This window comes from Pecten maximus, chromosome 18 (genome assembly GCF_902652985.1).
Source record: "Pecten maximus chromosome 18, xPecMax1.1, whole genome shotgun sequence".
NCBI lineage: Eukaryota > Metazoa > Mollusca > Bivalvia > Pectinida > Pectinidae > Pecten > Pecten maximus.
In genome coordinates, this window is record NC_047032.1 from 3339165 (window position 1) to 3411253 (window position 72089).

Genomic DNA, 72089 nt, shown 5'->3' on the forward strand with positions numbered 1-72089 from the left:
CCAGTCAACTGTTGTAGGACTTACGGACTGATCCAGTCGACTGTTGTAGGACTTACGGACTGATCCAGTCGACTGTTGTAGGACTTACGGACTGATCCAGTCGACTGTTGTAGGACTTACGGACTGATCCAGTCGACTGTTGTAGGGACTTACGAACTGATCCAGTCAACTGGTGTAGGGACTTACAGACTGATCCAGTCGACTGTTGTAGGGACTTACAGACTGATCCAGTCGACTGTTGTAGGGACTTACGGACTGATCCAGTCGACTGTTGTAGGACTTACAGACTGATCCAGTCGACTGTTGTAGGGACTTACGGACTGATCCAGTCAACTGTTGTTGGGACTTACAGACTGATCCAGTCGACTGTTGTAGGGACTTACGGACTGATCCAGTCGACTGTTGTAGGACTTACAGACTGATCCAGTCGACTGTTGTAGGGACTTACGGACTGATCCAGTCAACTGTTGTTGGGACTTACAGACTGATCCAGTCGACTGTTGTAGGGACTTACGGACTGATCCAGTCGACTGTTGTAGGGACTTACGGACTGATCCAGTCAACTGTTGTAGGACTTACGGATTGATCCAGTCGACTGTTGTAGGGACTTACGGACTGATCCAGTCGACTGTTGTAGGACTTACGGACTGATCCAGTCAACTGGTGTAGGACTTACGGATTGATCCAGTCGACTGTTGTAGGGACTTACGGACTGATCCAGTCGACTGTTGTAGGACTTACGGGCTGATCCAGTCGACTGTTGTAGGGACTTACGGACTGATCCAGTCGACTGTTGTAGGGACTTACGGACTGATCCAGTCGACTGTTGTAGGGACTTACGGACTGATCCAGTCGACTGGTGTAGGGACTTACGGACTGATCCAGTCGACTGTTGTAGGACTTACGGACTGATCCAGTCGACTGGTGTAGGACTTACGGACTGATCCAGTCGACTGGTGTAGGACTTACGGACTGATCCAGTCGACTGTTGTAGGACTTACGGACTGATCCAGTCGACTGGTGTAGGACTTACGGACTGATCCAGTCGACTGTTGTAGGGACTTACGGACTGATCAAGTCAACTGGTGTAGGGACTTACGGACTGATCCAGTCGACTGTTGTAGGGACTTACGGACTGATCCAGTCAACTGTTGTAGGGACTTACGGACTGATCCAGTCGACTGGTGTAGGACTTACGGACTGATCCAGTCGACTGTTGTAGGGACTTACGGACTGATCCAGTCGACTGTTGTAGGACTTACCGACTGATCCAGTCGACTGTTGTAGGGACTTACGGACTGATCCAGTCGACTGTTGTAGGACTTACGGACTGATCCAGTCGACTGTTGTAGGACTTACGGACTGATCCAGTCGACTGTTTTGGAACTACGGGCTGATCCAGTCGACTGTTGTAGGACTTACGGACTGATCCAGTCGACTGTTGTAGGACTTACGGACTGATCCAGTCGACTGTTGTAGGGACTTACGGACTGATCCAGTCAACTGTTGTAGGACTTACGGACTGATCCAGTCGACTGGTGTAGGGACTTACGGACTGATCCAGTCGACTGGTGTAGGGACTTACGGACTGATCCAGTCGACTGGTGTAGGACTTACGGACTGATCCAGTCGACTGGTGTAGGACTTACGGACTGATCCAGTCGACTGTTGTAGGGACTTACGGACTGATCCAGTCGACTGTTGTAGGGACTTACGGACTGATCCAGTCAACTGTTGTAGGGACTTACGGACTGATCCAGTCGACTGTTGTAGGGACTTACGGACTGATCCAGTCGACTGTTGTAGAACTTACGGACTGATCCAGTCGACTGTTGTAGGGACTTACGGACTGATCCAGTCGACTGTTGTAGGGACTTACGGACTGATCCAGTCGACTGTTGTAGGACTTACGGACTGATCCAGTCGACTGTTGTAGGACTTACGGACTGATCCAGTCGACTGGTGTAGGGACTTACGGATTGATCCAGTCGACTGTTGTAGGGACTTACGGACTGATCCAGTCGAGTGGTGTAGGGACTTACGGACTGATCCAGTCAATTGGTGTAGGACTTACGGACTGATCCAGTCGACTGTTGTAGGACTTACGGATTGATCCAGTCGACTGTTGTAGGGACTTACGGACTGATCCAGTCGACTGGTGTAGGGACTTACGGACTGATCCAGTCGAGTGGTGTAGGACTTACGGACTGATCCAGTCGACTGGTGTAGGGACTTACGGACTGATCCAGTCGACTGGTGTAGGGACTTACGGACTGATCCAGTCGAGTGGTGTAGGACTTACGGACTGATCCAGTCGACTGTTGTAGGACTTACGGACTGATCCAGTCGACTGTTGTAGGACTTACGGACTGATCCAGTCGACTGTTGTAGGACTTACGGACTGATCCAGTCGACTGTTGTAGGACTTACGGACTGATCCAGTCGACTGTTGTAGGGACTTACGGACTGATCCAGTCAACTGTTGTAGGGACTTACGGACTGATCCAGTCGACTGTTGTAGGACTTACGGACTGATCCAGTCGACTGTTGTAGGGACTTACGGACTGATCCAGTCGACTGTTGTAGGGACTTACGGACTGATCCAGTCGACTGTTGTAGGGACTTACGGACTGATCCAGTCGACTGTTGTAGGGACTTACGGACTGATCCAGTCGACTGTTGTAGGACTTACGGACTGATCCAGTCGACTGTTGTAGGGACTTACGGACTGATCCAGTCGACTGTTGTAGGACTTACGGACTGATCCAGTCGACTGTTGTAGGACTTACGGACTGATCCAGTCGACTGTTGTAGGGACTTACGGACTGATCCAGTCGACTGTTGTAGGACTTACGGACTGATCCAGTCGACTGTTGTAGGACTTACGGACTGATCCAGTCGACTGGTGTAGGACTTACGGACTGATCCAGTCAACTGTTGTAGGGACTTACGGACTGATCCAGTCAACTGGTGTAGGGACTTATGGACTGATCCAGTCAACTGTTGTAGGGACTTACGGACTGATCCAGTCAACTGTTGTAGGGACTTACGGACTGATCCAGTCAACTGGTGTAGGACTTACGGACTGATCCAGTCGACTGTTGTAGGACTTACGGACTGATCCAGTCGACTGTTGTAGGGACTTATGGACTGATCCAGTCGACTGTTGTAGGGACTTACGGACTGATCCAGTCGACTGTTGTAGGGACTTACGGACTGATCCAGTCGACAGGTGTAGGACTTACGGACTGATCCAGTCGACTGTTGTAGGACTTACGGACTGATCCAGTCGACTGTTGTAGGGACTTACGGACTGATCCAGTCGACTGTTGTAGGACTTACGGACTGATCCAGTCGACTGTTGTAGGACTTACGGACTGATCCAGTCGACTGGTGTAGGACTTACGGACTGATCCAGTCGACTGTTGTAGGGACTTACGGACTGATCCAGTCAACTGGTGTAGGACTTACGGACTGATCCAGTCGAGTGGTGTAGGGACTTACGAACTGATCCAGTCGACTGTTGTAGGGACTTACGGACTGATCCAGTCGACTGGTGTAGGACTTACGGACTGATCCAGTCGACTGTTGTAGGGACTTACGGACTGATCCAGTCGACTGTTGTAGGACTTACGGACTGATCCAGTCGACTGTTGTAGGACTTACGGACTGATCCAGTCGACTGTTGTAGGGACTTACGGACTGATCCAGTCGACTGTTGTAGGGACTTACGGACTGATCCAGTCGACTGGTGTAGGGACTTACGGACTGATCCAGTCGACTGTTGTAGGACTTACGGACTGATCCAGTCGACTGGTGTAGGACTTACGGACTGATCCAGTCGACTGTTGTAGGGACTTACGGACTGATCCAGTCGACTGGTGTAGGACTTACGGACTGATCCAGTCAACTGTTGTAGGGACTTACGGACTGATCCAGTCGACTATTGTAGGACTTACGGACTGATCCAGTCGACTGGTGTAGGGACTTACGGACTGATCCAGTCGACTGGTGTAGGAGTTACGGACTGATCCAGTCGACTGTTGTAGGACTTACAGACTGATCCAGTCGACTGTTGTAGGGACTTACGGACTAATCCAGTCGACTGGTGTAGGGACTTACGGACTGATCCAGTCGACTGGTGTAGGGACTTACGGACTGATCCAGTCAACTGTTGTAGGACTTATGGACTGATCCAGTCGACTGGTGTAGGACTTACGGACTGATCCAGTCGACTGTTGTAGGGACTTACGGACTGATCCAGTCGACTGGTGTAGGGACTTACGGACTGATCCAGTCGACTGGTGTAGGACTTACGGACTGATCCAGTCAACTGTTGTAGGGACTTACGGACTGATCCAGTCAACTGTTGTAGGGACTTACGGACTGATCCAGTCGACTGTTGTAGGACTTACGGACTGATCCAGTCGACTGTTGTAGGACTTACGGACTGATCCAGTCAACTGGTGTAGGGACTTACGGACTGATCCAGTCAATTGGTGTAGGACTTACGGACTGATCCAGTCGACTGGTGTAGGGACTTACGGACTGATCCAGTCGACTGTTGTAGGACTTACGGACTGATCCAGTCGACTGTTGTAGGGACTTACGGACTGATCCAGTCGACCGTTGTAGGACTTACGGACTGATCCAGTCGACTGTTGTAGGACTTACGGACTAATCCAGTCGACTGTTGTAGGACTTAAGGACTGATCCAGTCGACTGTTGTAGGACTTACGGACTGATCCAGTCGACTGTTGTAGGACTTACGGACTAATCCAGTCGACTGTTGTAGGACTTACGGACTAATCCAGTCGACTGTTGTAGGACTTAAGGACTGATCCAGTCGACTGTTGTAGGACTTACGGACTGATCCAGTCAACTGTTGTGGAACTACTGACTGATCCAGTCGACTGTTGTAGGGACTTACGGACTGATCCAGTCAACTGTTGTAGGGACTTACGGACTGATCCAGTCGACTGTTGTAGGGACTTAAGGACTGATCCAGTCGACTGGTGTAGGGACTTACGGACTGATCCAGTCGACTGGTGTAGGACTTACGGACTGATCCAGTCAACTGTTGTGGAACTACTGACTGATCCAGTCGACTGTTGTAGGGACTTACGGACTGATCCAGTCGACTGTTGTAGGACTTACGGACTGATCCAGTCAACTGTTGTGGAACTACTGACTGATCCAGTCGACTGGTGTAGGGACTTACGGACTGATCCAGTCGACTGTTTTGGAACTACGGACTGATCCAGTCAACTGTTGTAGGGACTTACGGACTGATCCAGTCGACTGTTGTAGGGACTTACGGACTGATCCAGTCGACTGTTGTAGGGACTTACGGACTGATCCAGTCGACTGTTGTAGGGACTTACGGACTGATCCAGTCGACTGTTGTAGGACTTACGGACTGATCCAGTCAACTGTTGTAGGACTTACGGACTGATCCAGTCAACTGTTGTGGGACTTAGGGACTGATCCAGTCAACTGTTGTAGGACTTACGGACTGATCCAGTCAACTGTTGTAGGACTTACGGACTGATCCAGTCGACTGGTGTAGGGACTTACGGACTGATCCAGTCGACTGTTGTAGGACTTACGGACTGATCCAGTCAACTGTTGTAGGGACTTACGGACTGATCCAGTCGACTGTTGTAGGGACTTACGGACTGATCCAGTCGACTGTTGTAGGACTTACGGACTGATCCAGTCGACTGGTGTAGGACTTACGGACTGATCCAGTCGACTGGTGTAGGGACTTACGGACTGATCCAGTCGACTGTTGTAGGGACTTACGGACTGATCCAGTCGACTGTTGTAGGACTTACGGACTGATCCAGTCAACTGTTGTAGGACTTACGGACTAATCCAGTCGACTGTTGTAGGACTTACGGACTGATCCAGTCGACTGTTGTAGGGACTCACGGACTGATCCAATCGACTGGTTTAGGGACTTACGGACTGGCGCATGGTCCGGTTGACTGACGCAGGAATTTAGGACTAACACATGCCCCGACCGACTGGTGCTGAGATTTACGGATTAACGCATGCTCCTGTCGACATCGCGCATGCTTCAATCGAGTGGCGTAGAGATTTGCAGACTGGCGCATGTTTTAATCAAGTGGCGAAGGAATTTAAAGACTGGCGCATGCTCTGGTCGACTGGTGTAGAGAGTTGCAGACTGGCGCACGGGACAGGGATTTACGGACCGGCGCATGCTACGGTCGACTGGCATAAAGTGGCGTGTACCGACGCATACTTCAATCGACTGGCTAAAAGAGCTGCTGACTCTGCATGTTCAAGTCAATTGGTGCAAGGAGGTTTGAACTTGCACATGTTCTAGTCGATTTGCGCAAGTTGTCGACCGGTGTATGTTCCAATCGACTGCCAAACAGCACCATGTACTTGCACATGTTTCGGTTGACTCTACAGAGAGATATGAATTTAGGCATGATCCAGTAGACTGGCACAAGGAGGTGTGGGTCGGCACATGCTTCAATCGACTGGACAAAAATAGTTTCAGACTGGTTCATGTTCCAGTCGACTGGCGCAAGAAACAAGGATTGAGACATGTTCCAGTCGACTGCCGCAAAGAGATATGGACTGGGGCATGTTCCAGTCGACTGGCACAAGGAAATAAGGACTTGGGTAGCAGTGTACAGTAAAAATGCCCAATTTTGAAAAATATGACACATGTCTTAGATATGTAAACATTGCCAGTTAACCCTACATATAAACTCTAATAAAGTATATATATTTGTAATCTGTACAACATTTGCAATTTTAATACAGCTCTGAAGGATAAGTTAACTGATATTTTCTGTGATTTTTAGAGCTGTGAATACCATGGTAACAGCTTAAAAAATGCTCAAAAATTGCAAAATATTATGATATTTGACCCAAAATACCACAATTCTCTAAACAATTTTTTTTCTGAAACCTATTTAAAATTAAATATCTCTATCCCAAAGACAGAATTAATCTTGTTTTGACATATGTTGTAAATTAAGTTTTTCCGCTATCTCACCTTTACTGTGGGCACCATTTTTCGCTGTAGGCAAAACTAAATTTCCTGTGTAAACACACTTGCGGAAAATCCGGAAATTTAAAATCCGGAACCAATTTATTATTTTTTGTTTTAACAAATGTGAAGCCTGTATGTACTTCTTCATACTGAATATACCAATTATAGTGTACATTTATTTTTTCATTTTTTTATGCATATCATAATACAGGAGTTATATGCTTAACAAAAAAATTGCACCATGGCCAGGCTGTCCTACTGTAGTGTGCTACCTTGGCCATGTTCCATTTGATTGGCGCAAGGTGTTGTGTAATGGAGCGTTTTAGCTATTTTTGATTATTGTAACCCTGGTAAATACTAGCCGCAATATACCGCTCGGCTAGAGAGATCTTCTCTTTAGCTCGATCGGTTGAGCGTAAGACTAGTAAGCCAGAGGTCCTGGGTTTGATCTCTAGCGGAGGCGGTGATTTAATTTAATTAATGAAGCGCTCTGTTGCATAATGTAAAATGTACTTTCTACATGCATGTATTAGAAAAAGAGTAATGTCTTATGACTCGAGAACCAAAAACTGAAAAGTGTATGACGTAGGACTACAGGTGAAAAGAGGCGGGCATTACCCAGGTTGGGGTTCCCCCGTCCACTGTAAATGTCAGGATTACTGTCGTTCAAGTACTCGTGTACTCCTATTGATACTAAATCTGTATAATAACATCATTCTTCAGATAGCGAAATCCAGAGGAAAACAATTTACACATCAAACTTTAAATGAGTGAATTAGGGGATGGATAGTAATAACATGCAATAAAATGTTTAGTTGTGTTTGTGTTTTTTTTTATTTAAACGTATTTTATTGAATCATATATATACAACGGGGATCGGGCACAAGTTTTCTAACTTATACAGAGCCCTTTCACAAAAACAGTATTCAACACAAATATTTACACAAGATGATATTATAATTTAGATAAAGTGATTTTATTTTTCTGAAAATGGGATTTCAGTAGAGTAGAGGTGGGGTGATAATTGAGGAAATGGAGGCAGAGAATGTGGACGTCTCCTTCATTAACAATTTATTTTACAATTTATGAGGAATAATTAGGTTATTTTTGACAAGAAAATTTTAAAGTATTGTTTTTTAGACAGAGTGAGTGATCTTACTCGACTCAGCTGACATTTGTTAACACTGCGCTATACCATACTTTCAGCTGTTCGATGTTCATCATATCTTCCGCCATGGAGTTTTGTGAATCTTTACATCAATCTAATTAAAATCTAGATGGTCATTCTCACTACGTTACATGAACATCTAACAACATCCCATAAGGGGTCACGTTCTGATGACCTTGTATTTCACTTTCAGGGAATCGTCAATTTGTCGATGTCATCGAAGCAAACCATTTCGTCACAGTATGCATCTGGGGCAAACCATTTCGGTACAGCATGTATATACCTGTAGCTTTATGCTTACTGGGACGAATTGACTTAAAACAAGTTGACAGATTATGCAAGCTATGCACTATATGCTAAATCGGACAAATAAAATTCACTTCCAAGATTCTGGAAGTAGTCATTTGATTTGCTAATCCAAAAGGTCATCCTGACGTGAACCCCTATGGGGTGTTGTTAGATGTTCATGTGACGTACTAGTGAGAATGATCATCTAGATTTTAATTAGATTGTCTTTACATCGGTGTCAAACCGTCGTAGAATTTGTTTACCGTAATCACAGGCGTCTGCGTTATTATCTATAGAAAAAATAGTCCCTACCCCTATGATATCAATAAGGTGTAACACTTGAAGATCGGACGATGCATCGACTGTGGAACGAAAGTAGGCCATCTATCTTAGAGCTGTTTTAAAACGGACAGGTTGATTGGTCGACAATTAAAGTTAGAATTATTTACAGAGCTGTCGACCAATCAGATTGCTCGTTACAAAACCGCTCTGAAATAAATAGCCTCCTTCCGTTCCACAGTCGATGGATCTTCGGTTATCATGACCGCTTTTGGTTCACACGACAAAACTTCTAAACAAAGGTACGTTTCTGAATTTTGTGTGCATTATACATTTTAGTCGGATTTAACTTAAATCAAAAGTGAATTGGAGCTCACCCCGACTTCCGACCTTTAAAGTGTTACACCTCGTTGATATAATAGGATTAGCGGCTAATATTTTTCGGCATAGCCGTATAATTTTCTTTTGACCCCGTATATGACGCGACAGGTGGCGTTACTGGTCAAGCTGCAGTATGTGATTGGTCAATGTAGCGGTAAACGCAAAATGCAGATATGCAGTTAAAGACGAAACAAAATTAAGATTGAATGCAAGCTGAATGAGTGGATGTATCTATTCAAATGGCACATTAATAAAATCATATTCCTGATTCAAATGCAGTCTTATTATCACCAAAAATGATTCAAACTGATATAATTTTGTTATCCGTGCTGAAACTGCGCATTTATTAATTAGTTCGTTAATTTATTTCATCTGCAGTTTTATATTATAACCACCAGCATTAAAACTATGCCGTTTATCTTTTTTAAAGATATTTCATGTTTTCTATACATGTACTAATCAGATACAAACGCCTGTGGTATATAAGTACTGGCCATGCCACGTAAATTACAGATAATACAATAAAAGCTAAGTGGTCACTCGCGGTCCATTGAGTGCTCAATGACGTAATACATCATTACAATATACGAGTTTAACTCCAGGGAAATGAGAGGTTCTGTATATACCGTTATCTCGAAAACCAGTAAGCGGACATCATCATTACAGGGGTCTTGATTTAGATTTTGATTTGGATGAGGGTGTTGTTTTTTGTATAATGTGACTTTTCCCATAGGAAACATGAACTATTTCCGTTACACATAAAGTAAAGTTTTTAAAATTATCAACCATTATCAGAATTAGGATATTCAATTCATATCTAAAGTGAATGCATCGTCCTGTTCAACAATAGACTGATATAGAAAATACTTAATAGGATGTAAAGTGTGCAACAATCACATGTGTGAGCTTTGCGTTAGTGGGAATGAATCCCTGATTTGGAACACATGGAGACCATCTTGGCAGAGACCTCAACTCAAACGCAGTTATCTCCCTTGTATCAGAGCGGACCTAACGGAGTCGTTAACGGGGTACACTCGAAATGCGGGGGAGGTGATCTATAAATATCTCACGATAATGCACGGGAGAAGCTAACATCGGCGCATGCGTATGACTTATTTTGTAGTATTGAATTAGATATATTTCAGCAATTCTGAGAGGATTTTTTTTCTTCTTTTTTCGTTGTTCTCTTTTTTTTCTTCTTTTTTCTTTTTATAGTTTTTTTTTTGTTTTTTTTTGTCTTGTTTTTGTTTTACTTTTTGCTTTTTGTTTTGTTTTTGTTTTTGTTTTATTTAAAAATTTTCTTTTTTGTTTCTTGTTTTTGTTTTTAAAATTATTTATGTTTTATGAGATGACAGTTTATGTTTTTTATAACGTTAAACTTCTCTGTTTTGAATTATCCGAATAATTATAATATAACTTTTATTGGTCAGAACCGCCAATGTTACCATTTAGATGACCTAATAACTTACACCTCAAACTATGCCTCAGATCCGATGGAAATAAAGAACATGCCTGAATTTACAGGACATTTTCTAATAGATATGATAGTGTGTTATAGGTATGACAGTGTGTTATAGGTATGACAGAGTGTTATAGGTATGACAATGTGTTATAGGTATGACATAGTGTTATAGGTATGACAATGTGTTATAGGTATGACAGTGTGTTATAGGTATGACAGTGTGTTATAGGTATGACAATGTGTTATAGGTATGACAGTGTGTTATAGGTATGACAGAGTGTTATAGGTATGACAATGTGTTATAGGTATGACATAGTGTTATAGGTATGACAGTGTGTTATAGGTATGACAGTGTGTTATAGGTATGACAGTGTTATATGTATGACAGTGTGTTATAGGTATGACAGTGTGTTATAGGTATGACAGTGTTATAGGTATGACTGTGTTATATGTAAGACAGTGTTATAGGTATGACAGTGTGTTATAGGTATGACAGTGTGTTATAGGTATGACAGTGTGTTATAGGTATGACAGAGTGTTATAGGTATGACAGAATGTTATAGGTATGACAGTGTGTTATAGGTATGACAGTGTGTTATAGGTATGACATTGTATTATAGGTATGACAGTGTTATAGGTATGACAGAGTGTTATAGGTATGACAGAGTGTTATAGGTATGACAGCGTGTTATAGGTATGACAGTGTTATAGGTATGACAGTGTTATAGGTATGACAGTGTTATAGGTATGACAGTGTTATAGGTATGACAGAGTGTTATAGGTATGACAGAGTGTTATAGGTATGACAGCGTGTTATAGGTATGACAGTGTTATAGGTATGACAGTGTGTTATAGGTATGACAGTGTGTTATAGGTATGACAGTGTTATAGGTATGACAGAGTGTTATAGGTATGACAGTGTTATAGGTATGACAGTGTTATAGGTATGACAGTGTGTTATAGGTATGACAGTGTGTTATAGGTATGACAGAGTGTTATAGGTATGACAGTGTGTTATAGGTATGACAGTGTGTTATAGGTATGACAGTGTGTTATAGGTATGACAGAGTGTTATAGGTATGACAGTGTTATAGGTATGACAGTGTGTTATAGGTATGACAGAGTGTTATAGGTATGACAGTGTGTTATAGGTATGACAGTGTGTTATAGGTATGACAGTGTGTTATAGGTATGACAGAGTGTTATAGGTATAACAGTGTGTTATAGGTATGACAGTGTGTTATAGGTATGACAGTGTTATAAGTATAACAGAGTGTTATAGGTATGACAGAGTGTTATAGGTATGACAGTGTGTTATAGGTATGACAGAGTGTTATAGGTATGACAGAGTGTTATAGGTATGACAGAGTGTTATAGGTATGACAGTGTGTTATAGGTATGACAGTGTTATAGGTATGACAGAGTGTTATAGGTATGACAGTGTGTTATAGGTATTACAGTGTTATAGGTATGACAGTGTTATAGGTATGACAGAGTGTTATAGGTATTACAGTGTGTTATAGGTATGACAGTGTGTTATAGGTATGACAGAGTGTTATAGGTATGACAGAGTGTTATAGGTATGACATAGTGTTATAGGTATGACAGTGTTATAGGTATGACAGTGTGTTATAGGTATGACAGAGTGTTATAGGTATGACAGTGTTATAGGTATGACAGTGTGTTATAGATATGACAGAGTGTTATAGGTATGACAGTGTTATAGGTATGACAGTGTGTTATAGGTATGACAGTGTGTTATAGGTATGACAGTGTGTTATAGGTATGACAGTGTGTTATAGGTATGACAGTGTGTTATAGGTATGACAGTGTTATAGGTATGACAGTGTGTTATAGGTATGACAGTGTTATAGGTATGACAGTGTTATAGGTATGACAGTGTTATAGGTATGACAGTGTGTTATAGGTATGACAGTGTGTTATAGGTATGACAGTGTGTTATAGGTATGACAGTGTTATAGGTATGACAGTGTTATAGGTATGACAGAGTGTTATAGGTATGAGTGTGTGTTATAGGTATGACAGTGTTATAGGTATGACAGTGTTATAGGTATGACAGTGTTATAGGTATGACAGTGTTATAGGTATGACAGTGTTATAGGTATGACAGTGTTATAGGTATGACAGTGTTATAGGTATGACAGTGTGTTATAGGTATGACAGTGTTATAGGTATGACAGTGTGTTATAGGTATGACAGTGTTATAGGTATGACAGTGTGTTATAGGTATGACAGTGTGTTATAGGTATGACAGTGTGGTATAGGTATGACAGTGTTATAGGTATGACAGTGTTATAGGTATGACAGTGTTATAGGTATGACAGTGTGTTATAGGTATGACAGTGTGTTATAGGTATGACAGTTTGTTATAGGTATGACAGAGTGTTATAGGTATGACAGTGTGTTATAGGTATGACAGTGTTATAGGTATGACAGAGTGTTATAGGTATGACAGTGTTATAGGTATGACAGTGTTATAGGTATGACAGTGTTATAGGTATGACAGTGTGTTATATGTATGACAGTGTGTTATAGGTATGACAGAGGTTGTCGAGGTATTTTTGTTGAATAAACGGAATATATAGATGAATGTTTGGGCTTGTTCCATTTCCTGCCGCGGGCATCATGGAGGGAAATGAATAAATTAATATTTGACTCTTGTCTCAGGGGTTAACGAGGACATGTACACGTGTTGAAGTTATGACGATCTTGTACAATGATTTATACGGTCTTCCGTTCGTAGCATTTGTTAAATAATCGACGTTTGCTAAAGGAATAGCAAAAAGATACGAATTAATCCCATAATACACCGGTTGTGACGTTGAACATCCGGATTAAAAGTATATAGGGAAGATTTTACACTTTAATCTGTAAATTATACACTCTAATGTGTAGATTTTACACTTTAATCTGAAAATTTAATCTTTGACTTTTCATGGAGCCATTTCGATACCTTGAGAGGTCTTCGAGATCAGAAGGTTGGCTATTTGACCTTGTTGAAATCAATATACATGAGATGTAATTGAGTATTTCATCGAGGGTTAAAGTAAGTAAAAGCCAAAGTAAATTTTCCGGATTGATGTGTAAAATGCACAGATTTAAGTGTAAAATCTACACATTAAAGTGCATAATTTACAGATTAAAGTTTGAAATTTATAGATTAAAGTGTAAAATTTACACATTAATGTTTAAAATTTACAGATTTAAGTGTAAAATCTACAAATTAAAGTGTAAAATTTACAGATTAAAGTGTAAATTTTACACATAAAAGTGTCAAATTTACATATTAAAGTGTATAATTTACACATAATTTACACACTAAAGTGTGGAAATTAAAAATTAAAAAAAAGTTTAAATGTGGCCCTAATACGCTTCCGTAAGTTATAGACCATTTTATCGAACGCATCCAAAGTGTGACGCACATGTAAATCATACCTAATCGAATGCGTCTTTTTTGAATATTAAGAATTTAGACTTGGTAACAACTTCAGAATTAAGTTTAACCTTTGCAAAAATATGGAGGACGATTAAAGATTATGGCACATTTTATTGAATCAATGATTCTGGCGTTGGTTGCCTTTTGTTTTATTTCTTCCACGTGTATTCCTGTGACGCCGCACGTGTAAATCAAATCTATAATCGAGTGCGCATGTCTGAGTAAATATCCGCGCGCGTCAGACAGTAGTGATTGAAGACGTCTCGTTATATTGTCATAACGCAATCAGAACAAATTTGTAAAATGGCGTCGAATATGTGGCTCGTAAGTTCGCCCGTAGTAAAGGCATTGTTTCGTTCGTTCATCAGTGAATGGCACGTGGGCAAAACTCACTAGTTTTGGCAACAAAAGTTTACTCCTGCTGAGGCAGGTATTCGAGCTCGACATTACGACGTTGACTGACAGATACAACCCATTGTCAGCTAATTGACGCGGCCTGCATCTATCTTCTGTCATACAAAGCAGACGCGTGCTTCTACTGCACGTGGGTGATACGCGCGTGGAAAAAATGGTTCAAAATCGATCCAACGTGTTATTGCAACATTGGACATCATTATGATGTTGTTCGTCGTTTAGGCGGGGAATGCTGTTTGTGAAAACCTTTGGTTATTTTACATACTTTGTTAAAAAGTACTGGTTTACTGTCAGGGAAATACTATTTGAAACTGAAATTTTGTTGCTTTAATTGTCTTCATAAAATTCATGGTCCCAAAAGTGAAATATAAAACGTGATCTATCAATGAATCGGCATATTTGTATTCTCGTCAACATTTTTTGTCTCAAACATAAAATTACGATATTTAATTCGAAGAAAAAAAAATGAAATATCAGCTATTGCTTCAACGCCATTTCTAAACACAGAGTTTCGTAGAAAATGACGAGGGGTTCCGATCGTTCCACAACAAAAACCAGAGAGGTTCCGTAATTTTAGAACAAAGACCCACAGGGGATTGATAAGTTCCTTCATACCCTCAGGATTCGGACAATTTTCACTTTAAATGTTTCGACACAGGATTAATTAAATATTTTTTCTCGGTCAACGAAACCTGTCAAGCTCCTGTGCATTCCCAATCGGAACACCTCGGCAAAATCGCAGCGGCCGTCTTTGATGAAAGGTTCTGTGATAAGACAAAGTGTCCCTGAACGTGCATAATGAGAGAGATCAAATCGGAACCCCTCGTCATTTTCTAGCTGGCAGACGAAGTGTTCCGATTGAAGAGAGATCCTGGATTTTCAGCGTAAAGATCGGAGAGGTTCCGGGGGTTATGAATCATTACCACGTGTGACTTACTATGGATATATCTGCAGTGACATCGAGCTCCTGACTATCGAGGTCAAGGTGATTGATGTTCACGAGACTGAGGATGACGGAGATCCCAAGGGGGTCTTTGTTGTGGTTGTAAGGTCGAACTCTTTCACTGTACTTGTGGAATATCGTCGTAAACACGTGACCTGTTTCCTCTTGGTAGTTTATCTTCTCTGATCGTACCTCTGGGATTCTGGAATAAATAGATAAATGAATAAATGATAGGTAGATAAATTAATATTGTGGACTTGTTATCTTTAATAAATAAATATTGTGCAGTTATCGTAGATACATCAATGAATAAGTAAATAAATAATTAATTAGATATTGTACAATTATTATCTTAAATAAATAAATAAATAAGTAAATAATTAAGTAAATAAGCATTGCGCAATTATCATATTAAAATGATAATAAATGAATAAGTAAATAAATAAGTACATGAATACTGTGCAATTATTATCATGAAATAATGATTTTTGTATTTGTTTTATTTTTCAGAAGTTTTCAAACAGTGTAAAGTACATAGTATACAAATGTACTCAGAAGTAATAATCATTATTACAGTATAATAAAATTGTAGAAGATCTAACACACATACACACACACACACACACCGTACTCCACATACATAGAATCATTGATTATCTTTTGATGAATTTTCCAAATATTACTTTTACTCTGTATTTAAAGAAAGGAAGAAAGCAGAAAAGAAAATGTTAAGCAAAGAGAAAAATCATACCGATAAAAAAAAAAAGAAAAAAAAGAAAGAAACGAAACAGAGGCATAAAGGCCATGGACAAGGACATATATATAATAAATAATTGAGTAAGTAAATAAATATTGTGCAATTATTATATCAAAATAATAACTGAATAAGTAAATAAATAAGTACATAAATATTGTACAATTATTATATCAAAATAATATTGAATGAATAAGTAAACAAATAAGTACATGGATATTGTGCAGTTATTATCTTAAAATAATATTGAATAAGCGAATAAATATTGTGCAGTTATTATCTTAAAATAATGATGAATAAATGAATAAGTAAATAAACATTATGCAATTTTTATATCAAAATAATAATAAATGAATAAGTAAACAAATAAGTACATGTATATTGTGCAGTTATTATCTTAAATAATGATAAGTAAATGAATACTGTGCAGTTATTATCTCTCCCTCCGTCTACATGCATTTGTTACAGAGCCTTTATTACTGAGGGATACTGTAGAAGAACACGGCTAGACCACGGCTGCTGCTAGCCCGAGTTTCCTCTGACCCTGACACCATACCAGACATGGTGTAAGGGCCAGAGGAAACTCGGGCTAGGCTGCTGCATGTACAGAGGACGCTAATTTCAGTAACACACACATAAATAGATAACGTATTTGTTACGAATAAACACAATTTTAAGTCGTTACCAAAATATCTTATATCACGGTATCTGTGCCAAATAAAATGTTCATTTGATTTTCAGCGATGTATGCTTAGATATACTTGTATTTTACAGCTGAGAAATCATTTGTATGCAAGCGAACGACCTGGCATTATATAACTCTATCTGCTCGTTATTAAAGCATACTCAGTATGTGTACACTATCATTGACGCATCAGCACGTGAAGCGAGAGCTATAAATAGCATGTAATTGTTGGAGGGGGCTTGTCCTCTCCCAGTAGACATTTCACCTTTGGGTCTGTGTGTACGTTACGGCGTGCAAGCTTTCAGCATCATAACAGCAGTCTATGGTAATAACAGGATAATGGGCCGGTCTTCATCAGAAACACCAGCATGTGCAGCGATGTATCTGATTTTTGTATCATTCTATTTTAAAAATGATTAGGTAGGTTCGAAGGGTGTTTTAGTCGGTTGCAGATAGATATCTTTATTTATCCTCAGGCAATAATTCCATATGTCAACAGTAAAATTGATATTTAACCGCTTTGCTCTCTGTCGTTTACTTGCAAGAGGTTTTGAACTTTTATCGACTTGTATATATATATTACAGTTTCAATCTCTGTCGGATCCGATGGCTTAAATGTTTAAATTTTACGTCATCAAAAGTGTGTACCACGTCATTCCTAAGTGTTCAATCAGATGTAACTTATCCAAATAGGAACATCCAATCAAATGAGGACTACCGCAGTATGAGTATCCAATCAAAATATGACTACCACAGTATGAGTATCCAATCAGAATACGACTACCACAGCAGGAGTAACCAATCAGAATACAGCTATCAAGGCCGGAGTATCTAATCAGGATACAGTTACCAATGAAGGAGTATCCAATCAGAATACAACTACCCCAGGAGGAGTATCCAATCAGAGTAAAGCTTCCATAGCAGAAGTATCTATTCAGAATACAGCTTCCATAGCAGAAGTATCCAATCAGAATATAGCTACCACAGCAGAAGTATCCAATCAGAAATACCAAATTAGGGACTCATCAATGTTAGAATACGATTTCCATAACAGAAGTATCCAATCAGAATACACCCACAGCCGGAGTATCCAAACAGAAGTAACGCTTTAAAGGAGGAGACACCAATATTTTAATACATCTATATGTATCACAGAGTTTGTGTACTTACTCCATCTACAGGGACATGACTAACATTATATGATAAAATTAGCCAGAAATATATATATGTACAAAATATATGTAGGTTTTTCTATATTTTATTATATAAAATATATTATATTATACACCATCAACAGATACGTTTAAAAACCACAAATGGCTTACTTTTAAAAAACGGATTTTATACAACAACTCTATTCTGATGTAGTCCTTAACAATATGGGTCTAGATTACTTGAATAACTTTAAGTTGTCATCCTAAATTCAAACAAGAACTACCAGATCATCATCACAGAAAGCATTTTACACGCCATGTTTTAAAACAAGTATATTCAAAAGATCTTTTACCTACCAAGGTCCTTACATATGGTTTACCATCTTATGTAGAAAACTGCAAAAATCTTTCATCTTTTGAGAAATGCGCCAAACAGTGTTTTATGGTGTCGTAATGCAATATATATTGACTTTTTGACTATTGAAATATACTATTTTTAGATGAAATAATTCAAAGCTGTGATAGAAGTATCTGTACTTATTAAAATTGGTAAATCAGTGTGGAGCCTGGTCAATCATGCTGATGACTCTGTAGACGTGGTAAGAGTTTATATGACCAACACAGAAGCATAGCCCTCTGCATGATTGATCAGGATACAAGGAAACTGGAACATTAGTGCAATATGTCAATCTCAAATAATATAACTGTGATATTTGTCCATCATTATATTACTACTAAACTATGTACAGCTACATGTATTACATATTTATGTATCCAGTTATTATCTTAACTATCTGTTGTATTTCTATTTAACTATTGATATCAATATTGTAATGATGTTGTAAATAATGTACATTTTACTTGACCATATGTAAGACAAGCCGTTGACTCAATATGTCATCAAGAATAAACATAAATATGAAAATCACATCACACACATTTCAAATGAGGCATGATTGATACATATGTATGTGAATTTGTTTCTGAATCCAATGCTTTACAAGGGTTTATTTTCTTCGTGTTGCGAGTTACAAAATGCGAGTTGCGAGTTGCATTGCTGCTTGTTGGAAGGATTGAGTTATCAATAAAATGCAGTTTAAACTAAATGCGATATTATAAACTAAATGAGACGTTATAAAATATAACTACGCACATCATGGTTGTCCAATATCCACCAAGAATGATTCTGATTGTTATTTCTTTAAAACAATGAATATTGTTTATCCGTAAAACAATTGTTTTATACATTATATAGACTGGGAGTTACTGTGACACCGGGACATCTCACTTGATAATATCACGGGCGTTCAGAGGAAGGCTCCGGTTACATGCATTATGTGAAAACTGTCTAGATTTGAAGGTCAACCCGATATATTACAAGTGGAAGGGAGGGGCACTCGAAAAATACTCATAAACTCACTCTATAATTGTCAGTTGTGACAGTTTAAGTAGTGGAGTCTTGTACTATGATAATGTTGCATTTTATTTTGATATAATTTGTAAATAATTACCGCTGTACATGTTTATAGCTATAATAAGCTATGAAAGAGGGCCGGAATTGTGAAATTGCGGGTTTGATTTATATTGTATGACATAAACGGTGATTTCCTAGCTCGATTGGCAGAGCGACAGCCTGGCCGATGGTCGCGGTTCGATTCCCGATCGTGCATAGTGTACAGTGGTTGACTGGCCGACGGTCGTGGGTTCGATTCCCGATTATGTTTAGTGTACAGTGGTTGACTGGCCGACGGTCGTGGGTTCGATTCCCGATTGTGCCACCCTTATACATGTACCATTCTTGTTACAATTTAACAAGAACCTGCCCGACCACGTCGGTTTTCCTCAGGTACCCAGGTTTCCTCCCACAGCAAGACCCCTCGCGTGCTTCCACCCGGGTCAACAAGCGTGATTAATATAAGTAGATATAATTTGTTTCGCAATTGTTGTAAATAAATAAAGTTTACATTTACATTTTTACAATTTAACGCATCTGTAACTACAGATATACATCACAACTATGCAACTGTAGGAGATCTTTACTAACACACTATGATAATTTGTCTAATTAATAAATCCTTTTGAGCGTGAAGTGGCTTGCTATTGATACCGCCATTTTGATTTGGTTTGCACTCGGGACACTCGGGTAATATTGCTAGATACTAACGTCCAATGATGACGGGTTCCGAGGAGTAAGAGACTGTGACAAACACATGCCAGACTTTTGATTGGTTCGTTGAAAGGTCACATTAACATGACCCATATTACTGGCAGCCGTCAAACTCGGGAGACGGACCATCAGAAATACGGAATGCAGAATTTTCAAATAAATCAGATTGATTTCCAATTTGAACAACCAGGAGTCATGTTATCTCCGCGGATAAATAACCATACCATTATACAACTACATTATCCCACTATTGTAATGTGCACCAGGGGTACAACGGAGCGGTCACCATCCAAGAGCTGACCACGCTCGACGTTGCTCAACTTCGCTTCAAAGACACTACACTCAACCGCACAGCCTTAAATATCAGCTCTCGCTGTAGTACGAATGTATCGTAGGAAGCGAATGCTGTCAGAATATGATCCTCTGCCTACAAGACGTTAAATTAGATGGATTTTCACATCCGGGCAACTCACACAGAGCATTTGCTGTTTAAGAAAACACAAAAAGAAGTCCGGTTAGATAATATGAATACATACAGACGTAACAACATACATTTTTTTTTTTACATCTTCTAAAAAAAACTTTGCCAGAAAAATATCTTTATCATATAATATAAATACTTCAGTGTGAAATCTGCCATGATATGCAACTCAGGGCACTATGAACGCTACACACACAGTGTGTATCTACAACTGACAGATCATTTCTAGATCTCGTACAATATTATCATTACGAGAAACATGATCAATAGTGTTTATTATATTGGACTGCTGGCGAGTAGGGAAAGGAGGCTGTCGGAATCTCGCTAAAGGAAATGTCACCCTCGCTATTAGTTTACAAAGCTATGTGTGTTACGTTTGATCTAGATTACTACCAACACAGAAAAACACGTGTATCCGCATTAATTGCTATTAAATACTAAGATTAAAGGAAAAGTCCAGAAGGCTCACGAAGGGGTTTTCCAATAATAATGTACCGAAAATCACTAGACTAGAGGGCAAACGAAGGGTCCCTATATATATAACCGTGTGTAGTGAAAATCGCCTAACTAGACGAGAGGGAACACGAAGGGTCTCTGTAATCGTGTGTAGTGAACATCAACTAATTAGACCAGAGGGGACACGAACGGATATCTATAATCTTGTGTAGTGAAAATCACCTAATTAGACTAGAGGGGACACGAACGGATATCTATAATCTTGTGTAGTGAAAATCATCTAATTAGACTAGAGGGGACACGAACGGATCTCTATAATCTTGTGTAGTGAAAATCACCTAAATAGACTAGAGGGGACACGAACGGGTTTCTACTCTAACCGTGTAGTGAAAATCACCTAATTAGACAATATGGCCGAACCTTCCATCTTTCAAAGAGAATCGGCCGAGGTGTTCTGAGTGTAGACATAGCAGTACTCGGTTATTTCCGTCACAAGACATGGTAATGTTCGGTTATTTCCGCCAGTCATACACTAGAGTATACATAGCAGTACTCGGTTGTTTCCGTCAGTAGACGTGGTTTCCGTCAATAGGCATTGCATTATTCGGTTATTTCCGCCAATAGACATCGCAATGCTCGGTAATTTCCGTTATTGTTGCGGTTATTTCCTTCCGTCGTGTGTATTTGCGAAGGCATCTATATATATCCCATATATTGTTGTAATTTTCACATCTGCAAAACAAATCGCGAAACAGCCTCGGCTGTGGTAGAATTTGATTATCCTGTTTTAGACGGTTGACAGGCATGTTTACAAACATTGTGTATAATGGAAGGTTGATCATTGTGAAGTATTGGTAGACTGGTATTAACTCCAGTTTATCTATTTAATATGTTTGCACACATTTGGCCAGATTTGTGGATATTCTCTATGCCTAACCTGAGACTATTACGTTTAAATGGTGACAAAGATATCGCCGAACTATTTCGGTGATTTCTAAGCTCTGGAAATAACATCGTAAACGCTTACACGTTTAAGAACATTTTGTATCAAATGTGCAAAGTTTATTCATAAAGACCATGTAAAATATTGTACTATTTAACCACTATCATTCCTTATACGATGTGAAGTGTGGTGATGAGATGAGGAGTGTGGTGATGAGATGAGGAGTGTGGTGATGAGATGAGGAGTGTGGATGATGAGATGAGGAGTGTGGTGATGTGATGAGGAGTGTGGTGATGAGATGTGGAGTGTGGTGATGTGATGAGGAGTGTGGTGATGAGATGAGGAGTGTGGTGATGAGATGTGGAGTGTGATGTGATGAGGAGTGTGGTGATGTGATGAGAAGTGTGATGATGTGATGAGGAGTGTGAGGATGAGATGAGGAGGGAGTGTGGGGATGAGATTAGGAGTGTGATGATGAGATGAGGAGTGTTTGTGATGATGAGATGAGGAGTGTAGTGATGATGAGATGAGGAGTGTGGTGATGAGATGAGGAGTGTGATGATGAGATGAGGAGTGTGGTGATGAGATGAGGAGTGTGATGATGAGATGAGGAGTGTGGTGATGTGATGTGGAGTGTGGTGATGAGATGAGGAGTGTGAGGATGAGATGAGGAGTGTGGTGATGAGATGAGGAGTGTGGTGATGAGATGTGGAGTGTGGTGATGAGATGAGGAGAATGAAGATGAGATGAGGAGTGTGATGATGCGATGAGAAGTGTGATGATGAGATGATGTTTGTGGTGATGAGATGAGGGATGTATTGATGAGATGATGTTTGTGGTGATGAGATGAGGAGTGTGGTGATGAGATGAGGAGTGTGATGATGAGATGAGGGGTTCTGTTTGATTGTTGATGAATGATGAGATGATGGGAGTGTGGTGATTGTGATGATGGAGTTGTGGTTGATGATTGATGTGGAGAGTTGGTGATGAGATGAGATGAGGAGTGTGATTGATGTAGATGAGGAGTGTTGTGGATGTGATGGAGAGGTGATGATTGAGAATGGGGGGCTTTTTGGGGTTGTGGGAGCTGGGGGGGGTGTGGTGGGTGTGGGGGGTGTGGTGGTGGGTGGGGTGTTGGGTGTGTTGGGTGTGGTGTGCCCTTTTTTTTGGGTTCTTGCGGTTGTGTGGTGTTTTGTTCTTTGTGATTTGGGGTGAGTGGTGAGAGGGGAGTGTGGTGATGGATTGGGGTGTTGATGGATGGAGTTGTGATGAGATGGGGTGTTGTGAGAGGTGTGTGATGATTTTGTGTGTGAGTGTTGATGAGAGCTTTGTGATGTATGTGGTGGGAAAATGGATGGGTGATGAGGGTGTGTGGTGATTAGGGTGTGTGGATGAGGAGTTTGGTGAGGGGATGGGATGTATGTGATGAGATGGGGGGTTATGTGTTTAGAGTGTTGAAGGTGTGATAGATAGGAGTTTGGTGGTGATTTTTTTGATGGGAGTGTGTGAAAGGTTGTAGTGTGTTTGGGGGTGGGATGGATGGGTTGGTGTTGTATGAGGGTTTGGGTTTTTATGAGAGGGAGTTGGTTTTTTTTTTTTTGAGATGGCCGGGGTTTTTTGGGGTGTGGGGGTGTGTGTATGGGTGGTGGGGTGGGTGGTGAGGGTGTGTGGCTGGGCGGTGGTGGTTTGGTGGGTGTGGTGTGGTGGGTGTGTGTGGTGGTGTTTGGGTGTGGATGAGGGTGTGGGAGTTTGGGTTTATGGAGTGGGCGTGGTTGCTGATGAGTGGGGTGTGTGGGGGTGATTTAGATGAGGGTTGGTGATGTGATGGGAGTGTGGTGGATGAGATTGTGAGGTGGTGAATGTGATGGGGAGGGGGAATTGGTGTGGGTGGGGAGTGTGGGTGTGGGAGGATTGGGGAGGTGGATGAATGAGAGTGGGTATGCTGGGTGTGGTGATGAGATGGGGAATGGGATGAGGTGAGAGGTTGTGAGAGTTTTGGGGGTGGGGAAAGTGATGAGGAGGAGGTGTGTGGGATGGATGTGGAGGGGTGGTTTGATGAGATGTTTAGCTTGTGGGATGGTGATGAGGTTTTTGATGAGATTGATGGTTTGTTGGTGGGTGGATGGGAGTGTGGGTTTATGAATTTAGGAGGTGAGCGTTTGATTTTGATTGTTTTGTTGCTTTTTTGTTTTTTTTTTGTAGATTTTATGTGTGGGTTGTAGATGAGGGTTGGGGGGTTGAGGAGTGTGGTGATGATGAAGGAGATGAGATGAGATGGGAGTGTGTTTTATGCGTGAGGAGTCTGAGGGATGGTTTGTGTATGGGATGAGGGGATGATTTTTTGGGGGGATGATGTTGTGTGGGGTTGATTGGGTTCGTTGTGGGCCCTGGGGTTTGTGGGCGGTGGTTATGGTGGGCGGGGCTGGGTGATGATGGGGTGTGTGTGTGGGGTGGGCTGGTGGTTTAGTGGCTGTGTGCGTGGGTGGTGGGTGTTGTGGGGTGAGGGTGCTGGGTTTTGGTGCTGTGGGTTGTGTTTGGGGGTGGGCTTGGGGGGGGGTTTTGGGTGGGTGGGGTGGTGGGGTGTGTGGGGTGGGCCGGTGTGTGTGAATGATGTTTGGTGGTGGAGGGGGGGGTTTTGGGGGTGTGGATGCTTGGGTGGTTGTGGGGGGTGGTCGTGGGTGTGGTGTTTGGGTGTGGTTGGGTGGATGGGGTGGGTGGTGGGGGTGTGGTGTGTGGGGTGTGGTGGGGTGTGTGATGCGAGGGGTGTGGTGTGGTGATGTTTTGTGAGGGGGTGTGGTGTGGGGTGTGGTGTGGTGGGTGGGGTGTGGTGTGGTGGGGTGTGTGGGTGTGGGGTGGTTTGGTGGGGTGTGGTGTTTTGTGGTGTGTTGGGTGTGGTGGGGTGTGGTGTGTGGTGGGTGTGGTGTGGTGGGTGTGGTGGGTGTGGGGTTGGTGTGGGGGGGGTGGGTGGGGTGTGGTGGGGTGGGGTGTTGTGGGGTGTGTGTGTGGGGGGTGGTGGGTGGGTGTTTTTGGTGGGGGTGGTGGGGTGGGGTGGGGGGGTGGGATGGTTGTGGTGGTGCGTGGGGGGTGTGGTTGGTGTGTTGGGTGTGGTTTGTGTGGTTGGGATGGGGTGTGGGTTTTGAGGTGTTTTGTGGTGTGGTGGGAGGGTTGGGGTTGGTGTGACTGGGGTTGTGGTTGTGGATGGTGTGGTGGGGGTGTGTGGTTGGTGGTGTGCGGTTGGTATGAGTGGGGGTGGGTGGGTGGGGTGAGTGTTGGGGTGGTTTGTGTGTGGATGGGAGTGTTGGTGATGATGAGGAATGTGGTATGGATGTGATTGGGATGAGATTGTGAGAAGGGTTTGGGTGAGGAGGTGTATGATGATGAGGTGTGGTGATTGAGATGATTGTTTTGGTATAGGAGGTTATGATGAGAGGGGTTTGTGGATGTGGTGTTTTTAGTGTGGTTTGTGATGATTTGTTGTGTGATTAGTGGGTTGTGATAGAGTGTTAAGTGTTTGTTGAATGAGGTGTTGTTGATGAGATGAGTGTGGTGATGAGTGGGAGTTGTGTTTTTGGGTGTTGATAGATGTGTGGGGATGATGTGGGTTGTGTGAGAGTGGGGGGGGTGAGTGAGGAGGGTTGGTGAGGATGAATGGGGGTGGGAGGAGAGGAGGGGGGTGGGAAGGGGGATGTGGGGGGGGTGAGAGAGGGGGAGTGGGGGGGATAGATGGGAGGTTGTGGTGGGTGGGGATAGGAGTGTGGGTGAGATGAAGGGGGGATGGTAGGTGAGATTGAGGGTGGGTGATGAGATGAGGGGTGGTGATGAGATGAGAGTGGGTATGGATGAAGGGGTGTTGGGGGATAGATAGGGGTGTGGTGGGAGGGTGGGTGTTTTTTTTATATGTGGGGGGAAATTTTAGGGGATTGGGGGTTTTTTTTTTTGAAGTTTAATGGTTTTTATTTTTAATTTTTTTAAATTGATGGGATGGTTTAGAATAAATTTTTTGATAATTTGGGTTTTTATTTTTATAATTTATTTTGGTTTTGGGGGGAAATTTGTAAAATTTTTTTTAAAGGGGTGGGGGGTGTTTGGGTGGTGGGGGGGGTGGTGGAGGTAGGGTGTTTGGGGTGGGGTGGTGGGGTGGGGTGTGAGTAGGGGGGTGTGGTGTGGTGGGTGTGGGTGTGGGGGAAAAATGGTGGGTTGGGGGGGGGTGGTGTGGTTTTGGGGGGGGGGTGTGGTGGGTGTGTGTGGGGGGGTGGGTGGTGGGGTGTGTGGTGGGGGGGTTTGGGGGGGTTTGGGGGGTGGGATGGTGGGTGTGGGGTGGTTTTGGGGGTGGTGTGGTGGGGTGTGGGTGGTGGGGTTTGGGTTTTGGGGGGGGGTGTGGGTGAAAAGGGGTGTGGTGTGGTGGGTGTGTGTGGTGGGGGTGGTGGTTTGGGGGGTTGGGTGTGGTTTTGGGTGGGGGTGGTGTGGGTTTTGGGTGTGGGTGGGTGGGGGTTTTGGTGGGGGGGTGTGGTGTTTGGTGGGGGTGGTTTTTGGGGGGGGGTGTGTTGGGGGGGTTGGGGGGGGGGTTTTTGGTGTTTGGGGGTGGGGGTGGTGTGTGTGGGTTTTGGGTTGGGGAGGTGGGGTTTGGGGGTTTTGCTGGGTGTTGGTGGTTTTTTTTGTGTTTTTTTGGGTTTTTTTTGTTGTAATTTTTGTTTTTGTTTTTGGTTTTTTGGTTTGGGGTGCGTGGGGTGGGGTGTCGTGTGGTGGGTGTGGTGGGTGTGGTGGGTGTGGGTTTGGGTGGGGGGTTGGGGGTTGGGTTTTGGGTGGTGGGGTGTGGGGTTTGGGGGTTTGGGGGTGTTGGTGGGTGGGGGTGGTTGGGGTGGGGGGGTTTTGGGGGGTGGGTTTTTTTTGGGGGGTTTTATTTTTTGGGGTTTGTGGGTTTTTTTAAATTTTTTTATGGGGTTTTTTGGTTTGGGTTTTTTTTTTTTTTTTTGTTTTTTGTTTTTTTTTTTTTTCTTTTTTTTTTTCCCTTGTTTTTTTTTTCTTTATTTTTTTTTTTTTTTTTTTTTTGCCTTTTTTTTTTTTTTTTTTTTTTTTTTTTCTTTTTTTTTTTTTTTTTTTTTTTTTTTTTTTTTTTTTTTTTTTTTTTTTTTTTTTTTTTTTTTTTGTTTTTGTTTTTTTTTTATTTTTTTTTATTTCTTTTTTTTTATGAGGAGTATGTTTATTAAATGAAAGTTGATCGTCCTGTGGTTTGTTTGTACGGAATTATTCTTTCCGTGACGAAAAAATACCACATTGAATCGAAATGGGTTCAGAGATATGTCACCTCTGTATATCAGAACCTGTATATTACGGCTAATAATATGTATCTGTACATGAACCTATATTTACAGAAATATATCACCTCTGTATATCAGAACCTGTACATTCCGACTAATACTCTGTACCTGTACAGGAACCTATATTTACAGAAATATATCACCTCTGTATATCAGAACCTGTACATTCCGACTAATACTCTGTACCTGTACAGGAACCTATATTTACAGAAATATATCACCTCTGTATATCAGAACCTGTACATTCCGACTAATACTCTGTACCTGTACAGGAACCTATATTTACAGAGATATGTCACCTCTGTATATCAGAACCTGTACATTCCGACTAATACTCTGTATCTGTACATGAACCTATATTTACATAGATATATCACCTCTGTATATCAGAACCTGTACATTCCGACTAATACTCTGTACCTGTACATGAACCTATATTTACAGAAATATATCACCTCTGTATATCAGAACCTGTACATTCCGACTAATACTCTGTACCTGTACATGAACCTATATTTACAGAGATATATCACCTCTGTATATCAGAACCTGTACATTCCGACTAATACTCTGTACCTGTACATAAACCTATATTTACATAGATATGTCACCTCTGTATATCAGAACCTGTACATTCCGGCTAATACTCTGTACATTTACAGAGGGATACTAGATTATCGTATAAATATTTATTTATAAACAAGGATTGAAGTTTAAACTGTTAGAGACTTGAAGGTAGATAAACTGTTTTTTTCAGAGAGATATCGGATATTTCTTTGTTGGTGATTTTCCTGACAATCATTTCTCCATGTTTGGCCTGCAGAACGTATTATCTAAAAAACACGATTTTACGTCTGTGTAAGCTGCAAAGTATGTATCGAGCCCAGATGTAATGATTTAATCAGATCGAGCATCCTACCTGAGCCATCGTTTTTAAGATTGACAGCTAAATTTATCAAGAAGGAAATTACTCAACGTTTTTTTCTGGTCCTTGTGGAAAGCATGTTATGTCAAAATAATTTCTAGAAATATGAACTCCATATTTTGTCGATTTTTACGTCCCTGCAACGACTGGCATGTTTATCAAATATTATCCAGTAAAACATGGGGAGCAGTCATTACCAGGCGAACGAAGGGAGCGCCCGTTATAGCGTCATACAGTCGATAAGAACAGCCAACAACTGTTTTATGTATTGTTTTATGTACGAGCGAGTGTGAAAATTATCAAATAATGCTTCTCTGGTAAATATTCAGTTTTAACGACTTTTACATATGATAAACGACCTGGCAAAGGCTGGCAAGGGAAATAGTTTAAGTTGAAAAATCATTGTTTCATTTTGCACAGACTGAAGGCAGACGTGGCCATCAGTCGACCGAAAATGCATAGAAGGTGCTTTTGATTAAAAGGAATGGACAATTTAGTGGGTGTGTAACAAGTATAATGATTCAGGGAGGCATTTCTGTAACCTAATTATTTTACGTGACATTTTAACGGGTGACACTATTCCACATTATCTTATCAAAGTGTCACCCTTTCGTCAAGTGAAATCGCCGATGTAATATTTTTGCACGGCACTAGTGTATATCCAATGAGGTTTTTCATTTGCTGAGCCAGTCAGAAATCGATTGTGACGTCATAATATGAGCAATGACGTCAAAATGACCCCCTCTCGACATATCCCATGAATCGTGATAGCGTCCAGATTTTTAGAGATATATTTATGTTTTGAACATTTAGTGGACCGTAACAACATTGGATTTATGTAAATATTACATGGATCTTGTTTATTTAAAAGGACACGTTAAGAAGAAAAAATCCGACGGCGGAGGGTTCTACCGGTGGTAACGCGGTCCCCGACATTACTACACGCTGTGATGAGGCTAATGTTGTTATGGAAAATGAAAACAATTTTCGCCAATGCTTTCAAGCATACTGAATATAAATATTTCAAAATATCGGATGGGGTGTAAGGATATGACCTAAAGTAAAATACCCTTATTAGTATGCAGAAACGACAGTTTTTGAAATTTATAGAAATATTACATTTTATTACAAATCGTAACAAATATTAAGCCAGATTATTCTATCTTAAACAATAAATTGATAGATACTATAAATATTGAAATACGACAAAAATAACTGCTAACTACTTGTGCGTTATCATTTCCGGGATCTAGCGAAGCGACCTTAAAATGTTAACCAATCAAAATGAATCACGTGATTAAAGATTAGTCCCGGTCATAGGTCATCGTGTCAACCAATCAAAACGAATTTTGATTTTAGTCCACATGTGGTACATGTGTAATGTATGAATTGAATGTTATTCAACAATTGTAACGTTTATTTCATGCTTTTGGAGCTGAATAATACCCACCTATTGTGGTTTGGTTTGATTTTGTTTAACGTCCTATTAACAGCCAGGGTCATTTAAGGACGTGCCAGGTTTTGGAGGTGGAGGAAAGCCGGAATACCCGGAGAAAAACCACCGGCCGGCCTACGGTCAGTACCTGGCAACTGCCCCACATAGGTTTCGAACTCGCAACCCAGAGGTGGAGGGCTAGTAATAAAGTGTCGGGACACATTGACCACTCGGCCACCGCGCCCCCAGTGGTAGCTATTGTGGTAGAATAATGTATATATTAATGTAAAGTTGAAATATTACATCGTGTGTATCTATCATACTTCGATTACCCTTGATAAATTAATCGGACAGTACAGACAAGTCAAAAGATCTCCATATTTCTGATCTCAACATATATCATCACGATATTTGTGTCAGCTGAGTGAGAACGCTATAGACAGTTGATTAAATGAAGCAGTCGTAGGTGATTTATTTGTAATCCACAAACACGATTTAACAGTTAAGTTCTGTTGTGGTGTTGAAACTTTACGAGGAAATTTAAACTGTCTGTCCTCTCCTGGTGACGTCACAAACGACTCACTGAGTGTTACGTCATTTTCACATGTTGTCTATTGTTGCCCTTTGTGAGTATTATGATGTAAATAAACGGCGTGATTTGTAAATATTATTACAGCACTTTAAGATCTATTTATGTAATCTGGCACACTCCAAATACACTGTACATAAACACCGTCTATATGGATCATACGACTCACCCTAACGCACGCACGCGCGCGCGTGCCCTTTACATCAGGAGGAAAGCCGTACAGACGAAATGTCGTATTCATTAACTTATAAACACAATGACTTACAGCAAGTACTGATCGACTTATAAACGCTAATGTCAGGCGGAACATATTGGATTTCTCGTTTTGTTTGATGAAGGATTGACACGTTATGTGAATGTTTGTTTGTTTAGTTACGTCATCCAACGACGGAATGTTCTGATAAAGTTTGGCGCCGGGAATGCCATATATATGTCACATGCCCGGATAGTACAATGCCTGACACTTTGGTATCATACCAGTAAAAACTGATGACAAGCTGAGATATGGGGACAGTTGTCCTCGTTCCGACATTGTTACAACATGTACACGTGTCTCCCATTCGGAACCCCTCGTCACTTGCTATGAAATGCGTAGGCAAGGTTTTCCGACAGGGGTGTCTTCATTGATGTTAGAGCTAAGTTTCTAATATGCAACGAACGGAAACAGGAGGGAAATAATTTCCGGATTTTTCTATTATAATCGGGTACCATTAAAACCCATACTTCCCGGAAACTGCGTGATATCATTAAAACCTATTATACTTCCCTGAAACTCCGTGATATCAATAAAACACATACTTCCCGGAAACTCCGTGATATCAATAAAACACATACTTCCCGGAAACTCCGTGATATCATAAAAACCTATTATACTTCCCGGAAACTCCGTGATATCATTAAAACCTATTATACTTCCCTGAAACTCCGTGATATCAATAAAACACATACTTCCCGGAAACTCCGTGATATCAATAAAACACATACTTCCCGGAAACTCCGTGATATCATAAAAACCTATTATACTTCCCGGAAACTCCGTGATATCATTAAAACACATACTTCCCGGAAACTCCGTGATATCATTAAAACCTATTATACTTCCCGGAAACTCCGTGATATCATTAAAACACATACTTCCCTGAAACTCCGTGATATCATAAAAACACATACTTCCCGGAAACTCCGTGATATCATTAAAACCCATACCTCCCGGAAACTCCGTGATATCATTAAAACCTATTATACTTCCCGGAAACTCCGTGATATCATTAAAACCTATTATACTTCCCGGAAACTCCGTGATATCATTAAAACACGCACTTCCCGGAAACTCCGTGATATCATTAAAACACATACTTCCCGGAAACTCCGTGATATCATTAAAACACATACTTCCCGGAAACACCGTGATATCATAAAAACCTATTATACTGCCCGGAAACTCCGTGATATCATTAAAACACATACTTCCCGGAAACTCCGTGATATCATTAAAACACATACTTCCCGGAAACTCCGTGATATCATAAAAACCCATACTTCCCGGAAACTCCGTGATATCATTAAAACACATACTTCCCGGAAACTCCGTGATATCATAAAAACCTATTATACTTCCCGGAAACTCCGTGATATCATTAAAACACATACTTCCCGGAAACTCCGTGATATCATTAAAACCTATTTTACTTCCCGGAAACTCCGTGATATCATTAAAACACATACTTCCCGGAAACTCCGTGATATCATTAAAACACATACTTCCCGGAAACTCCGTGATATCATAAAAACCTATTATACTTCCCGGAAACTCCGTGATATCATTAAAACCTATTATACTTCCCGGAAACTCCGTGATATCATTAAAACACATACTTCCCGGAAACTCCGTGATATCATTAAAACACATACTTCCCGGAAACTCCGTGATATCATTAAAACACATACTTCCCGGAAACTCCGTGATATCATTAAAACACATACTTCCCGGAAACTCCGTGATATCATAAAAACCTATTATACTTCCCGGAAACTCCGTGATATCATTAAAACCCATACTTCCCGGAAACTCCGTGATATCATTAAAACACATACTTCCCGGAAACTCCGTGATATCATTAAAACACATACTTCCCGGAAACTCCGTGATATCATAAAAACCTATTATACTTCCCGGAAACTCCGTGATATCATTAAAACACATACTTCCCGGAAACTCCGTGATATCATTAAAACACATACTTCCCGGAAACTCCGTGATATCATAAAAACCTATTATACTTCCCGGAAACTCCGTGATATCATTAAAACATACACTTCCCGGAAACTCCGTGATATCATTAAAACACACTTCCCGGAAACGGTTGTAACTCCATGATATCATTATAACACATGGAAACCAGCCCACTCGACCCCCGACGGCTGATTACATTCCCTGTGTCAAAATTAATTTCACAGTATTGGGTACAGGTTTGTTTAGTAAACATATTTTACTACACAGTACAGCCATATTGTGTGTTCGCTGACTCATGGGGCACGGGGGTAACATATCTATTAACAAAGTCTGCTAACAAACATCTACTGATCACATACTGGAAGATGTGAAGCACTCGTCTATACTACTTCAACTCCCTGAATCCTTCCACCAATATGTCAGAAAGTAATTATAAAAGGCACAGCGTATGCCAAATCAAGAATATGGAACTAAACCATTAAGTGTTGCGTTGTTTCGACTGCGATGTTTGGGCCAAAAAATTGGGGGGGAAAGGCAAAAATGTTCAAATCATTGTTAAATTTTAAATTCATATATCGGTATCGAATGAAAAAAACCAAAAGGTGATAACGATATTTTTTCCCGTGTTACTGAACTTAGTCAGCCTGGTTTTAAACATAGTCAAAAATGCAGGTTTCGCGACTTTTTCAAGCTCCTCTGCGATACTGCTCAAGCACTTCCTAGTCCCGTTCAACAAGATTTTTGTTGACTGCGCATGCTTCACCTGGTCAAAGTCATCATGTTGTTTTGCTAAGCCGAAACGAGGCTTGCCGAAATTCTTGTAAAGCATATGATTGGTCAATGAGACACACACTCAAGTAAAATGGCCACACCAATTGGTGAAATTATGTCGTCGTTTGATTTTCGGTCTCCATTGAATCAACTACAGAAGGAATGCATGTCAATTTTTCAGAAGGGTAAGATGTTTTTGTAGTACTGCCACCCGGTCACGTGAAAACCTTGATAATATGTATTTCCTTTCTTCTTCAATTATACATGAAGTAACGATGAACATTGACAATGCGAATCGTCCTAGTTACAATTATATTTCGCCGTGAGTGTTACAGAAGGACTAGATCACAAAGATAGATTTCTTCGGAACTAAAGCAGGCTATACATTGGTCAACACAAACTAGCTGATGGAGCGATTGCGCTTACATATAGTTTCAGTGGTGTTGACATCGTCTTGTTTATATCTAACTGAAAGTAGCTATATATAGATTACCGCCCCCTGGTGGTGACAGTGAATATGAATAATAACCAAGCGTCTGGTTGAACGAGACTAAAGCACTTCCGTGATACTGCTCAAGCACCTCTGTAGTAACCTGTCCGAACACCCGGGTTTACGGTATGTGCCGTTAAACAATTTCAGATGCGAACTAACAAATGAATGCTGTTCAGCCATCGGCCTGTGAGATAAATTACGGTGATTCCCCGACCTTCGCGGACTATTACTGCCACTGTTGGGCTGTACCATAAACATTCCTCCGCCATGTTCTTGTATTGTTATCCATCAGACAATAAAGTAGATCTGGCAGCCGTACTGGACGCCACAGTGCTGATGGACAGCAGTTTGTCTACTCTGAGGTACTTATGTCTAGTGTACAGTAATTGGCTTTGACATCTCCCCCACAATTATATTGTTTATGAATTGTTTTTGAGATAGCCCATATCCTTAAGTACAGAAGCGTCCATCACACAGTGACCTGTAATGAATTTGTACATTTGACCTCATATTTCGCCAACGATTCTTCATTCTCTACACATAACATTATAAATTTCTTTGGCAGAAGAAGCTAACGATGAGCAACAACTATTGTTTCAGGATTTAAAAAGATCATGGTAAATGTTCTGTAACGTCCGGTGCGAAGGAAATACGGATCATGGTATGTACATGTTTTGGGGCAAATTACATTAGCTACATCAGATGACCACATAATCCAACGTCCACTGTACACGGACAGACCATTTACCACCTAATCCATCGTCCACTGTACACGGACAGAATATCTACCACCTAATCCATCGTCAACTGTATACGGACAGAACATTTACCACCTAATCCACTGTCCACTGTACACGGACAGACCATTTACCACCTAATCCACTGTCCACTGTACACGGACAGACCATTTACCACCTTATCCATCGTCAACTGTACACGGACAGACCATTTACCACCTAATCCATCGTCCACTGTACACGGATAGAACATTTACCACCTAATCCACTGTCCACTGTACACGGATAGAATATTTACCACCTAATCCACTGTCCACTGTACACGGATAGAACATTTACCACCTAATCCACTGTCCACTGTACACGGACAGACTATCTACCACCTAATCCATCGTCAACTGTATACGGACAGAACATTTACCACCTAATCCACTGTCCACTGTACACGGACAGACCATTTACCACCTAATCCACTGTCCACTGTACACGGACAGACCATTTACCACCTTATCCATCGTCAACTGTACACGGACAGACCATTTATCACCTAATCCATCGTCCACTGTACACGGATAGAACATTTACCACCTAATCCACTGTCCACTGTAGACGGATAGAACATTTACCACCTAATCCACTGTCCACTGTACACGGATAGAACATTTACCACCTAATCCACTGTCCACTGTACACGGACAGACTATCTACCACCTAATCCACTGTCCACTGTACACGGACAGACTATCTACCACCTTATCCATCGTCAACTGTACACGGATAGAACATTTACCACCTAATCCACTGTCCACTGTAGACGGATAGAACATTTACCACCTAATCCACTGTCCACTGTAGACGGATAGAACATTTACCACCTAATCCATCGTCAACTGTACACGGATAGAACATTTACCACCTAATCCACTGTCCACTGTACACGGACAGACTATCTACCACCTTATCCATCGTCAACTGTACACGGATAGAACATTTACCGCCTAATCCATCGTCCACTGTACACGGACAGAACATTTACCACCTTATCCATCGTCAACTGTACACGGACAGACCATTTACCACCTAATCCATCGTCCACTGTACACGGACATTAACAACATAATCCATCGTCCATTATACACAGACAGACTATCTACCACCTAATCCACTGTCCACTGTACACGGATAGAACATTTACCACCTAATCCACTGTCCACTGTACACGGATAGAACATTTACCACCTAATCTACTGTCCACTGTGCACGGATAGAACATTTACCACCTAATCCACTGTCCACTGTACACGGATAGAACATTTACCACCTAATCAACTGTCCACTGTACACGGATAGAACATTTATCACCTAATCCACTGTCCACTGTACACGGACAGACTATCTACCACCTAATCCATCGTCAACTGTACACGGATAGAACATTTACCACCTAATCCACTGTCCACTGTACACGGACAGACTATCTACCACCTTATCCATCGTCAACTGTACACGGATAGAACATTTACCACCTAATCCACTGTCCACTGTACACGGACAGACTATCTACCACCTTATCCATCGTCAACTGTACACGGATAGAACATTTACCACCTAATCCACTGTCCACTGTACACGGACAGACTATCTACCACCTTATCCATCGTCAACTGTACACGGATAGAACATTTACCACCTAATCCACTGTCCACTGTACACGGACAGACTATCTACCACCTTATCCATCGTCAACTGTACACGGATAGAACATTTACCACCTAATCCACTGTCCACTGTACACGGACAGACTATCTACCACCTTATCCATCGTCAACTGTACACGGATAGAACATTTACCACCTAATCCATCGTCCACTGTACACGGACATTAACAACATAATCCATCGTCCATTATACACGGACAGACTATCTACCACCTTATCCATCGTCAACTGTACACGGATAGAACATTTACCACCTAATCCACTGTCCACTGTACACGGACAGACTATCTACCACCTTATCCATCGTCAACTGTACACGGATAGAACATTTACCACCTAATCCATCGTCCACTGTACACGGACATTAACAACATAATCCATCGTCCACTGTACACGGACAGACTATCTACCACCTAATCCATCGTCCATTGTACACGGATAGAACATTTACCACCTAATCCATCGTCCACTGTACACGGACATTAACAACACAATCCACTGTCCACTGTACACGGACAGACTATCTACCACCTAATCCATCGTCCATTGTACACGGATAGAACATTTACCACCTAATCCATCGTCCACTGTACACGGACAGACTATCTACCACCTTATCCATCGTCCATTGTACACGGATAGAACATTTACCACCTAATCCATCGTCCACTGTACACGTACATTAACAACATAATCCATCGTCCATTATACACGGACAGACTATCTACCACCTTATCCATCGTCAACTGTACACGGACAGACCATTTACCACCTAATCCATCGTCCACTGTACACGGATAGAACATTTACCACCTAATCCATCGTCCACTGTACACGGACATTAACAACATAATCCATCGTCCATTATACACGGACAGACTATCTACCACCTTATCCATCGTCAACTGTACACGGACAGACCATTTACCACCTAATCCATCGTCAACTGTACACGGATAGAACATTTACCACCTAATCCATCGTCCACTGTACACGGACATTAACAACATAATCCATCGTCCACTGTACACGGACAGACTATCTACCACCTTATCCATCGTCCACTGTACACGGACAGACTATCTACCACCTTATCCATCGTCCACTGTACACGGACAGACTATCTACCACCTTATCCATCGTCAACTGTACACGGATAGAACATTTACCACCTAATCCACTGTCCACTGTACACGGACAGACTATCTACCACCTAATCCATCGTCCATTGTACACGGACATTAACAACACAATCCACTGTCCACTGTACACGGACATTAACAACATAATCCATCGTCCATTATACACGGACAGACTATCTACCACCTTATCCATCGTCAACTGTACACGGACAGACCATTTACCACCTAATCCATCGTCCACTGTACACGGACAGAATATCTACCACCTTATCCATCGTCAACTGTACACGGATAGAACATTTACCGCCTAATCCATCGTCCACTGTACACGGACAGAATATCTACCACCTAATCCATCGTCAACTGTACACGGACAGACCATTTACCACCTAATCCATCGTCCACTGTACACGGACAGACTATCTACCACCTAATCCATCGTCAACTGTACACGGATAGAACATTTACCACCTTATCCATCGTCAACTGTACACGGACATTAACAACATAATCCATCGTCCACTGTACACGGACAGAATATCTTCCACCTAATCCATCGTCCACTGTACACGGACAGAATATCTTCCACCTAATCCATCGTCCACTGTACACGGACATTAACAACATAATCCATCGTCAACTGTACACGGACAGACTATCTACCACCTAATCCATCGTCCATTGTACACAGACAGACTATCTACCACCTAATCCATCGTCCATTGTACACAGACAGACTATCTACCACCTAATCCACTGTCCACTGTACACAGACATTAACAACACAATCCACTGTCCACTGTACACGGACACACTATCTACCACCTAATCCCCAAAAGTTGTCTTTCCATCAGACATAAGGATGATGTTCGATTACTCGGTGTTATATATAATCACAGACATGTAATTCTAAAAGTGTTTCATTAACAGAAGAATACAAACGAAAGTCGCCGACAGAAACCTAACACGGACAAGGAACAAAGATGGAGGCGGAAACTTTCGTAATACAGAGATATAGGTAGTCAAACAGAAGAGGAAGAAAACAGGCGGGAAAGAGTTCAGACAAAAGGCATAATGATAAACATGGAGACAAAGAGTGAGTGTTTAATTTGTCAGTCTTCGTGCGTTTTGTTTTATTTATTTATTTATTTAATTTTTTTTTGGGGGGGGGGGGGGGGGGGGGGCTTACAATTCGGTAAAAACGACGTAGTCTTGAATATATTATGAACACCGGAGGTATCATTTTTATCGGACCTTAATCTCGCCCCCCAAAACGTCTAAAACTCTATAGGGGAGGTCCAAATGAACGTACACTGTAACAACATCTCAGGTCCCTGTGAGCGGAAACATGTTATAACGCATGGCCGCTAGCAAGTAATAACAGTCGATCATTTAACTATGACAAGAAAAAACTAAAATGGGTGTAAATAGAGCATTTGAGAACAGATGTTTAACATTGGGTTAATGATACGGAAACAGAAAGCCCGATAAATCAGGCTATAAATAGATTCGGCATCTACACCACTTAAACACTATTTATCGTCAGCAGCATAACACTTCAAACATGTACGACTTCGTGTTGCACTTGGGCAGGGCAGATTCAAATCCGATTATCTCGCAAAAGGTGCACATGTAAAACGATTGTAGAACGGTAAATTAGGCACGTGTACTTTTTTTATCATAACGTTTTCTCGCGTTATAAAACTTACATTAAAACGAAATGGAGAGACCAGATCTCACAAACAACTCATTGTACACACACAATTTAACTCCGAGCGTGTAGGTGGCGTCAATGTAGTAAGATAAATGAACGGTAGGTGGCGTTATGTAAGGTTATTGTAGACAGGTTTAGCCGACAGGGGGCGTTATTGTAATGATGAAAAGGAACGGTAGGGGGCGTTAGTTTAATGATGTAAAGAACTGTAGGCGTTAGCGTTATATTGTAAAAAAAAAACAAAACAAAAAAACCGGTAGGGGCGTTAGTTTAATGTTGTAAAGAAACGGTAGGGGGCGTTAGTGTCATGATGTAACGGAACGGTAGGGGGCGTTAGTGTAATGATGTAATGGAATGGTAGGGGGCGTTAGTGTGATGATGTAAAGAAACGGTAGGGGGAGTTAGTATAATAATGTAAAGAAACGGTAGGGGGCGATAGTATAATGATGTAAAGAAACGGTAGGGGGCGTTAGTGTAATGATGTAACGGAACGGTAGGGGGCGTTAGTGTAATGATGTTAAGAAACGGTAGGGGGCGTAATGTAATGACGTAAAGAAACGATAGGGGGTGTTGGTATAATGATGTAAAGAAACGGTAGGGGGCGTTAGTGTGAAGATGTAAATGAACGGTAGGGGGCGTTAGTAGACGTTTGTACAGAGAGAAGCAATAAGAGAAACGCTCACGTAAAGGCGAGCACCGTTTGCTAAGATTGCGTGATGGAGAGGCGTTCGTGTTCTGATTTCTCTAGGTGCAAGTTAAGTTGATTGAAAGTTGAAACACCGTGAGAATCTGTACACACAATGTACGTACCGTTATAGCCTCATATAGGCTAATAATACCGCGATTATCAGCGTGCAGCTGTAGACGTCTGTGTTAAAAGCATTTTATATCAGTTTGGATTGGGCCAGATAACTACGTATTAAAATCACAGCAAAATCAACCGCGGTTTAATTTCATTGACCTTTCGCGTGTAGATACCACGCAAAGACAACCTATCGCTGGCTATCTTCCTGTAAATCAGATAGGAGAGTGATTCATATCTGCAATAACCGGGTAACGGTATGTACAGCCGTAAATATGTATTCAATCGGAGTTTTATCTTTCTTATATCAAGTCTCTATTGACGAAAATGTATAAGATATCTTGTATCATTCCTGAGGAGAAAGTACACTTTTTATAATATATCTTGTATCAATATTGAAGAGAAAGTATAAAATCTCTTGTATCAATATTGAGGGCAAAGTATAAAATCTCTTGTATCTCCTATATCAATATGAGCCTGATTTCATACCATATAAAGTAAGCTTTATTTCTTTTACAGCTATTTCGATACAATTTTCACCAACTTATATAAACTCTTTCTGATGGAAGCACGCGAGGGGTCTATCCGGGGGAGAAAACCAGAGTACCCGGAGAAAACCCACGTGATCTGACAGGTTACCCCATATCTTTGCACGTCAAATCGGGCAATCGAACTGCGGCTATTAGTGTTACCCGACCTACCCCATTTTAATCCGCCATTCAAGATCAACGGATTCGGCGTAACTTCTAATGAGAGAACCATTCTCATTGGTACTTTATCTGAAGTGAATACTATGGAAATGACCAATCACTGACAGACTATTATCGACATGCGCAATTTCTATCATCTTTAACCAATGGAAGGTTTGAAAAAAGACCAAGTTTAAAACAAGCTAGTTGGATTCAATTATAATTATTGAATCTTGCTTTACCGATCTCTTGGGGTGATGAATTGAATTGGTCTTGAGACAAATTCAACATTGAACTGCTTCCCAATTAATTTGGTTTTGTCTTTAGAGCAGTTTATCACCCCATGAAATCGACAAAAGTGAAATGCAATCCTTATTTGTTTAATGGTAAGGAATATATGAAACTCCCATTGATCAATAACTGTGTCTTGCCAGATCGGTTTGTGAAAAAAAAAACCCAGAAAAAAAAACAACATTTAAACTGGTTTCATAAATTTCGTTTGAAATTGAATAAGCTTTCTTTACCTACATTCACCTTTCCACAATGCTTCTTTGTTTAATTATCCGTGCATGTGTTTATGCCAACACTTAAGATACCAGCCAAAACAGACGCCCAACAGGTGTGTAATTAAGGAAATCACCGCTGGGGTGTACATGTAAACCAAGCCCTATCTTAGAATGGTAATCCTCGGGGTTTCACAATAAACACCCTGGCATCTATACCATAACTTGGCTGACGTCGCAACCACAGGAAGATAGCTATTGACAGCACTCCATTACCTATAACATAGGTCTGAGGTTCCTTAAGATTTTAAGATTTTAACAATATCTACAACCACAACTCACAAACGCTTCACACCCTTCGCGCGCAAACACGTTATCCTCATATTTGACCAATATATGAAGGTTTACCCATTTTTATTCTGCTTTTTTTCGTATTTGACTAGCGGTAAGGTTTGATTAGTCTTCTATGACTAAAAGTAGACAATTTCCTCCTCGGCTTCGTCACGTGATAGGCACAACGTCTGATATACAAGGCAGATATTTTTATTTTCAAATAATTCCTATTTCAACCCCAACCAAAACAGCACGATGGGCTTTGATGTGAGCTGTTTGTGAACTGCTAGGTTTGATATGAACTGCTAGGTTTGATATTAACTGTTTGTGAACTGTTTTGGTTTGATATGAACTGTGTGGCTTTGATATGAACTACTTGGGATTGATATGAACTGCTTGGCTTTGAAATGAACTATTTGGCTTTGATATGAACTGTGTGGCTTTGATATGAACTGTGTGGCTTTGATATGAACTTCTTGGCTTTTATATGAACTGCATGCATTGGTTTGAAATGAACTGATTGGCTTTGATATGAACTGCTTGGGTTTGAAATGAACTATTTGGCTTTGATGTTAGCTGCTTCGGTTTGCAATGAACTATTTTGCTTTGGAATGAACTGCTTGGCTTTGACATGAACTATTTGGCTTTGGTATGAACTGCTTTGCTTTGGAATGAACTGCTTTGCTTTGGAATGAACTGCTTGGCTTTGGAATGAACTGCTTGGTTCATTTTAGATCTGCGGTCACGTGTTCTGACAGTCTCTCCAGGCCGATCGAACTCTGCCATCTGGCAATGAGGACTTAACGAAAAGTCTTCAGTTCTCACAATAAATCTGCCATATTTCTAAAACAAGTATTGGCATACTGTTTTAAGTGCTTACCACATTGTAAGATAAACAGCATGCCAGAGAAACCAGCATGGTGGCAGGACTTAGGAAGGCAAGTAGTCTTAGAATGGAAGACACGATGGGATCTTCTAAAGACACACTCTATACCGAGGTGTGTTTACAGAAATCCGTCTGGTTCTGGAAGCAAGAAATATATGTATAACATTTCAGGTCATCTGAGACCCTTGTTTAGCCATTTCATTGCTTTCATAATGACAGTTATAGTACTGTATATTTACATCACGTGCCTCATTTGTCTATATGATGCTAGAAAACCAAACTGCATTATATCTGATCCCGCAGGTAGACTGCAGAGCCACTGGCTGAAGTGTCCGAATTAGTTAGCTTTCAGAAAAATTAAAGGAATTGACGAATCCTAAATTCATCGTCAAAAACGCAGTCGCAAAAACAGTTCATGTATAAACGCCATTCGAGGTGCGACCCTTATGAGAGCGAGGCTTATCTGACCCACTAGGCATTGAATCTGTTTCAAACGAAAGTGAAAGTTGTCATCTTTTGGCAGTATAAATTTCCTTCAGAATTTCCGAATAGATATTCTCAGGAAAAGGTGTAAATCTATAGGTAACGGAAACTAAAGAGATTCCGCGGAAACATTTGTGTCTCTCCGCTTCACCACCGCGTCACTTCTTAATCATATTAATACGCGGTAAACGGCTTTCATTTCAAAGCAATCGAAAAGCAACTAAAAGTCGTAATGGTTAATAATAACATAATATATTTAACAAAAAATCAATTATGAAATAAAATTTGTTTTTAAACCAGATTGTGCACGTGTTTTTTCATTGATAATGAAAGGAGTTTATGTAAGCTTGCCGGAAACGTCGACCGTTCTGGGGTTTCACCTTGCTGACGTCAGTGTTTTGGTGAGCGGGAAATTTAAACGTCCATTTTGTTTCAGGTTTTGAAAACAAATCAAAATATAAACATTGAATTGTTCCTGGACGCTAGTATTGAGTTGATATAGATAGAGTTTAGGAGACAGCTAATACTCATCTATAACCCGAATGGTATTTAACTCACATCTACACTCCATTCTAATTTTAATTAGACTTGTAATTTCCGCTCCTCTACGAGTCACTGTAATACAAGATATTGTGTTGCAGTGAATCGTAGAGGCGCGGCAATTACAAGTCTAATTAAAATTAGATTGATGTACACTCTCACACTAACCGCTTGTGTATCTGTCAACAATTCAAAATAACCGCTTGTTTATCTGTCAACAATTCAAAATAACCGCTTGTTTATCTGTCAACAATTCAAAATAACCGATTGTTTTTCTATTTACAATTCAAAATAACCGCTTGTTTTTCTATTTACAATTCAAAATAACCGCTTGTTTTTCTATTTACAATTCAAAATAACCGCTTGTTTTTCTATTTACAATTCAAAATGACCGATTGTTTTTCTATTTACAATTCAAGCTAAACGATCGTTCATTCATAAACAATTAAAAATAACCGACTATTTATCTATTTACAATTAAAAATAACCGATTGTTTATCAATCAATAATTAAAAATAACCTATTGTTTATCTATCAACAATTAAAAATAACCTATTGTTTATCTATCAACAATTAAAAATAACCGATTGTTTATCTATCAACAATTAAAAACAACTGGTGTTATCTCTCTAGTGTTCAGATCTAGCTCTACATGAAACTGGTCTGAAGCACTTGAACAACACCAATAGCGCAGCAGTTTGTCTGTCAGATCCATACGAACGTTTTCATCTTCAAGCGCGGCGTCGATCCAGACAACCAGCTGACGCACAACATATTCTCATTGTGAATGTGTTAAGTGGAGGTGACCCCGAGACAAGGTTTTTATTATCAAGGGATTCAGGGCTTAACGATAGATATACTGCACACCTCGTCATTTATGAGAACATTTATTTTATGAACTGATTTCGTAGGTCCTCTTCACGAGAATTTACGTGGTATACCACGATGATGTAGCTAATATCTGCATATTGATATCCGGTGCCGATTGAGTTCGAAGTCCAGACAGTAAACGAGAGCGAGATTGATATACTTTCGTCATTAACGAAGTCGTTTTCCGCTCTTAGTCTTAGAAACTTTCAACGCGTTTTGATAGATTGATACGATGACCTTTGACCGGGACTACTTTTTAATCACGTGGTTCAGTGCATTTTGATTGGCTAACGATTGAAGGCTGCTTTACGAGGTCCCGGAAATGATTATGCACAAGAAGTAATTCGCAGATGATTTTTGTCACACTTTTAGAAATATATATAGATTTCTATCAATTTATTGCTTTGACAATTAACAACTTGTTTATTATTTGTTATGATTTATGATCAATTGTAAGATTTCCACAGATTACCGAAATTGTCATTTTTGCATATTCATTAGCGACATTTCACGTAAGGTCATATCCTTACATCCCAACTGATATTGTGAAAGAAAACAAATTTATCCACAAAATAGCTTTTCTATTGTGGTAGAGACAGGTCACAAAAACTCGTGGGTGTTTATATTGTATTTCTTACACTCTCGTTAGTAATATTTCAAAAGTTATAAAAAAAAAACTCGCTGAAGCTCGTGGTTTTTATAACTTTTGAAAAATAACTAACACGAGTGAAAAAAAACCCATATACAGCGACCAGTCGTTGTGTTACCTCTCTATCTTCGTGATTCGAACCCCGAACCTTCGGTTTGCTAAGCGGTGGTTTTATCATATGAGCTATGCAGACTAATTGAAATGTGAAGTTCATAATATCAATTACAATTAGTCTGATTAATGCTAAATTAAAATATTTCATCAACTAGGTTTTTTCCCCAGTTTTTCAATACCAGCTCATCGGAGGACCACTTTAAGAGTGGGATTTTAGTTGTCTTTCGGTACATGAAATAAAATAAGTCATTGTAAAAGTTGGTCCTCCGATGCGACTTATGTCAAAAATGATTTGAATCGGGAAACCCCCACTCGAAAGTTACGGTCATTTAATCCATTGTAATCAACAAACACATTTTTGGCAAATACGAATATTTATATGTCATAGATTTAAGGTTTTTATTGAAAGAGCCAGTTTCTAACACTTATTTTTCAACATAGCCGTATAATATTCTTTTGGCCCCGGATATGACGCGACAGGTGGCGTTACTGGTCAAGATGAAGTATGTGATTGGTCAATGTAGCGGTAAATGCAAAATGCAGATATATAATTGAAAACGAAACAATGCTGTTAAAAACGAAACATAGTTAAGATTGAATGCAAGCTGAATAAGTGGATGTTTCTTTTCAAATGACACATTAATAAAATTATATTCTTGATTCAAATGCAGAATTATTATCACCAAAAATGATTCATACTGATATAATATGTTATCCGTGCTGAAACGCATTTGTTCGTTAATTTATTTCACCAGCAGTTTTACATTATAACCACCGGCATTAAAACTATGCCGTTTATCTTTTTTTTTTAAAGATATTTCTGATTCTATTTTGAAAAACGGTCACCGTAAGGTCGAAACAGGTCAATATGCGCCATACCTCTTTAAGTTGTGAGCTGTCTGGCGCAATATCTATCGTATATGTACGAAATATGAAGCAAATACCCCATGAAAAAGGAAGGAATAAACTATTGCATGACCAAGCCATCATTTCACGTCTGCTACACACATCATCGTCTAGCCGGGAGTCACGAGCAGCACGCGCTAGGCTTTGATGTTCTGGTGGTCAGTAGGTTGTGGCGTCTATTGGCGATTACTATCTCAGGGTCAAGGACGGTGGGGATTATCACACGAGGGACAGGGACGGTGGGGATTATAACACGAAGGACAGGGACGGCGGGGATTATAACACGAGGACAGGGACGGTGGGGATTATAACACGAGGGACAGGGACGGCGGGGATTATAACACGAGGGTCAAGGACGGTGGGGAATATAACACGAGGACAGGGACGGTGGGGATTATAACACGAGGGACAGGGACGGTGGGGATTATAACACGAGGGACGGTGGGGATTATAACACGAGGACAGGGACGGTGGGGATTATAACACGAGGGACAGGGACGGTGGGAATTATAACACGAAGATCAAGGATGGCGGGGATTATAACACGAGGGGCGGGGACGGTGGGGATTATAACACGAGGGTCAAGGACGGTGGGGATTATAACACAAGGGACGGTGGGGATTATAACACGAGGGACAAGGACGGCGGGGATTATAACACGAGGTTCAAGGACGGTGGGGATTATAACACGAGGGACAGGGACGGCTGGGATTATAACACGAGGGACAAGGACGGTGGGGATTATAACACGAAGGTCAAGGACGGTGGGGATTATAACACGAGGGACAGGGACGGTGGGGATTATAACACGAAGGACAGGGACGGCGGGGATTATAACACGAGGACAGGGACGGCGGGGATTATAACACGAGGGTCAAGGACGGTGGTGATTATAACACGAGGGACAGGGACGGTGGGGATTATAACACGAGGGTCAAGGACGGCGGGGATTATAACACGAGGGACAGGGACGGCGGGGATTATAACACGAGGGACAGGGACGGTGGGGATTATAACACGAGGGACAGGGACGGTGGGGATTATAACACGAGGGTCAAGGACGGTGGGGATTATAACACGAGGACAGGGACGGTGGGGATTATAACACGAGGGTCAAGGACGGTGGGGATTATAACACGAGGGACGGTGGGGATTATAACACGAGGGACAGGGACGGTGGGGATTATAACACGAAGGACAGGGACGGCGGGGATTATAACACGAGGGTCAAGGACGGTGGGGATTATAACACGAGGGTCAAGGACGGCGGGGATTATAACACGAGGGTCAAGGACGGTGGGGATTATAACACGAGGACAGGGACGGTGGGGATTATAACACGAGGGACAGGGACGGTGGGGATTATAACACGAGGGTCAAGGACGGCGGGGATTATAACACGAGGACAGGGACGGTGGGGATTATAACACGAGGGACAGGGACGGTGGGGATTATAACACGAAGGTCAAGGACGGCGGGGATTATAACACGAGGGGCGGGGACGGTGGGGATTATAACACGAGGGACAGGGACGGCAGGGATTATAACACGAGGGACAGGGACGGTGGGGATTATAACACGAGGGTCAAGGACGGTGGGGATTATAACACGAGGACAGGGACGGTGGGGATTATAACACGAGGGTCAAGGACGGTGGGGATTATAACACGAGGGACGGTGGGGATTATAACACGAGGGACAGGGACGGTGGGGATTATAACACGAAGGTCAAAGACGGCGGGGATTATAACACGAAGGACAGGGACGGTGGGGATTATAACACGAGGGACAAGGACGGTGGGAATTATAACACGAGGACAGGGACGGCGGGGATTATAACACGAGGGACAGGGACGGTGGGGATTATAACACGAGGGTCAAGGACGGTGGGGATTATAACACGAGGGACAGGGACGGTGGGGATTATAACACGAAGATCAAGGATGGCGGGGATTATAACACGAGGGGCGGGGACGGTGGGGATTATAACACGAGGGTCAAGGACGGTGGGGATTATAACACGAGGGACGGTGGGGATTATAACACGAGGGACAAGGACGGCGGGGATTATAACACGAGGGTCAAGGACGGTGGGGATTATAACACGAGGGACAGGGACGGCTGGGATTATAACACGAGGGACAAGGACGGTGGGGATTATAACACGAAGGTCAAGGACGGTGGGGATTATAACACGAGGGACAGGGACGGTGGGGATTATAACACGAAGGACAGGGACGGCGGGGATTATAACACGAGGACAGGGACGGCGGGGATTATAACACGAGGGCCAAGGGACGGTGGTGATTATAACACGAGGGACAGGGACGGTGGGGATTATAACACGAGGGTCAAGGACGGCGGGGATTATAACACGAGGGACAGGGACGGCGGGGATTATAACACGAGGGACAGGGACGGTGGGGATTATAACACGAGGGACAGGGACGGTGGGGATTATAACACGAGGGTCAGGGACGGTGGGGATTATAACACGAGGACAGGGACGGTGGGGATTATAACACGAGGGTCAAGGACGGTGGGGATTATAACACGAGGGGACAGGGACGGTGGGGATTATAACACGAGGGTCAAGGACGGTGGGGATTATAACACGAGGACAGGGACGGTGGGGATTATAACACGAGGGACAGGGACGGGGGGATTATAACACGAAGGGTACAGGACGGTGGGGATTATAACACGAGGACAGGGACGGTGGGGGATTATAACACGAGGGCAAGGACGGTGGGGATTATAACACGAGGACAGGGACGGTGGGGATTATAACACGGAGGTCAGGACGGGGGATTATAACACGAGGGATCAGGGACGGTGGGGATTATAACACGAGGGTACAGGGACGGTGGGGATTATAACACGAGGGACAGGGACGGTGGGGATTATAACACGAGGGTACAAGGACGGCTGGGGATTATAACACGAGGTCAAGGACGGCTGGGGATTATAACACGAGGGACAGGGACGGTGGGGATTATAACACGAGGGTCAAGGACGGCGGGGATTATAACACGAGGGACAGGGACGGTGGGGATTATAACACAAGGGAAGGGGGGGATTAAAAACGAGGGGAAAGGGGGGGTGGGGTTAAAACGGGGGGGGGGGTTTAAAAAACAGGGGCGTGGGATTATAACACGAAAGGGCGGGGGGTTTATTAAACGGGGGAAGGGAGGGGGGGGTTAAACGGGGAAAAAGGGGGGGGAAAAACCAAAGGGGGGGACGGTGGGGATTTAAAAAGGGGGGGGAAAACGGGGGAAAAAAGGGGGGGGGGATTAAACAGGGGGGGAAGGGGGGGTTTTAAAACGAGGGCAGGACGGGGGGAAAAAACAGGGTTAAGGGGGGGGGTTTAAAAACGGGGAAGGGGCGGGGGGATTATAAAAAAAGGCGGTGGGGATTATAACCCAAAAGGGGGGAAAAAGAAAGGGGGGTATTAAAACCCGGGGAACGGGGGGTTTAAAACAACCGGGGGGTTATAAACCCCGGCTTTTTTAAAAAACCAACAACGGTGGGTTAAACACAGGGAAGGGGGGGGGATTATAACACGAGGACAGGACGGTGGGGATTATACACGAGGAGGACGGTGGGGGATTATAACACGAGGTCAAGGACGGGGGATTATAACACGAGGACAGGGACGGTGGGGATTATAACACGAGGGACAGGACGGTGGGGATTATAACACGAGGGACAGGGGGGGATTATAACACGAGGGACGGTGGGGATTATAACACGAGGGACAGGGACGGTGGGGATTATAACACGAGGGACAAGGACGGCGGGGATTATAACACGAGGGACAGGGACGGTGGGGATTATAACACGAGGGACAGGGACGGTGGGGATTATAACACGAGGGTCAAGGACGGTGGGGATTATAACACAACGAGGGGACACGAGGCAAGGACGGTGGGGATTATAACACGAGGACAGGGACGGTGGGGATTATAACACGAGGGACAAGGACGGTGGGGATTATAATACGAGGGACGGTGGGGATTATAACACGAGGGACAGGGACGGTGGGGATTATAACACGAGGATCAAGGACGACGGGGATTATAACACGAGGGTCAAGGACGGCGGGGATAATAACACGAGGGTCAAGGACGGTGGGGATTATAACACGAGGGACAAGGACGGTGGGGATTATAACACGAGGGTCAAGGACGACGGGGATTATAACTCGAGGGTCAAGGACGGTGGGGATTATAACACGAGGGACAGGGACGGCGGGGATTATAACACGAGGGACAGGGACGGTGGGGATTATAACACGAGGACAGGGACGGTGGGGATTATAACACGAGGGACAGGGACGGTGGGGATTATAACACGAGGACAGGGACGGTGGGGATTATAACACGAGTGACGGTGGGGATTATAACACGAGGGACAGGGACGGTGGGGATTATAACACGAAGGACAGGGACGGCGGGGATTATAACACGAGGGTCAAGGACGGTGGGGATTATAACACGAGGACAGGGACGGTGGGGATTATAACACGAGGGACAGGGACGGTGGGGATTATAACACGAGGGACGGTGGGGATTATAACACGAGGACAGGGACGGTGGGGATTATAACACGAGGGACAGGGACGGTGGGGATTATAACACGAAGGTCAAGGACGGCGGGGATTATAACACGAGGGGCGGGGACGGTGGGGATTATAACACGAGGGACAGGGACGGCGGGGATTATAACACGAGGGACAGGGACGGTGGGGATTATAACATGAGGGTCAAGGACGGTGGGGATTATAACACGAGGGACAGGGACGGTGGGGATTATAACACGAGGGTCAAGGACGGTGGGGATTATAACACGAGGGACAGGGACGGCGGGGATTATAACACGAGGGACAAGGACGGTGGGGATTATAACACGAAGGTCAAGGACGGTGGGGATTATAACACGAGGGACAGGGACGGTGGGGATTATAACACGAAGGACAGGGACGGCGGGGATTATATCACGAGGACAGGGACGGCGGGGATTATAACACGAGGGTCAAGGACGATGGTGATTATAACACGAGGGACAGGGACGGTGGGGATTATAACACGAGGGTCAAGGACGGTGGGGATTATAACACGAGGACAGGGACGGTGGGGATTATAACACGAGGGACGAGGACAATGGGGATTATAACACGAGGGACAGGGACGGTGGGGATTATAACACGAGGACAGGGACGGTGGGGATTATAACACGAGGACAAGGACGGCGGGGATTATAACACGAGGGTCAAGGACGGCAGGGATTATAACACGAGGGACAAGGACTGCGGGGATTATAACACGAGGGTCAAGGACGGTGGGGATTATAACACGAAGGACAGGGACGGTGGGGATTATAACACGAGGGACGGTGGGGATTATAACACGAGGGACAGGGACGGTGGGGATTATAACACGAAGGACAGGGACGGTGGGGATTATAACACGAGGATAGGGACGGTGGGGATTATAACACGAGGATAGGGACGGCGGGGATTATAACACGAGGGACAGGGACGGCGGGGATTATAACACGAGGGACAGGGACGGTGGGGATTATAACACGAGGACAGGGACGGTGGGGATTATAACACGAGGGACAGGGACGGTGGGGATTATAACACGAGGACAGGGACGGTGGGGATTATAACACGAGGACAGGGACGGTGGGGATTATAACACGAGGGTCAGGGACGGTGGGGATTATAACACGAGGGACAGGGACGGTGGGGATTATAACACATGCGTGTTAAAAGTGATAATTATGGTGTCGATAAGATGATTGATTTCTGCAGTTGTAGTAGCAGGGGAAATCTAGGGAGGATCTTTAAAAAATATCATCCTATCTGATGATAATAATGTGTTGAATAGAACATTCTTATGCTGCCTCGCTATCGAGCAGGCTGTGTAAACCTTAAACTGTATATGTTGTTGTAGGCAGAGACAGATAGACCACAGGGACCTGAGATGTTTCAGTGGCTTGTTCTTCTTTCTCCCACTTTTTGGGGATCAAAAGAATTATATAAACACGTTTATTATATTAAAGGCGGCTGTCAATGTTTCGGTATTGTGTAAATTTTTTTTTTTTTTTACGTGTATTTGGACCTTATCTAGTGTTTATACCACATTAGACGTTTTGGGAGATTAGATTATAATTCGGTAAAAATGACCCCCACCTCATTATATACTCCTGATAACGAACGCCGGGTGCCCTTTTTTACCGAACTTTTCACACCATCCCCCGCCCCCCTCCCCTCCAAAAAAGAAAGGGTCTGAGATTATAAGCTATTAACACAAGGAAGGTCAAAATTTATGTACACTGTAACAAATTCTCAGGCCCCTGTGAGGCGGAATCTACCACCCCGTTGGCCTTTGACCAACATAATTTGATGCACTTAAGTGTGGGTCAGGGTCTATGGTAATGTACGGCGTCAGCGTTTGGGTAAAACGCTGGGAAATGATATTTATTACAAAGATATATTTATTTGTATGTAAGCTCATTGACCGCATGAGATACTAATGGTAAAAACAGCATATATAAACATGTAACTAGGCAGGGCCTTCAACGCTAACATTACTCTATCAAACAACTCGGAGATTGGCAGGTCTCGTGCCTGTCTATATAACCGGGGCTGTTACTGTCCATTCCGGGGGATTGTCGGCGCTGGAATTGGTAACACAGACAACAGCCAGGTATACAGAAACTTCTTACGATACTTCAATATTACCACCTCAACTCCTCGTAAAAAGCTCAGACATCTTCTAATTATCGTAGCTAAGTAATTGTGTAACAGGCTCCCCGTGTTCGCCTGGGTTATCACAGAGAGGACAAGAAAGCTGACATCCCGCACATCTTAATATGATTATAACGATTGATACGCGAATTCCCGAGGTCTATCAGAAAACATATGAAAGGAAAATTTAATATGCTCATCAGATTCCGGTTGTCGATCACGCGGCGTATTCAACAATTATTTTATACCACTGAGAAAAAATCTTTGATTTCCTTGGAACTTACAGAATAATACCGCTGAACCGCAGCTCGTACACGTCTGTAAGGCAGTAATTGGGGTCAAAAATTCAAATGATATTGTTCAATTATAAATAATCTCAAAGAAGAGCCCTTTCTGTATTGCACAATGTCAGTGTTTGAACCGTTCATTGAAATAACGTCTATTTTGGTGCATAATGTGGCTATACAAATTTTAATTTGAAAATATGGAAAATACAATGAATATCATTGAATACTAACATTCAATGACGCACGAGGAAACTGTTGGACACCTCATGAGTAAAAGAGAATTTCGGCATGACGCTGAGGTAGTTAAATTTTTATTTGTTAAAAAATACATAGCGATATCTCAGCTTAGTGTACTTTGACGAGCGTATACTTTGGAAAGAAAATATTCTGTTTACTTATCCGATATGACGTCAGAAGTGTGTGATACTTGTTGTTTGATACCGTTGTCACCACCCTAATTGTTACTTAAGTCGTGACCTAGATTTGTATGGCGGGTGTCATCGTGACCTAGATTTGTATGACGGGTGTCGTCGTGACCTAGATTTGTATGACGGGTGTCATCGTGACCTAGATTTGCACGGCGGGTGTCATCGTGACCTAGATTTGCACGGCGGGTGTCATCGTGACCTAGATTTGTACGGCGGGTGTCATCATGACCTAGATTTGCACGGCGGGTGTCATCGTGACCTAGATTTGCACGGCGGGTGTCGTCGTGACCTAGATTTGCACGGCGGATGTCATCGAGACCTAGATTTGCACGGCGGGTGTCATCGTGACCTAGATTTGTACGGCGGTTGTCATCGTGACCTAGATTTGCACGGCGGGTGTCATCGTGACCTAGATTTGCACGGCGGGTGTCATCGTGACCTAGATTTGTACGTCGGGTGTCGTCGTGACCTAGATTGATAGAGAAGACCCGCCATACATGGCGGGTCTTCTCTATTAAGCAGAACACGCTTAATCTTCCGAAGCACCTGGTCTTTGCGATTTTTTGGGAGCCACCATGCAAATCTATATTTTTGATTATATCTTTTCCCTCGTTTTATCGAGTTTAAACTGCGGGTTGGCTAGTAATATGTTGGTATTCTATGTTCTTTCAGTAGAAATAATGAATTTTGACGAAATTTCACTCTGCGGGTACCAGGTATATCTAATCAGCACTCCGTCAAAAAGAAATGGCGATGTACAGGAGAACATCCCCAGATTCAATAATTTAACTTCCCGGTAATTATATAACAAATGTCTTCTCTGTATTAACAGGCAATAGCCTGTCAATGATGACGTCATTTACACCCCAACATCTGCATGACGTAGACCATCTGTTCCGTGTGTCGAAGAGTGTACTCACTGACCCAGGCGCATGTATATATATATATATATATCGGAATGGAGACAGAGACGCTGAAGAAACATACGGAACGAAATACTAATACCGTTGATTACTCTTGTATTATATGAACGATAGATGTCTTATTACAAACAGATGAAATCAGAAGTAGATCCATCAAACTAACAATATTCCAAGAGTTCTATCGCTATAGCAATCCCGCTGGCCCCACCCCCGCAGTTTAGTTACAGGTGAGACGTTAAAAGTTGGCACCCTGCCTCATGTTTTGACTAACATTGTCAACACGTCTACTCGGGGCAGTGCTTCAGTACACACGTGTGTTACTTCAATTCAATATATTACACGTGTGTGTTTCTTATATTTATTAACACATGTGTTAACTTCAATATAGTTACATATGTGTGTTAACTTCAATATATTTACACATTTGTGTTAACTTCAATATATTTACACATTTGTGTTAACTTCAATATATTTACACATTTGTGTTAACTTCACTATATTTACATATTTGTGTTAACTTCAATATATTTAGACATTTGTGTTAACTTCAATATATTTACAAATTTGTGTTAACTTCAATATATTTATACATGTGTGTTAACTTCGATATATTTATACATGTGTGTAAACTTCAATTCAATATATTTAGACATGTGTGTTAACTTCAATATATATACATATGTGTGTTAACTTCAATATATTTACACATGTGTGTTAACTTCAATATATTTAGACATTTGTGTTAACTTCGATATATATACACATGTGTGTTAACTTCAATATATTTAGACATCTGTGTTAACTTCGATATATTTATACATGTGTGTTAACTTCAATGTATTTACACATGTGTGTTAACTTCGATATATTTATACATGTGTGTTAACTTCAATTCAATATATATACACATGTGTGTTAACTTCAATATATTTACACATTTGTGTTAACTTCAATATATTTACACATTTGTGTTAACTTCAATATATATACACATGTGTGTTAACTTCAATATATTTAGACATTTGTGTTAACTTCGATATATTTACACATGTGTGTTAACTTCAATATATTTAGACATTTGTGTTAACTTCAATTCAATATATTTACACATGTGTGTTAACTTCAATATATTTAGACATGTGTGTTAACTTCGATATATTTATACATGTGTGTTAACTTCAATATATTTACACATGTGTGTAAACTTCAATTCAATATATTTACACATGTGTGTTAACTTCAATATATTTACACATGTGTGTTAACTTCAATATATTTACACATTTGTGTTAACTTCGATATATTTATACATGTGTGTAAACTTCAATTCAATATATTTAGACATGTGTGTTAACTTCGATATATTTATACATGTGTGTTAACTTCAATATATTTACACATTTGTGTTAACTTCAATATATTTACACATGTGTGTTAACTTCAATATATTTACACATTTGTGTTAACTTCGATATATTTACACATGTGTGTTAACTTCAATATATTTACACATTTGTGTTAACTTCAATATATTTACACATGTGTGTTAACTTCGATATATTTACACATTTGTGTTAACTTCAATATATTTACACATTTGTGTTAACTTCAATATATTTACACATGTGTGTTAACTTCAATATATTTACACATTTGTGTTAACTTCGATATATTTACACATTTGTGTTAACTTCAATATATTTACACATTTGTGTTAACTTCAATATATTTAAACATGTGTGTTAACTTCGATATATTTATACATGTGTGTTAATTTCAATATATTTACACATTTGTGTTAACTTCGATATATTTATACATGTGTGTTACTTCAATTCAATATAATTATTCACCTGTTTGTTACTTTAATTCAATATAATTATTCACATGTGTTTCTTTAACATTTAAACATGATCAATATTCCAACATTCACAATGACAAAAATAAACTCCTTCAATAAACCTGTATGTGCATCTTGGCTGCATCCACATGATCACATGATTTTTTGTTTGTTTAACGTCCTATTAACAGCCAGGGTCATTTAAGGACGTGCCAGGTTTTGGAGGTGGAGGAAAGCTGGAGTACCCGGAGAAAAACTACCGGCCTACGGTCAGTACCTGGCAACTGCCCCACGTAGGTTTCGAACTCGCAACCCAGAGTTGGAAGGCTAGTGATAAAGTGTCGGGACACCTTAACCACTCGGCCACCGCGGACCCTCACATGATCACATGACGTGATTGCAACGCCGTTTTGATCAACATCATGAAAATGCTTCACTATGCGCTACAAATGAAGCAAACGCAGCGAAGATTCTGATTGTGTTACTATGATTTTTTTAAGTCGCTATGATGGTCAAGGTACTGTGTGTCAGATTGCTAACTCATAATAGAAAGGAATTTGATTCAAATATACTATTCTTTCATACAGCATACAGGGAAATTTGTGAAAATAAAGGACGTATTTATCTAAGAAGGAAAACTGTTCATTTGATCTCATTTTATGTCGATTATCTCCCTGTTATCAAGTTACAATACACGCTATAAACTAAAAAAAAAATTTTACAGGAATTCTAGGAAACAAGTCTATCAATTTTTATTAATCACTCTTGTTGGTCAGATTTGAAGCGCTCGAGAGGCCTTGTTATGGAAGAATCCGGAATACCCGAACGAAATCCACGTGGTCGGCCATGTGACACCGATATCGTTTCTTATCTTATCGAATAATCGAACCCCGGCCGTATACATTTGCAAATAAATAAATAAATAAATAAAAACTATACAAATAAGTAGATAAATAAATTAATAAAATCTTAATAAATAAATAAGTTAATTAACAAATAAATAAAAACTAAATAATAATTAGATAAATAAATAAATACATGTAAGTGAAAAATAAATAAATAAATAAGTAGAAAAAAAGGGGAAATTCTTGTAAGTCAATACCCATATGAATCTTCTATACAAATCTTTGAAGTGTGAATTACATCACATTCGGAACGTAAAACTTTATGTTTTCTTAAAACAGTTCAAATTTAATTATTACGAGTGACAGTAAGAGGATGGTGGTCTGTCTACAGAACGGGGATGTACTCTCCCTACAGTACAGCTGTACACTGTTCACCTTCAAACAACTTATAAATGTCATTATTTGTGTAAGATCGTGTTGTACAAGGCGCCTCCATCATCACTAAATATCGACTGGACAAAACATCCAGAAACAAACTCAACCCGTCTGACGTGACATTCATGTTAATAAATAGAAACACGCCTCGGAGATCAAAGCGCCGCGATGTACCACGGGAAGCACGTGATATTAGTGATGACAGCGCCACATTGCGGAAACATTAAACCCGCCATTCAGCCTCACTTTGAGCTTTTATATATTGATTTTACAGTGTAAAATCTGACTCGGTTTGTGAAATACTGGAACACACCAGGCCACAAGAACATGTCGAACAAGGGAAAATGTTACCATTAAAAGAATAGCTAACAATGATTCAACATATTCTTATAATTTGATCTAAATTAAATCGTTATATAACATACTCTACGTTTAGAGAAATAATTCTGTGCTAGCCAATCAAATCCGACGTTATTAACGGCGCTGTCTTAAATGATGTTATTGGATGACCTCTTGTCAATAGAATATTTAAAACAGGGGGTTGAATGACGTAAGTGTCATTTAGTCCGACTCAATTATATATTGGTGATGTGTGATGTTACGATTAGCTGAATTAGCCTACGGTTAGCCGCCATTTTATTGTTCCATGTTGACAAGACAAATGCAGTTATTTAGAATCGATAGTGCTGCTCTCAAAGGCGTCAACTTCTCATTAAAGGGACATAACCCTTTAAGTGCTGCAGGGTGACATGAAGTGTTATAACAGGTGTTACATCGACAGCTGGGAATCTCAGAAGGCCCAATTCTTCGTACAAGGGAGACAATCATTCCAACTTCCGCCTGTATCAAGTCCCACGGGAAGAAATATCCACCCAGATCAGTTATATTGTCAGACTCGTATTACGCAAGGAAGTAAAGCTGATTACAAATTTAAAGTCAAATGATTGACATAAAACTACTGGTTGATAACTATATTGTTTAGTCTCATATAACACCTTAACGAGAAAAACATCTTAATACATAGCGAAACAACATCTGAAGCTTCGGTTCAATACCTTAACACAAAAATCATTGAACATCGAATGAAAAAGTGATAACATTATGTTTAGATTAAAATTGACACCAGTTTTAGACTTTACTAAATCAATTTTCAAGGCAGTTTAACAACAAGGTAAAAATATCGAGTACGATAAATTCACTTTTAATATGTCACGAAAACTTGCAGTTTTTATAGAGCTAAGGCGCCCACCCCCGGCCACCCATCGTTGAGGATTAGGTACGGAATACGGGTGCATAAAACAGCTTGTAAAAAATCCACACTTCAGACAATGGTTTCTTTTGGCTAACCTCGGCCGATTCCGGTACTCTTCAAGTTAGATGTATAACGTACGGAATCAACCGAGATTTGACGAGTGAAAGTGGCTTTTGAGTTCCGTCATCGACAACCGTGTAGTATGTGTTAAATAGCATTACGGTAGACACGGCGCTGACGGCAGCTTTCCATTAGGTTGTTTTGATGGGGAAAAACAAAACCCAAGTTATGTTAATTTGTTTTCATTTTTGTTGTACCTCCCTGAGAAACTATAGAATGGACATACTCTGTGTTAGTTTACTCAGTCACTACTTGTGTTTGATAAAATAATAAAATAATGACTAGAAAGAGTAAATTTGCTGTTAAAGGAGCATGCACAGTTTCTATTGATGAAACATATGTCCGAACGATGATTATATGAGTGTCTGTGCCTACATGAAATGAAATTAACGCCGAAATGTACAAGAAAAATGCGTATCGTATACAAATACCGTATGTCTTTGCGGTAATTTGTGATACTTCGGGTCGAATTAAGAATTTTCAGGACTTGATTCTTGAATAAATTTCGTTCATCTTGAGAGTAAACTGCCTTATTAATGTAAAGATTATAACTTTTACTTCTTGGAAAAAATACATATTTTCCAGTGAGTATAATTTTGACGACCTAAACTTTATTTAAACGAAGGAAAGCCCCTTTAAATATGATGAAATTTACTTTGTAAATACACTGTATACATATATATATAAATTACAATATTAATGAAAAATGATAAAAGAAGTAGAAGAAATTCCACCATGCCAGTTTTCGAATGACGGTGTAGGTGAGCTTATGGAGCGCGTGCTAATCCGCTTTCTAATACCTTGTACGTAATTACGTCACTCACAAAGTTATGACGTCACAATCATGGCTATTGTTCCCAACTGAAATACGTAAAAACATAATAACCTACATGATTATATTCCCTATAAAATAAGCGATCAGCATCCATGTATTAAAGCCTTTTATAAATAACTACTTGGCCTCTATAAACACTTTTTTTCTGTTCGACATTCCTCAGGTTTATAACAGTTCACAACCCGGAACGCCCGATCCTCGTTATTATGATTAACTTAAAATTGGCCGTCTAATAAGAAACAGGGCTGCTTTGCGTGCTCAGGCATTGTCAGATTGACGCTTGAATCTAGATCATTAAAACGCTTTAAACAATATTCTCTGCCATTAACATGTTGTTTGGTATATTTGATAAAGATGAAAAGTTTGAGTTTGAAAAAAAGTTTGAGTTGAAGATGACAATGTCATGTGATATGACGTCATGTTTGAAGATAACAATGCAGAAGAAAACTGTTGAGGAAGAGGATTTGGTCTGAACTGCCGATAGTGTTAAGTGGCATCGCAGATGAAGTAGCCATATGATCAAACGTAAGGAAATAATGGCGAGAATCTCGTCCGTACAACTACCAGTTCATTATAACACGAGAGTTAGTACATTGTAACATGGCCTCCCTTAAGTGGCCCATGGTCGAATACGTGTACAATGGAGATCAAACAGAGGCTATTGTCGGGGTAGTAAACCGAGATAGGATGATAAGGCCGGGTGGTTGTCAAAGAAATGCGTTTGTTGTCGAGGGGGGTAAAGATTAGTGGTTGTCAAAGAAATGCGTTTGTTGTCTAGTGAGACCAGGTGGTTGTCAAAGAAATGTGTTTGTTGTCGAGGAAAATGAGGCCAGAGTGGTTGTCAAAGAAATGAGTTTGTTGTCGAGGAAAGTGAGGCCAGTGTGGTTGTCAAAGAAATGAGTTTGTTGTCGAGGAAAATGAGGCCAGAGTGGTTGTCAAAGAAATGAGTTTGTTGTCGAGGAAAGTGAGGCCACGTGGTTATCAAAGATATGCAGTTGTTGTTGAGGATAATAAGGCCAGAGTGTTTGTCAAAGAAATGAGTTTGTTGTCAAAGAGGGTTAAACTAAGTTGATGTCAAAGAAATGCAGTTGTGGATAGTGAGCCCAGGTGGTTGTCAAAGACGTATGTTGTCGAGGATAGTGAAGTCGGGTGGCATTGAAATATGATCATTGTCGGCGTAGGAGTGCCGGGATGTTGTCATGGAAATGTGGCTGCTTTCGGGGAAAGTAGACCTTTTTATCTTGTTCGGGACTGGGAATATTATGGTTGGCAGGTTTAAATAGCCCTCGAGCAAGAAATGTTAACCAAGGCGGGAAATATCACCGGTTTAAAGAACAAACTCTAATGTACAAGGAGATCGTTTTCCTATCATGATGGTACACCTTAATCCTGGACTACTTTTTATGAGTATATAAATAGCGGTTCGTCAGCTTCCCTCTTTGCCACGCGGCCTATCTAACCTCCGAATCAGGGCTTTAATCTCGTTTTAATCTACGGCTGTCACAATTCAACATTAAATACCTGTTAACATAAAAGTGTCGATCTTAAAATATTTTCGGAGCGTACGTTTAACGGAACCCCCACGGTGCAGATGAGGATACATATCCAATGTTTCCTCTACAACAATGATTCATTTTAGAATGTTTTGTACCAATAATTTCTGTAACAGATCCGTATTGCACTGTAGAATTTGTGAGGATTGCGCCTCCCGTTGAGCCCATAATTCCGAAATATTTAGACAGCCCTGGACGTTAAAGACGGTCAGAGCACCAGTCAAGTATACGTAGATTAATTAGTACGAACAACACCAATTATATTTACACAATGTCTATACGGGTTCATGTACTTGTGAACTGTCGGTTTCCTTAATAACCTCCAGGCTAATAAGGCTCTCAGTGGAATCGATAAGTATCGACAGTCGTGGATGGTGACAAAGTTTGGTGGCGATGCGAAGACGACAGTGAGGGTTAGTTTAATGACCAACCCAGTGGTAGGTAGCTAGGGTGGATCTGGGGGTCATTTGAGCGAATGGCGGGGTTGTACTTCCGGGTCGATTACTGATTGAAAGGTGGGGAGAGAAAGGGACATTTAGGGTCCTGTTTTGTGCCGTTTGTATCACTAAGGAAAATAATATACGTACTAGCAAAACAAAAAACAAAAAAACCCATTGTTTTCGATAGTTATTATTTAACATGATTCTTTGATGATGTGCTCATAGTGTGGGTTTCTCGATTATTTCATCATTACTGACCTCACTCGTTGCTCTTACTCTCCTTAACATTGACCCATCAAGGTATTTATTGACCTATGAGGGATATTATTCCACTCCTGAATAAGTGCCTACGTGAGTTGAGCGACGTTATATGGGACGTTCACGCGCTTCCTAACCCTCCTGTCTAGCTCGTCCCACAAATGCTCAATTGGGGACATATCTGGACTGTCTGGTTGGCCAATCAAGAACAGGAACGTTGTTTTAGCCAGAAAGTCGCGATAAACCATATAGCAACACGGGGCCACGCATTGTCCTGCTGCAACGTCAAGTTACATTGATGGATAAAAGGAAGAATGTGTGGTCTCAAGACCTGATTCCGATATCTTATTGCTGTAAGATTACCATCGATAACCACGAGAGGTGTTTTCACGCCTTGAGATATCCCTGTCCGTACCATAACAGTCCCTCTCCCCAATATGTCGATTTCCGTTACGCAACCCGTCAGAATATCGCTCACCGAGACTCGTCAGTGAACAACACGCGTCTCCAATGGGCCAAACGAAACCGACTACGTACACGTGCAAGCTGCATTCGATGTTGGCGTCGCCTATGCGTAAGTGACGAACCAACATAGGGACGTCGTGGCCTTAAATGAAACTTCCGCAACCGATTTCTAACCGTTCTTGGACACACTGGCCGACCATGAGTGCCGACAACTTGATGTGCCGTCTCCGTCGCCGCTGAAATCGGTAACGGAGGTGCGAGAAACGTATACCTCTATCTTGATGTCGCCACGTAATGCACGGGCGTCCGCTCCTGGGACGGTCCCTCAAACTCCCTGTGTCTCTGAGACGCCCAATTAACTGCATATTGTTGTCTCATGTATACCATATTGCTGGGCTACATGACGTTGCGAATGACCTTGCATTATCAGAGCAATAGTCCTACCCTATCTACTTCAATCAAACGCGGCATTTCGCCGTACAATCGCTTCAAAAAGAGATGTTGTGTAACTGATCTGTACTGTTCCAATGTTTGATTTGTTAATGATTTACCAGCACATATGGTGCAAGAGTACCCTGGATGCACGCTTTCTTGAAAAATCTGCTGAAAGCATGCAGCGTCGATCATCTTAACAAGATACACTAGTTCATATTTTGTGTCGTGTGTTTTAACAACAGACATTAGCTCGATAGAGTTATTTCTACGACGATTTTAACTTAAGAACATTTTTACAGTGCATGGAGTCAGCTCAGTTTGAAATTAATCACGTTTTTAAAAGATATATTAGAAAAAACCGAGCTTGCGTTTCTTTTTTCCGCTTGTATACATACAGTTTATGTGTATGTATATACCAGTTGTAACGTCCGTAAATAATTTGCAGTTTGGGAAAGCAGAACTAGGTTTCATGGATTGCTAACACTACTTATTGAAGCAGCTTCAGAGTTTATGCCCCCCATAATTAGGTCATCACGCGCCCATTTTCTCGCTAATTAGGGAGTTGTTGTATTGTTTACTTAATGAGTATGTGTAATTATGAGGAAACATCAAAGACTGCCCAATTAATGTATTGTATATATAGAGCGTACCTAAATGACCCTCGTCACGTGATCAACATAGATAAGAAATATCTACTTTTAACACTACTAAATGCCTACTTCATATTGGTAGGTAATATGTGATATTAATTCATAGAATAAGTCTTTTTTCTGTGTATAAAACCGGCTAATTATTTATTTGATGTCATTTAATTTCTATAGCACAAGGCAATTATCACTATGACGTCATTTCCCGTGTATAACACCGACCAGTTCCTTATATGACGACATTTCCTTATGTAAAATCAGTCAATTCTCTATATGACGTCATTTCCTATTTATAACATCGGACAATTCTCCTTATGACGTCATTTCCTATGTATAACACCGGACAATTATCTATATGACGTTATTTCCTGTGTATCAAACAGGACAATTCTCTTGATGACGTCATTTACTGTGTATCACACCGGACAATTATCTATATGACGTCATTTCCTTGGTATTAACCGATTTATCTTTTTCAGATGAGGTCATTTTCTGTGTATTCAATGTCAATCTCTACATGGAGTTGTTCCCTACATTCACAATAACTTGAGTTCTTGTTAATTTCGTCATTTTATATAGTTTGACGCGCACGTGACTAATAGTAAGATGACCAATGTTCCAGTTCTAACACGGGCTACTTTCAACTGTTACAGAGGGTTTAGTGAGTGCAGGGAACGAACACCTTGGATAGAGATACATGTAGATACAAAGTTTAGCATCAGGCAATATCTTATATGACGTCATTTCCTGTATATATCCCTCCTCATTTTTCTGTAAGTTACACAAATTCCAGACCTACTGCCCGCAGCTGGATAAGTAAGTTGTCCGTTCAAAGAATTTAGTTGACAAACAAATCATTCTTGTTTTAAGAGAAAACGATAATAAGAACTTCGATAGATCGGACAAATGTTTATCCTGAATGTCTCCTAAGATTATTGCCCTCGATTGAACCACATGGGGATCGAGTTAAACAACTTACGACAGTGTATCTGAGGACCACTGTCGATTGATCTTGAATTAAAACCTTCAGCTGTTAATCTCGCGTATGGTCTGTAAATCTCGCGAGAATTCGGATCTCCTACAGTGTTGCCACATGAACACATAGTCACATTTGTTGTTATTTACGCGTGTATCAGATGACACATACACACGTGACGGGCACGTGCTATATAGCACGCGACATGTGGTTACAGGTATTACGAACAGTATTTTTTTTTGAGCTAATCCAATGTAATCGTGATACACACGCCGTAGAATGGCGTGCTTAGCACCAATGTTGTGCTAGATATGATCTATAAACTTTTTTTCTCCAATCGATTTAGTAATATCATAAACACGAGCAAAATGGAAGTCTGCATGTATTCTAGTACCACGAACACAAACGAAGTAAACAGCGCTTATTTTAGCCTGTAGATATATATTGATACTAAAGAACAAACCATACGTATACTGGAGACTAATTTTGTCCCTCCCCGCAGGGTCACGTTTGGGTTATACTGGAGAGCCCAAGAATAAGGCCCGCTGTAGACCAATGCATACAAAGCGACTTAAAGTGGGCCCCCTGAAGAATCCGGGATTTTCTTCCGAGTCTGTTATTTAGAAGACATTGAAAAATAGATAGGCAGTTCCTACTGAAACACCTGGGATCATTGCGGGCAATGTCATATCAAACATGAAGGTTTCATAAAAAAGAACATACATTCCGTCAACATGAGTGATTCGTGTATTTCGACAAATGTACGTCATTTCCTTCACATGTTGTCATCCATGTAGCATGAATTCCCCACGAAATCGCTGAGGGACAACAGTGATTTGACGTAAACACGTGACTCGTGACGTCTGAGGGACACCGGTAACTTGACGTAAACACGTGACCCGTGACGTCTGAGGGGCATCGATGACTTGACGTAAACACGTGGTTCGTGACGTTTGAGGGGCACCAGTCACTTGACATAAACACGTGACTCGTGACGTCTGATGAACACCACTGATTTGACGTAAACACGTGACTCCTGACGTCTGAGGAACACCAGTGATTTGACGTAAACACGTGACTCCTGACGTCTGAGGAACACCTGTGATTTGACGTAAACACGCGACTCGTGACGTCTGAGGGACACCAGTCACTTGACGTAAACACGCGACTCGTGACGTCTGAGGGGCACCGGTGACTAGACGTAAACAGGAGGATCGAGATTAGATCACGTGACATATTATTCCAACGCCACGGAAACAGCGGCAGTGAGATTTCACCATATTTGTTATTAATTCCATATTGTGTTGAAAAGGACACTTTTCAAGTGGGAAAATTGAAAAAAAACTGTACAGTATTAAATGGACGATACATTAGCAAATGGACGGTACATCGAATTCTTAGTTTTGTTGCACTTTTTGGAAAACTAATAACGTGGGTACAGATATATATATATATAAGGTCGGCATGGACACGACACAGATGCTTTTGATCTGGAAGTCTGAGGTAAGCGACATTAGCTAGTGCAGCAAAGTTACGCATTCTACCAAAGTTCAGTCTAATAAAAAAGAAAACCTGGCTGTTGCAAGGACGACCCCTCCCAACCCCTCCCACCAAAAAAATAATCACAAAGAACAAAAAAAAAAAAAAAATTAAAAAATTAAAAAAAATAATAAAAAAAAAAATAAAAAAAATAAGAATAAATAAAAACACAATAGCAATAAAACATAACACAACAACAAAAAACAATAAACAAGACTTCTCATTGCGCCATCGTACATGTTTATATTCATACGTTGAGATAAAGATTCGGCGTGGGCAGAGACTAATGTTTCTTTCTCTTAATAATCGAGTTTAAACTCAACATATCGTTCATATATCAGATTGGTTTGTTTCATGTCAGTCGGATTTACAAATATGCATAACATCTGTACTGTGTCTGTTATACAGAGAACTGAGGAGACCAAGTGATGGTACTGTATCGAGGGTAAGCTGATGGTACTATATCGAGGGTAAGCTGGTGGTACTATATCGAGGGTAAGCTGGTGGTACTATATCGAGGGTAAGCTGGTGGTACTGTATCGAGGGTAAGCTGGTGGTACTGTATCGAGGGTAAGCTGATGGTACTGTATCGAGGGTAAGCTGATGGTACTGTATCGAGGGTAAGTTGATGGAACAGTATCGAGGGTAAGCTGGTGGTACTGTATCGAGGGTGAGCTAATGGTACTGTATCGAGGGTAAGCTGATGGTACTGTATCGAGGGTAAGCTGATGGAACAGTATCGAGGGTAAGTTAATGGTACTGTATCGAGGGTGAGCTAATGGTACTGTATATAGGGTAGGCTGGTGGTACTGTATCGAGGGTAAGCTGGTGGTACAGTATCGAGGGTAAGTTGATGGTACTGTATCGAGGGTAAGCTGATGGTATAGTATCGAGGGTAAGCTGATGGTACTGTATCGAGGGTAAGTTGGTGTACGTATCAGAGGGTAAGCTGATGGTACTGTATCGAGGGTAAGCTGATGGTACTGTATCGAGGGTAAGCTTAATGGTACTGCTATCGAGGGTAAGCTGGTGGTACTGTATCGAGGGTAAGCTGATGGTACTGTATCGAGGGTAAGCTGATGGTACTGTATCGAGGGTAAGTTGTTGGTACAGTATCGAGGGTAAGTTAATGGTACTGTATCGAGGGTAAGCTGGTGGTACTGTATCGAGGGTAAGCTGATGGTACTGTATCGAGGGTAAGCTGATGGTACTGTATCGAGGGTAAGCTGGTGGTACTGTATCGAGGGTAAGCTGATGGTACTGTATCGAGGGTAAGCTGGTGGTACTGTATCGAGGGTAAGCTGGTGGTACTGTATCGAGGGTAAGCTGATGGTACAGTATCGAGGGTAAGCTGATGGTACAGTATCGAGGGTAAGCTGATGGTACTAGTATCGAGGGTAAGCTGATGGTACTGTATCGAGGGTAAGCTGATGGTACAGTATCGAGGGTAAGCTGATGGTACTGTATCGAGGGTAAGCTGATGGTACTGTATCGAGGGTAAGCTGATGGTACTGTATCGAGGGTAAGCTGATGGTACTGTATCGAGGGTAAGCTGATGGTACTGTATCGAGGGTAAGCTGATGGTACTGTATCGAGGGTAAGCTGATGGTACTGTATCGAGGGTAAGCTGATGGTACTGTATCGAGGGTAAGCTGATGGTACTGTATCGAGGGTAAGCTGATGGTACTGTATCGAGGGTAAGCTGGTGGTACTGTATCGAGGGTAAGCTGGTGGTACTGTATCGAGGGTAAGCTGGTGGTACTGTATCGAGGGTAAGCTGATGGTACTGTATCGAGGGTAAGCTGGTGGTACTGTATCGAGGGTAAGCTGGTGGTACTGTATCGAGGGTAAGCTGATGGTACTGTATCGAGGGTAAGCTGATGGTACTGTATCGAGGGTAAGCTGATGGTACTGTATCGAGGGTAAGCTGATGGTACAGTATCGAGGGTAAGCTGGTGGTACTGTATCGAGGGTAAGCTGATGGTACTGTATCGAGGGTAAGCTGATGGTACTGTATCGAGGGTAAGCTGATGGTACATGTATCGAGGGTAAGCTGATGGTACTGTATCGAGGGTAAGCTGATGGTACTGTATCGAGGGTAAGCTGATGGTACAGTATCGAGGGTAAGCTGATGGTACTGTATCGAGGGTAAGCTGGTGGTACTGTATCGAGGGTAAGCTGATGGTACTGTATCGAGGGTAAGCTGATGGTACTGTATCGAGGGTAAGCTGATGGTACTGTATCGAGGGTAAGCTGATGGTACTGTATCGAGGGTAAGTTAATGGTACTGTATCGAGGGTAAGCTGATGGTACTGTATCGAGGGTAAGCTGATGGTACTGTATCGAGGGTAAGCTGATGGTACAGTATCGAGGGTAAGCTGGTGGTACTGTATCGAGGGTAAGCTGATGGTACTGTATCGAGGGTAAGCTGATGGTACTGTATCGAGGGTAAGCTGATGGTACTGTATCGAGGGTAAGCTGATGGTACTGTATCGAGGGTAAGCTGATGGTACTGTATCGAGGGTAAGCTGATGGTACTGTATCGAGGGTAAGCTGATGGTACTGTATCGAGGGTAAGCTGATGGTACTGTATCGAGGGTAGCTGATGGTATAGTATCGAGGGTAACTGGTGGTACTGTATCGAGGGTAAGCTGATGGTACTGTATCCGAGGGTAGCTGATGGTACTATATCGGGGTAAGCTGTGGTACTAGTATCGAGGGTAAGCTGGTGGTACTGTATCGAGGGTAAGCTGATGGTACAGTATCGAGGGTAAGCTGATGGTACGTATAGAGGTAAGCTGATGGTACTGTATCGAGGGTAAGCTGTGGTACTGTATCGAGGGTAAGCTGATGGTACTGTATCGAGGGTAAGTGATGGTACTGTATCGAGGGTAAGTCGAGGGTACTGTATCGAGGGTAAGCTGATGGTACGTATCGAGGGTAAGCTGATGGTACTGTATCGAGGGTAAGCTGGTGGTACTGTATCGAGGGGAAGCTATGGTACTGTATCGAGGGTAAGCTGGTGGTACCTGTATCGAGGGTAGCTGATGGTACTGTATCGAGGGTAAGCTGATGGTACTGTATCGAGGGTAAGTTGATGGTACTGTATCGAGGGTAAGTGATGGTACTGTATCGAGGGTAAGCTGATGGTACTGTATCGAGGGTAGCTGATGGTACTGTATCGAGGGTAAGCTGATGGTACTGTATCGAGGGTAAGCTGAGTGGTACTGTATCGAGGGTAAGCTGATGGTACTGTATCGAGGGTAAGCTGATGGTACTGTATCGAGGGTAAGCTGATGGTACTGTATCGAGGGTAAGCTGATGGTACTGTATCGAGGGTAAGCTGATGGTACTGTATCGAGGGTAAGCTGATGGTACTGTATCGAGGGTAAGCTGTGGTACTGTATCGAGGGTAAGCTGATGGTACTGTATCGAGGGTAAGCTGATGGTACTGTATCGAGGGTAAGCTGATGGTACTGTATCGAGGGTAAGCTGATGGTACTGTATCGAGGGTAAGCTGATGGTACTGTATCGAGGGTAAGCTAGTGGTACTGTATCGAGGGTAAGCTGATGGTACTGTATCGAGGGTAAGCTGATGGTACTGTATCGAGGGTAAGCTGGTGGTACTGTATCGAGGGTAAGCTGATGGTACTGTATCGAGGGTAAGCTGATGGTACTGTATCGAGGGTAAGCTGATGGTACTGTATCGAGGGTAAGCTGGTGGTACTGTATCGAGGGTAAGCTGATGGTACTGTATCGAGGGTAAGCTGGTGGTACTGTATCGAGGGTAAGCTGATGGTACTGTATCGAGGGTAAGCTGGTGGTACTGTATCGAGGGTAAGCTGGTGGTACTGTATCGAGGGTAAGCTGATGGTACTGTATCGAGGGTAAGCTGATGGTACTGTATCGAGGGTAAGCTGATGGTACTGTATCGAGGGTAAGCTGATGGTACTGTATCGAGGGTAAGCTGATGGTACTGTATCGAGGGTAAGCTGATGGTACTGTATCGAGGGTAAGCTGATGGTACTGTATCGAGGGTAAGCTGATGGTACTGTATCGAGGGTAAGCTGATGGTACTGTATCGAGGGTAAGCTGATGGTACTGTATCGAGGGTGAGCTAATGGTACTGTATCGAGGGTAAGTTAATGGTACTGTATCGAGGGTAAGCTGGTGGTACTGTATCGAGGGTAAGTTAATGGTACTGTATCGAAGGTAAGTTAATGTTACAGTATCGAGGGTAAGCTGATGGTACTGTATCGAGGGTAAGTTAATGGTACTGTATCGAGGGTAAGTTAATGGTACTGTATCGAGGGTGAGCTAATGGTACTGTATCGAGGGTAAGTTAATGTTACAGTATCGAGGGTAAGCTGATGGTACTGTATCGAGGGTAAGCTGATGGTACTGTATCGAGGGTAAGTTAATGGTACTGTATCGAGGGTAAGCTGATGGTACTGTATCGAAGGTAAGCTGATGGTACTGTATCGAGGGTGAGCTAATGGTACTGTATCGAGGGTAAGCTGGTGATACAGTATCGAGGGTAAGCTGATGGTACTGTATCGAGGGTAAGCTGGTGTAACTGTATCGAGGGTAAGCTGGTGGTACTGTATCGAGGGTAAGCTGGTGGTACTGTATCGAGGGTAAGCTGATGGTACTGTATCGAAGGTAAGCTGGTGGTACTGTATCGAGGGTAAGCTGATGGTACAGTATCGAGGGTAAGCTGGTGGTACGGTATCGAGGGTAAGCTGATGGTACTGTATCGAGGGTAAGTTAATGGTACTGTATCGAGGGTAAGTTAATGGTACATGTATCGAGGGTAAGCTGATGGTACAGTATCGAGGGTAAGCTGATGGTACTGTATCGAGGGTAAGCTGGTGGTACTGTATCGAGGGTAAGCTGATGGTACTGTATCGAGGGTAAGCTGGTGGTACTGTATCGAGGGTAAGCTGGTGGTACTGTATCGAGGGTAAGCTGATGGTACTGTATCGAGGGTAAGCTGATGGTACTGTATCGAGGGTAAGCTGGTGGTACTGTATCGAGGGTAAGCTGGTGGTACTGTATCGAGGGTAAGCTAATGGTACTGTATCGAGGGTAAGCTAATGTTACTGTATCGAGGGTAAGCTGATGGTACTGTATCGAGGGTAAGGTGATGGTACTGTATCGAGGGTAAGCTGATGGTACTGTATCGAGGGTAAGCTGATGGTACTGTATCGAGGGTAAGCTGGTGGTACTGTATCGAGGGTAAGGTTATGGTACTGTATCGAGGGTAAGCTGATGGTACTGTATCGAGGGTAAGTTGATGGTACTGTATCGAGGGTAAGCTGGTGGTACTGTATCGAGGGTAAGCTGGTGGTACTGTATCGAGGGTAAGCTGATAGTACTGTATCGAGGGTAAGCTGGTGGTACTGTATCGAGGGTAAGTTAATGGTACTGTATCGAGGGTAAGCTGATGGTTCTGTATCGAGGGTAAGGTGATGGTACTGTATCGAGGGTAAGCTGATGGTACAGTATCGAGGGTAAGCTGATGGTACTGTATCGAGGGTAAGCTGGTGGTACTGTATCGAGGGTAAGCTGATGGTACTGTATCGAGGGTAAGCTAGTGGTACTGTATCGAGGGTAAGCTGATGGTACTGTATCGAGGGTAAGGTTATGGTACTGTATCGAGGGTAAGCTGATGGTACTGTATCAAGGGTAAGCTGATGGTACTGTATCGAGGGTAAGCTGATGGTACTGTATCGAGGGTAAGCTGATGATACTGTATCGAGGGTAAGTTAATGGTACTGTATCGAGGGTAAGCTGATGGTACTGTATCGAGGGTAAGCTGATGGTACAGTATCGAGGGTAAGCTGGTGGTACTGTATCGAGGGTAAGCTGATGGTACTGTATCGAGGGTAAGCTGATGGTACTGTATCGAGGGTAAGCTGGTGGTACTGTACCGAGGGTAAGGTGATGGTACAGTATCGAGGGTAAGCTGATGGTACTGTATCGAGGGTAAGCTAGTGGTACTGTATCGAGGGTAAGCTGATGGTACTGTATCGAGGGTAAGTTAATGGTACTGTATCGAGGGTAAGCTGATGGTACTGTATCGAGGGTAAGCTGATGGTACTGTATCGAGGGTAAGCTGATGGTACTGTATCGAGGG